Here is a 67,774-nt window from a genome sequence, read left to right as displayed (position 1 = left end):
GCTCGCTTTATAGGTGTTACAGTTGTTGTAAAGTCCTATAAATGATCCGATCCTGATCATTCATGTATTAGACATGCGAGCAGGGATTTCTATACAAAGTAGTTTGTATAAGACCAAATCATGAAATGTTTAGTCTCAGTATATAACACCGTTCATAATAGAGACTTACATTTCACCAGGATGACCATAGTAACATGACCTCAATCCTAAGTGAGTTGTGAACTCCTGCCTATGAGGGTGGTCCTTTGATTTGTATGAGTGAGAGTGGTCAGATCGCCGACTCAACAAGCCTATCATTTTAGGGATTTGTCTGATTGGGGACTTGAGAACACAGTCACACAAGATGAAATTCACTCCTTCCCCGATGTAGGGGTAAGTGATAAATTACTCCCTTAAGGGCTGATTTCGGGTCTTGAACAATGTGGCGTCACAGCCTCTCCTGGCCCGAGAGGGGTTTAGTCATAGTAGAACTATGATCTATTGTTCATTAGAGGAATCAGTGGTACTTAAGAAGTTAAATGTAACTACAGGGAAAAAATGATAATTTGGCCCAGCTGTACTTACGAGCAATTTGTGAAAGGTCGCATACTGTTAATTAGTTATATCCAATGGACACAGAAATCTATATGTAGTGCAAAAAGTGTAGTTTTTGGTCTTTAGTGGAGTACTAGGAGTTAACAGATAATGAATAATGTAATTAAAGAGTTTAATTAATCATTCATGTACAGTTAGAGCTTCAAACTACAGGTCCATAAGGTCCCCTCATTAGCTTAAAAGGATTTAGTTGAGAATTATTTTTTGAGTTAATTTGAATTGTTCAAATTAATAAGAGTGATTTAATTATATATGATATAATTAAATTGTTTCAATTATATATGATATAATTGTTATAATGTATTTGATACATTATAGTTTAATGGGAGGAAATGAATATTTGAATGAGATTCAAATATATTATCTATGAATATGATTCATAGTTGTTAAATATGATTTATATTAAATGCCATAAAACAGAGAAAAGAAACTATACTTTATATTGTATATGATACAATATTAAAACTATAGGTTATATGTTATATTTGATATAACATATAGTTTAATATAAATATAATATGATAAGTTAGTTATCATACTTATTTATATTATTTTATTATTTTGAAAATAACTTCCCTTTTTTTTTCCTCTCCAACCACCTTAATGGGTGGTTATTGTTTTTGTGGCAATAGGAATAAAAGAAAATTAGTTTTCTCTTCTTCCTCTATGGCTTGAACATTGTAATTGCTGAACAATTGAGAATTGCATAAAAGTTATTTGTGTTCTCTCAATCTTCTTCCTCCACATCCAAACTATCCCTCCTAACCAAAATAGTCAGAGCCCACCCCTCCTAGATTCTCACCCCGAGAATACCAAAGGCTAATTGTGGTAGTGTCCTCCTTGTTTGGTATGAGAAAATCTTGAAGAAGGTCTTTAAGAGGTTGTTGTGTTCGTGACTGTTCGAGGGAGTTACACGAAGAAAAGTTCTTCAAGGGTAATGTACCTTGAACCTTTATTTCTTGTAAAAGCATGTTGTAGTTTAACTTTAAATGCATATCTACTGTAAGTTTACTGTAAATTATTTTTTTCATAATTAATGGAATTTGGACGATCCGCTTCCACTCAAGGATCTCTTCAATACAAGTTCCTTCATTGGTATCAGAGCGAGGTGCTCTTCTACATAAATTATTTTTAAATATTATTAATATTTTGAAAATCTTAATTGCTAGAGTTATAGCAACTTTAAATGGTGATTCTATTGATAAACCCCCATACTTTGATGGAAATAGAAATTATGATGTATGGAAAAATAAATTGAACACATTTATGCTTGCTATGAACTTTAACATTTTGTATGTTTGTGAGTATATTTTGGCTACATTGGAATTGAATAATGAGTTGCTTACTTTTAATGCCAAAGCTATAAATATCATATATTGTGTATTAGATAGAAAAATATGTGATACAATTTTACATTTGATGCATGTGACATTTGGAATTTTCTTGATAACATGTATAGTATAGAAAAAAACTCCTTGTACTACTAATGATTTATTTGATATGAAGGAGAATTATAATTCTCAAAATCAAGGAAAAATCCATAAAGTAGAGAACGAAAAATGTAGTAAGTCTTCTTTGTACTTGATGGCCCATTCGAAAAACAACTTTGGTGATGAGACCGGTGAACATGAGGACAGTCACAAATCTCTATCTTATGATGAGCTATATGATGCATTTGAAAGTATGTAACATGATTTAGAAAAGGTTAGCTTTAAATATCTAAAACTATTAAAGAAATTTAAGGCATTATCTAATGAAAATAAATCTTTGATAGATGAAAATAATTATTTGAACAAGAGAGCTACTAATGATGTTTTGCATGTTGGTAAATTTTGTGATGATGAGAAATGTGCTTTGAATGAAAGAATTACATTTCTTGAAAAAGAGAATGGTGAACTCAAATATTTATCTTGTGAAGGAAAAATTGAATTGAATGATTTGAAAGATAAAAATGAGAAAATTGAATCTCTCTCTTTGAAATTGCAAGGTGAAATTGCTAGTTTGAAAGATAAAATTGTTGATTTGGAAACTAGCAATATAGCATTAGAAAAAGAGAAATTTTATTTTATGGAAAAAATTAAACTTCTTAAATGTGATGTTGGTGAGAAAAATAATCTTTTGCAAGTGCTTAAAGAGAAATAATTGCTTGTGTCACACCCCCTCCTTAGGTTACCTTACTCCCTCAAAAGGAGGCGCGAAGACAGCAAACACCACCCTTTTGTAATGCTAGCTATCTCATACCCTAATTTTACAAACCACATTCTAAACAATCGTAAGGATTTTAAACAAAAATTTATTCAACACAAGACATTAAAGTTTATACAAGTTCTCGACTTCAGACCATACACTATCCTCCAAATTCCTAACATGATTTATAAGACGAAATGATTTCCGCAATCATTCGACTGACCGACTCTAGTACCATTTCACAACATCCTCTTTCTGCTACCTAGGGGAAAAGATAAAACATTGGAAAACATGAGTTGGAAAGCTCAATGAGGCATATTTTATTTTATATATATATATATATATATATATATAGCTTTTTATTGTTTGAAAATCATTTTTGGGAAGACAATTTCATAGATAATCAAACACAGTATGCATGACCTCAGTCGGGTAGCTAAGATGATATTGGCATGAAAATATGTTCCTTCAGAAATGCAATAATTCAACCAAATACAGTTCCAAGGAAACCATTCTAGTGCCCAATACAACCTGTCGAATATACACATGTCGACAATATCTCATTAGACATATTTGGGTATGCTGACAAACCCAGCCAGTTTACTAACAATCTCAGCCAGATGTTCACAGAAAATACTAACAATATCCTGGGTACAATTCTAGTTTCCAACTCAATTCACAATAAACATGTATCCACATAATTTCAGAAAAATAGTCAAAACAACATGAAATCAATGAAGACAACATACTTTCTGATCATACCACAGATTTCAAAACCATACATACATACATACATACATACATACATACATATATATATATATATATATGACTATAGTCATATAAGCATTTCACAAAGACAGAGAAAGGAAAACCACTCACTATTCACCCGTAAAAGGGTTTCCATGCCTTTTGTAATTCCTATTTTACTTGAATCCCAAACCTATATCAATCTAGGAATTAACTTAGAATCCCGTGTTTAGTATTAAAATATTGTTAAAAAATTTCCTTAACCCTAACCTTAACTTACCAACTCTATAAGGTTCAAACTACACCTTAATTTGGAGGAAACAATTGTTAGATGCAAGTTTGCTTTTCACTATCAAATTGGACGCCTAGACGCCCTCTCCCAATGCCTGTTTCAACTTGTTCAACGCCTAACAGTCAAGCTTAGACACCTGGTATAACACTCCAACACATGGTCTTCCCTCTGAACCCTAATTTTCTCCAAACACTCCCTTTTTAAGTCTTTTTGCAAGATCAGAGAGTTGTGTGATGAGAGGTGACTCTTTGAAGGTATTTATAGGCAACCTCAGGTCATCCTTGTCATCCCTTCAAGCTTCTAATACCAACTACCTCTTCCTTGAAGAAAAATTTGAGTGTCTTCTTCCCATTGAGCCACCACCTTCTTCATTGTCACCACCTACTTGCATGTAGGTAAGTTGTGTTTTCCACTAAGCATGTCCAACGCATGCTTCCTTTTGAGTTGGGCACTATCCTATATTCAATCTTGCATCTCCGCCCTCCACCTACTATTTCGATTTGCCACGATTTCATCTGGAGAAGCCATAGTCCTCCCCTTATGCATCAAACCATCCTTTTAAGGTTTATATCTCACTAAGTAACTTCTCAAACAAACAAACAAAATATACCAACCTTAGAAATAAATAGATTTAGGATCAACTACAACTTCAATCCTCTCAAACACCCAAAACCTTGGCTCATGTGTCCAAGCATGTTGTCCTCTCAAGGTATGCGTTTACCTTATGTCTCCTAAGGTTTTCCAATGTAAATTCTTCCTACATGGTTATCTCAAGCTCTATTCTTGTGCTTCATATGCTTTAAATGATATTCACATAGACTATGTGTCCATTACACTTCCTAGGCATCCAACTCTTCAAACTTTAGGGTTCCACCTACTTACTGTGTCATGTGTTGTCTAACACTTAGCTAAATTTCCTACCTGGACCTCTTATGCGTTCATTATCTCCTTGAGTAGTACATAGTTCAACACATGGTTGTCCAACACTTAGATTATTTCTTCCCCCATGCGTTCACTTAGCCCTAGACATTCAAAAATGATTCTTCTTGCCCTAGCATGCATGCAGGTGAGCCTCCAATTCTAGTTATGCTTTCAACCCTAGGGTGACTCATTCCCCCACTTAGTACTTAGTCCAAATTCCTTCTTCTTCCTTGGACTAGACGTTCACCTTGTCTCCCAATCCTTTTCTTTTCACTACTTGACCAAATTTTCTTCTCCTCTTCTTTTCTAGACCAACACATACTCCACTCCTAAGTCAATACTTAGAAGTTTCCTAAGTACTAATGCTTTCTCTAAAGTATAGTTCAAACATTTAACTAAAATTTTACTTTCCAAATTTTCAGCATGTGTTCCCATTAAGTATTTTTAACTCCAATGATTCTTTGGTGATCTTTTAAACTTTGTGGAGGAAAAAGAAGTCAAGGACTTACACTTGCTCTAAAGAGCTTGAAATTGCAAAAGAGTCTATTAAAAAGTTGACTATTGACGCACCAAAATTGGATAAAATTATTGATATAAGTAAACCTTTGAATGACAAAAAGGGATTAGGCTATGTGAATGAAAATTGTCCATCTACTTCTAAGAGTACTGGTTTTGTTAAAGCCGCCTTTTGTATACAAAGCATCTAATTTTGTTAAAGTTAAATTTATGCCAAAGCATGAAAAAGTTAGGCATACCCATGGAAATTCGAAATTTGTGTATAGGCAATTTCATGGTAGACAAAATGTGTTCATAATTTAAAATTTGTGAATAAATATGAAAATATTGGAGATTTACAAAAAAATCAAAATTTATGCATAAACATGTTCATTAAAAATCAAAATGTATTCATAATACTAAACGTGTTCATAATCATAGTAATCCTGGAGAAATGCATATGAAATCAAAATTTGTGCCGACATGTCATTTTGTAGAATTAAAGGTCATATTAGACCAAATTATTTTAAATTGAACGAGAATTATTTGAATAGAAATATTGTGAAAAAACAACTAGCTAAAAGTAAATTCTTACATAATGTTACTTGTTATTCATGTGGCAAAATGAAAGGATACACTAGCATGCAACGGAAACAAACAGAATCAATAAGCACTCTAATTACATTTAATTTGAGTTCTAAAAGCATGCTCTTGCAGAAAAATGAAGAGGGTTTCAATTTCAACATACCTTTGATGAATTCTTCTAAATCCAAGTTGCTCTTCACGTTAATTCAACTCCAAATCGTCAGTGAACCACTAAGATCTTCTCTACTATTCTCAGTCTTGAATTTGAGTGGTGGAACTCGAATTTAAGTGAATTTGTGAAGTAAAAAATATGGGTTTTGTGTGGAAGAAGAAAAAGATGCAGAAAACAATTTTCCAACTTATTCAACCCATTTTTTCTTTCAATTTTTGAGGTTTTATTATTTTTCAACATGCAGGCACTCCAATCACATTCAAGGCCAGTGGTTGTTTAAAAAATTTAATGGAATTTGTGTGTAATTAGAAGAGTAACACCTCATGCTTGGTGAAAGTGGGAAAACCCCACTAAAAGCTCTATTTTTCAAAATTTCCAACTTTTTCAATTATTTCATAATTAATCAAATCCAATTTGATTTAATTTCATAATTAATCAAATTAAATATTCAATTTCTCAAATTGAATTTAAAATTGGAATTTAATTTGATTTTTAATTAATTAAATAATTTAATATCAAATATCAAATTGATCACACACTAAATTTAAAACATGAATCTTATTCATGTAATTGATATTTAAATAAATCTTTAAATATTACAAACTCTCCAATTTCATTTAGTTTCAACAAATTAAACGTTAATTATATCGAATATAATTATACAAATCCTAATTTGATTTTGAACTTATTCAAATCCAAACCCTAATTTCAATTTGAACATTTTCAAATTGAAATTCAATTTGAACAATTCAAATTGATATCAATCCAAATTCACTCAATTTAATATTCAAGGTGTTCATGTTTTAAAGAACTTTATGGACCTACAGATCATGAGCTTCAACGATTTAAGATTAATTGGCTAAAACTCTTTAGACCAAATTAATCAGCATTCGTTAACTCTCAAGTCACTCCACTATAGCTCGATAGGTTCACTCTCCTCACTGTAGATATATTTGTGTCCATATGATTTAACCATAACTAGTAAGTCGACCATTCACAGGTTGCTCATAATAACGACTAGGTCAATATGCTGTTTTACCCCCGATATTATGTCTTGCTCCTTAAGTTCCTACTGATCCTCTAATGAACAATTGGTTTATGATTCAATCACTAAATCGGATCTCTCTTGGGCCAAAGAGAGGGTAGAGCTCGTTGTTCAAGACCTGGATTCAATACTTAAGAGAACAACCTTTCTCCTATCCTTAAATCGGGTAGGCGTGAATTTCGTCTTGCACTGTATGTCCCCAGCTATCTACCCGATCTTACCCCTGAAATGGGAGGGTGTTGAGTCAACCCTCACCTATACAAATCTAAGGATAATCCCGAATAAACATGAGTTCATAGTTAGCTCAGGATTAAGATCGAGTTACTTAGGTCATCTAAGGGAAATAGTCAGTCTTAAACAGTAAACATCGTTATAAAGTAAAAGTGACTTTTTCTTGGTCCGTTCTTATGCAAACTCATCGTCCTCACTCCTCATGTCAATACATGAACGAATCAGAATCACTTCGTTTGTAGTATCTTTACATCAACTTGTAACAACTACAAAGTAGGTCGCATCTAATAGTGTTACCAAAATAAAACACTCAACCTTAATCATATACTATAGACCGTTTTGACTATTTACTCGAACTTGATCCATTTTTATGTCTCTACATAAAGTTCAAATATTCATGTAATAGTCATGGATCTTAGTTTATTGGATTTAGACTTTACGAATGCAATTTAAAGATTCAATAACAACTTTATTAAAGAAATATTGAATAACATCTTTATTGATAATAGAATATGTTTAACTTTACAAACTGCGAGTTTTAGGACCAAGAGTCAATACTAGTAATGTTGGAATTAATTTAAAATGAGTCCCAAAATCTTTGCTCATTAACAATGAAGGACCCAAGAAATGGGTACCAAAATCTTTTGGTTGAGCTTTCTTTGTAGGTATGATTCAAGAAACAATTGTTGCTTGAACTTCAAATGAGGATTTAATTCAAATTAGAGCAACTAGATATGGCTTGCTTGAATCCAAGAAAGGAAATGACTTATTTTGGTAACTCTTAATTTTTGAATTATTGAGATAATTATTCTTTCGGTATCTAAATGGAAATTATATCTCTTGAATGGTTTTGAAAGATTAGAATTTGACATCTTATGAATTAATATTTGGCATTTATCTATCTATTGACATTTATTTATTTGCTAATGTGACTTTGCTATTATTTGGTATCATTGTTTGTTTTTAAACCATTGATGCTTATTTTCTAATAATTGACATTTTGGTATCCCAATTGCTTGAATTTTACTTAAATGATTTTATCTCCTTGGTTCTTATTGATTTATTATTAAATGGAGAATCCTTGATTTTAGAGGAGTTATACACATTTATATCTTTTTATATATGAATTTCATGTATGAATGAAATTGATTCTCATATTAATTTATTGTTGTGTGACTCTCTTATTCTTATTGTTTATCCGTTTAGGGAGAGTTATTGATATTTCTACCCTCAAATTGAATTATGTGCTAATGTATTTTTATCCCTTATTAAGAAGGAGTGTTCTATTGATTTCAAAATAGGGAGAAATTTGTGAAATTAGTCTTAAATAGAATTAGCCTAAAGTTGGTTGATTCTTTATGATGCCTCTAAAATTTACAATGTTGTTGCTTGTTATATTTCTTTTAGAAGGCATGTAAGCAGGAGAAGAAATGCAAATTATGTGTTCATGTTTTACAGAGAACTTTTATGTCATTATTTATTTTTCTTAATTATCCTTTTTTGATTGATTCCAAAAAAGGGAGAGGTAATAAGAAAAATGAAAGCATGTTGTTATTGAATATATCTCTTGGTTCAAATGAATTGAAATCGTATGTGTGTTAATTATGCATCACGAACATATGTAGTCATATGTGTGTTGATTATGCATCACAAACATATTTCATATCAGACTTTACTTTGGATTTCATTTTTCTTAAGTTGTTTGTCATCATAAAAAATGGGAGATTGTTGGTTTTTTTGTCCTTAATCCTTAATTAATTAAGTAATTAATTAATTAATATTTTGATGATAACAAACCTGATTTTTTTTATTAATAATTTAAGTATTTTGAAGTATTCATTACGTAGAGCTCGGAACAATCATTTCAACGCAATTTGAATCACCTAAATCGGATCTCAAACAAAGAAGATATGGTCGAAACAAGCTTATATTATTTTTTGTTTGTGTCTAACGGCTAGTTGAGTTTAAATCTCTATCATTCGCTCAAATTAAATGTGATTTTTACCAACTTGTCTCTTTATTTAAACACATTTTCTTCTCCAAATTACCATAACTATTACACATTTATACAATCCTCAAAGCCATCATTGTTATTCTCTCTAAGCTTCACTTTGCTTCTTTTCATCTAATTCTTAAGTGATATATCTTATATATTATGAGGATTAATTTATTGTGAGCTAAAATTTGTGAATCCACACTTGTAGAGAGTTTGTCAAGTTTGCTCTTTATTTTTACAAACATTTTATAAGGATTGCTCTTGATATTAGAAAAAGAGTCGTTGTAACGGTTTGATCCCCAACTGTGAAAATTATCGAGTTTGTTTTTGTGTCCGAAAAATAACGTTATAGCGATTTGACTCTAAACCGTGGAAAGAGTCAAAAGACTTCTAGTAAAGTATCCAAGACGAGCTTGGGAAGTGGACGTAAGCCGGTTGTGCCGAATAACTATAAATCTTCGATGTTAACTTCTCTATCTCTCTCCTAATTTAATTTTGTAATTAATTTGTTGTTATATTTCATTGCATGAAATTAATTGCAATATTTGTTCCTTAAATTAATTAGGTTGGTTGAATGGATCTTTACATATCTCATACCAATCTTTTTATTAAAATCAAATTAGGTGCTTAAAGGTTAATGTTTTAATTATTTGGCTATTTTAGGTTGCATGAATTTGATGAATTTGATGTTTATGGGTCCCCTGGAATAACGGGGTTTGTAAAGCATGCTGATGATCGTAATCAGTTTAATGTTTTGTGTGATAAGGGGGGAGACTCGTTGGCTTTGGCACTAGTGTAGGCAGATCCTAATCCGTTGTTTGTTATGGATGGGATGTGCGGGAGTTTGGGCAAAGGCCTAGTGAGAAATTGTAGGTGTGCTCTATTGCAAGATTCATGATTTGGTGTTCCTGGAATGTTAGGGGGTTGAATGACCCTATCAAGTGTATAGTGGTGGCAGACTTTCTAGCTTCCTCATCTGTTACTTTCTGTTGTTTACTTGAGGCGAGGGTTCGTCGTGAGAATTTTGGTATGGTGATGGGTAGGTTTGGTGATGCTTGAAGTTGTGTGTGTAGCTATAGTGCGCAGGGAGTTGGGAGGATCTGGATGATGTAGCGGAAGAGTGTCTATGATTTTTCTATTGATGTCAGTGGGGATTAATTCATTTATGAAACCTTAGTGGATATTGTATCTAGTGCTAGGGTACATATTGGTGTTGTATATGCATCTAATCACGTGAGTGAGAGGAGGAACTTGTGGTCTTAGTTGATTGATGTGTGTGCCTCATGGCAGCTTTCTGGAGTTGTTTTGGGGGATTTTAATGCTATTCGTAGTAGCTCGGAGGATTTTGGTGGTTGCCCTAGCTTGAGGGAGATGGAGGAGTTTGATGGGGTGTTATTGGAGGTGGATCTGGTTGAGTTAGGTGTGACAGGTAACTGGTTTACCTGGACTAGTAAACTTCAGGGGAATGGTATTTTGCACCGTTTGGATCGATGCTTGTCCAATGAGGCGTGGAAGGTAGCTTTTCTGTATTCGGAGGTTAGAGTTGGTCAGTGGGGGATTTCTGATCATAGCCCTTTTCTGGTTTCTACAGGGGAGACGAGGAGTAGGCCGCCCCCTAGTTTCGTTATTTTTCTCATTGGGCGAAGGCAAAGGGTTTTCTTGATACTATCAGGTCCGTGTGGAGAAGGTCTGAGGAAGTGTCTCCTATGGTTAGTTTTGTGCGTAATTTGAAGGCAGTGAAGCGGGTTTTTCGTGCTTTGTTTGGTAGGCGGATCTCTGTGTTAACTGATGAGGTACGGGCGGCTAGGTAGGTTATGGAGACTGCTCAGGCTGCGGTAGAAAGGAATCCTGATTCAGAGTCGATGTGTGCGGAGGCGGCTCGGGCCACTGAGGTGTTCTGGTCAGTGGCGAGATTGGAGGAGGCGTCGCTCCGGCAGAAGGCTAGAGTCAGGTGGCTGGAGTTAGGTGATATGAACACAGCTTTTTTCCATCGCTGTGTCCATTCTCGTCGCAGCTGTAGTGGCTTGTTTACAGTCGTGGATGTTGGGGGGACTCGCTAGACGGTGCATGACAGGGTGGCAAGGATGGCAATAGATTTCTTTCGGGGTTGCTTAGGGGCTCAGCATATGGGGTATAGGGATCTTACTGCCCGAATTGGGGATATTGTGTAGTTTAGCTGGCCCAAGGAGGGGGTGGAGGACCTTAGTCAGCCAGTGAGTCGGGATGAAATTCAGAAGGCTTTGTTCTCGATGAAGTCTAGGAAGGCTCCTGGGCCTGATGGGTTTTCGGTGGATTTTTATAGAGCTACTTGGAGTGTGGTTGAAGATGATTTTTGTGGCGTTGTGCTGAATTTTTTTTAGACATGTTACTTGCCTGGTGAAGTTAATTCTACTGCTATTACTCTCATCCCTAAGAGGCGGGGAGCTGAACGTATGGAGGAGTTCCATCCTATTTCATGTTGCAATGTTATGTATAAGTGTATCTCGAGGATCTTAGTTGAGAGATTGCGGTTGTGGTTGCCTGATTTCATTAATGGTAATCAGTCTACGTTTGTTCCGGGTAGGTCAATTTTCGATAACATTTTATTGTGTCAGGAGCTCGTGGGGAACTACAAGAAGGGCAGAGGAAAGCCGCGTTGTGTGCTAAAGGTAGACTTTCAGAAGGCTTATGATTCGGTGAATTGAGATTTTCTGTTTGGTGTGTTGTTGGCTATAGGTACACCCCTTCAGTTTGTAAGTTCTGTGAGGGCTTGTGTTACTTCACCTAAGTTCTCTATGATGATTAATGGTTCCCTTGAAGGATTTTTTCCTGGTAGGAAGGGGTTGAGCAGGAGGACCCACTGTCTCCTTTTTTGTTTGTGATGGTGATAGAGGTCTTGTCTAGGTTGTTGAATAAACCTCCTGTGTGGTTTAGGTTCCATGATCGGTGTGAGTGTTTGGGCCTAACTCATTTGGCTTTTGCAGACGATTTGATGATTTTCTGTGCAGCTGAGAGAGATTCTTTGAAGTTTGTGAGGAAGGTATTGACAGAGTTTGCAGAGCTGTCTAGGTTAGTTGCAAATGTTGGGAAGAGTTCCATGTTTGTTGCGAGTGTGGAGTCGGGGGAGGCGGAGGAACTAGCTGCATATATGGGTGTCTCTCTTGGTTCATTGCCTGTTAGGTATCTGGGTTTACCTTTATTGGCGGGTCGGTTGAGGGCTGTGGATTGTGCGCCTTTGATACAGATGATTACAGCTCGTATTAGAAGCTGGGCAGCGAGGTCCCTCTGCTTTGCTAAGAGGTTGCAGCTTGTTAGGTCTATTTTACAGTCCTTTCAGGTTTTTTGGTGTAGCATCTTCGTGTTTCCTGCGTGTGTAACTCATGAGGTGGATCGTCTGTTATGTAGTTATTTATGAAAGGGTAGTGTAGTGAGTCTGGGTGGTGCACGGGTGGCGTGGGATGAGGTTTGCTTGCCGTTGGGAGAGGGGGGGTTGGGTGTGAAGCATGTGGCCTCTTGGAACTAGGCTGCTATTATGAAGCTGCTTTGGCTTATCTTAATTAAGTCGGGGTCACTTTGGGTGGGGTGAGTGGAGGCGTATGTTTTGCGTAGGCAGTCGTTGTGGACTGTTCGGATTGAGGTTGGGAGGTCTTGGTGCTTGAGGGCTATCTTGCGAAGTAGAGATAGATTCAAATATCTGATTCGCTTGATGATTGGCGATGGACGGTCTTGTTTTGTTTGGTGGGATCCTTGACTGCCGAGGGGTGCAATTTTGGAATCATATGGGTCTACGGTGGTTTATGATGCAAGAAGTAGTTTGGAAGCGCAGTTGTCAGAGTTCATGGATGGTGAGGGAGGTTGGAGGTGGCCTACGGAACTGCTTGAGATCTGGGATGTTATCCAGGCAGTGGGGCCAAGGGTGAGGGGAGAGGATTATTGGGTTTGGGTGTCGGATGCTAGTGGTTGGTTTTCTATCACTAGTGCTTGGGAGAGTATACGTCCTCGTCGCCCTAGGGTGTCGTGGGCTGGTATTTTGTAGGCGGGGGATGGTATTCCGTGTCACTCCTTTTGTGCATGGTTAGTAGTGAGGGACAGGTTAGGTACGCGGATTGGTTGAGGAGTTGGGTGTGTTGTCAGAGGGGGGGTGTCTTCTGTGTGGGGGAGGTGTGGAGTCGCGGGATCATTTATTTTTTGAGTGTGGATGTGGGAGAGAGGTGTGGTCTAGTGTGTTGCGTCAGTTGGGTTCGACGCATCGGGTGGCTGGTTAGGATGTAGAGTTGAGTTGGTTGTGCAGAGTGGGGTCGGGTAAGGGGGTGCGTAGTAAGTTGTTCCGTGTTTTCTGGTGTGCTTCCATATACTACATCTGGTAGGAGCTTAATCGGCAGCTGCATGGAGGTTGACCAAGGTGGGTGTCTACTCTGGTTCACCTTATGGTCTCTACGGTTCGTGCCCGTGCTACTTCCTGGCAGATTGACCTTCTTAGTCTTATCTAGTGTGTGTACGGATTTTTTTTCTTTTTGAACTTCACGTTATTCTTTGTTTTCCTGATTAATGTCTTTAGCGATAAATAGATTTATATATATAAAAGTGCTTATAATTGATAGGGGTGTTGTAGCCCCTAGTTTGTGGGGTTTTGGGTTCTTTTCTCTGTCTTTCACCTTGGGTTCTTATCCTGTTGGCTTTGTTTTGGTTTTATTGCCCTGTTTTTGCTTGTGCTTTGTTGCTTTGATGCCTTGATCCCGAGCTGTGGGATCCCCTTTGTAGTTGTATAATAATATCACCTATTTTTTAAAAAAAAAAATTATATGAATTTATTATTTAAATTATTTATCTAGTAGTAGAAAGTTTTAAATTAGTTTGATTAAATCTTATTCACCGGTTACCATTCCTACCATTTTGATTTGTTTTGTCTTATTGTTCTCTTGTCTTCTTTCGTGTACTCAAAGAAATAAAATAAAATAAAATGGTGTATAATATGCATTAAAATAGATGACTAATCGATAGTGGAGAATCCTGTGTGGCATATGACTAGTTGAAGAATCAGCTGCCGAGATCGGTGGAGGAGGACGGAAAACACGATGACGAGTACTGGTGGACGGCAAACAAGCAGTCGATGACAGCAAGTTAGCAATAACACCACTCTAATGCTTCAACCTCTTTTCGTACAACAAAGGGAGGCTAGGCCACATGAAGCGGTATATTTTAAAGCTTTTAAATTTTTTAAATAACTTTTCTTTATTTGTTAAGTTAAATTTTAATATATTTTCCAACTAATCCAATAATTTACACATCATCAAACACAACTAACGTCTACATAACACATAATGATTTAGTAAACATTCCGTTAACTTAAAGCCAAGTTAAGGACCATTTAGAAGTATTTAGCAAATGTTGGAACTAAAAATGTTTGTTTTAAAATTTTATGGACCAAATAAACATAAACTTCAAATCTCAAGGACCAAAAATATATTTTAACCATATAAGTAATACTCTAGCACATTTAAGTAATTTTATGATAATTGAATTAAATTGTCTTAGCCAAAGCAAGTATGGTTAAAATAGAGAGAAAATTTTATAATGAGGAAAGAAATTTTATTATTATTATTTCATTTGACCCCTCGACCTTTTTTTGTAACAATTATTTTTTCAATTCAAAAGGCATATATGTTTTTAGCTAACATAAGAGAGTTTAGTGACCTCTCAAGCTTTTTTTTTTTTTAATTCAAAAGCATATATTTTTTTTCCGTAATAATAATAATAATAATAATAATAATTTTTATTATTATTATTATTATTATTGCTGCTCAAAGACAAATGCTCGAAATAATTAATAGAGTGAATTGAAAAATATAATGTTCAAAATACAAGAGGAAGAAAATTTTATTTAATAAAAAGCATGAATGGACATCTAAGGCCCCTTTGTGCCATAAAATATTTCACTCGAATATCAAATGTCCTGGAAGACCTAAACAAACAAGACTTTCTTTTATACTCATTCCCAGCTCAAAGGATCAAAATCTTGAGCATTGATATATTCACACAAGTACAGACCTATTCCCGAAGCAAATAGAACTTTTCTTCTAATTTCCTAATTTTTTGTATTATTAGGTAAAAGAATATTGGATTACATATTGGCATCACAACAAAGAATGGAATCGAATAACACAATCAATCACAAAACCCATTTTTTGCTTTTTTCTTTTCCTCTTGGCAGTAAGGGCAACATCTAAGCATCAAACAGCTGAAAGACTTGCCCATTTCCCAAGTTCATATGGGTCTGCATAGTAATATAGCTTAATTCTATTGGACAATGACAACCCTGCTGCAAAAGTCCTCAATCCAGAATCATCTTGTTCCGCTGGGTCATCGGAAAACGCTGCAACGTCTCCAAGAAGTTTGAATATAATCCTCCTTGTTTGTACGAGTCTAGGAAGATCGAAGTAAAATCCTGTTCCAACCTTTGCTTCTGGTAGTCGGTACTCTGCAACAGTTACTACACTATTGGGCTCCTGTAAAAGTCATGCCAACCATTTTCAATGAAATGAAACCTCCATGATTGCAATCATACTGAAATGACTGCCTTCTTTTTTAGTACAACTAACTGCATGGTAGAGGATTCAATCTCCAACCTCTAAGGATGGAGCATATGTCAATATCGTTGAGCCAAGCTCACTTTGACATATACTAAAATGACTGCTAAATCACCATGATTGGAGTACTAAGTAACTTCATAGGAAAAAATATATATATGTAATGCCCTTGAGCAAAGATGCTCATCATCAGATGAGAATCTCTCAAATGAGAAAATTTTATCAAGTTTCTGTTTCTTATTTGAGAGATTTTAGAAAACCTAAATAAACTCAACAACAGAACAAAAAATTTGTTCATGACGAGATGGGAAGCACAAACCATGCTTGGAAATGAGAAAATAAGATCCTTCTAAGCAATATTGTTGTCCATGAAAAACAGTTAATCGATTGTATTCTAACTACAGATGTTTCTATGTTAAAGCTGTATACCAAAAAAAGACTATTAATTACCTGGACAACGGAAACTTGAAGATACAATACAGCAGGATAGATGTGTCTATCTTCTAAAAATGTAACTGATGCATCCCAGATTTGTGCATTTGAAGAAGGTGAATGGGTAACTCGAGGTTTTATTGCGCTAAAAGCCTCCAGACGGAACCCAGCAATCAATGGGGAAGCTGGAGATAGATACTGTTCCAAGACAAGATCATTGTCCATAACCCTTTCAGCTTCAATTGGAACCTCAAGAAAACAAAAGGACAGTTACCAGAATATTAGTATTAAAGGAATTTTGAAAGATGCCATAAAGATTAAGACATTATAGATTTATAGGCCATACAGGATTTCTACCTTGAATCTCCTTACTTGAGGGGCTCTCTCCAACCAGGTTCGGTTAGTCATTTGATCAGAGCCTGAAGATGATTCGAGGCCCGTCTCTTTTCTCACAGGGATTCCAACTACAATAATTCTTTTAGCATGAAGACAAGGAATGGCATCACTTGATCCTCCAAATGAGGCACGTCGATTAATCTGTGGATTAACTGGTGCAAAAGGATTTTCATCAAGAGACAAGAGGTTAAAATCTCTGTCATAGTTAACAGAACTGGAGCCAGGGCGTTGAAGGCGTAGTGTCATCCAAATCATTCGGCATCTAACAGGATTTTTAAAGGTAAATCGGACATGCCTAGGTGCTGTATCGTCGCTGTATTCTTTTTCTGGCCCAGAAAAATCAAATGAAGATGGAATCAAGGATTGGACATCCCACTTCCCAACATACGACCTTTCTTCCTTGTGAATAAAATTACTCACCCAGATTTGTACCTGCAATGAGAGAAGAGTGCAAGTCTCAATCTGACAAGAATTCAATCCCCACCAAGATTCCAAAGCACGGTAATAATATATTCTAAATTCATGATTTAAATTTTACACCCATAAAAACGTGTCATCTCATTTTTTTAAAAATCAACAAAACATGTAATTTTGTAGAAGCAAAACAAATTACTTGGTACTTTGGATTTTGCATTTCTTTCACTTTATAAAATGTTGACGATATACTGCCCATGGTGGTAACAGAAAATCGATATATACAATCACATTTTGGGGCCATCAGTTGCATGGTACGTATAACAAGTGATACATGCACACTTTCATAATAAAGCATCCCGGTTCTATAAAGTTGTAACAGAAACATGATATCAAACGCAAAATTACGTAAAAGCAGAGGCTGATTCTCGTAAAACAAATAGATACATCAAAAACAATATAGCTTACACATTGCAAATGTTACATATGTCATGGCATACTACTGTCAGTTAAAATGATTCGTTGTCCTTGAGCACCATCCAAAGTGATCCCGCAGTGACACAATTACTAGATCCTTGCAAGATACACTTCTGGAATACCTAAACTCTCATGTAAATGGCCAAATAGTTTCTAAAAATAAAACCATTGACCACTAGCACACTAACAAAGAAGCATATTAAGCACACAAATATCAGTACTTACGATTGGAGTGTCTCCCGCAGAGTACCCACAGGGGCTCACAATCAAGATGACCCCACTAACATCAGAAATGGAACCAAGAACAATAACAAATTCAGCTGAGGTAGCAGTTGGAGGAGCTTTCCAATATGAACATAATGAACCAGAATCTAAGGGAGCAAGCAATGACAAGACTGGTGCTGAATCCGCTGCTGTTTCAACCTACAATAACACAGAACCTTGCCACTTATTGTGAATTGCAAAGACAACAAAATGGAAGATTTTTGCAAGTTAGATGATCAGACAATTTTCAAGAGATCAAAACTGTGAGTTTCTTGAACTACCTTTTTCTAAAACAGAGTACTTTAAATTCAAACAAAAAAAAAAACAAAACAAAACCACATTCCATATCATGTCTTCCAGAATGTAAGGTGACAACGGAACCAATAACAATGCCAAATTCAGCAGGCAGTTTACTAACTTTGTTATGAACGCAAGGCTCTTATGTAATAATATCAATGCTAATGAATTCAGAAAATTGTGAGCAATTTCTGCTTCAAAGCTAATCTGTTCAATGGAAGTAACTTCTAAACTAACCACAAAGCTACAAAGTACAAATATTCCATATCTAGCAAAAGAAATCTTTGAGTGATTTGTCACCAACCAAGACATCTTCCAAAAATTTGGCTCCCTTTTCATTGCAAAGTTAAAGACAGAACTCATGTCCACCGAGCTTTTGTAAGAGGCCATCGCTTTGCAATGGCTTCTAGCATTATGAGACATGCCTTTCCAATGAAAGGTGTTGTCCATCAATAGAGCTATCCTATCCACAATGTGAACTTTTTGAAAAAGCAATGGTGACAACTAAATATTTCAACAATATATATTGGTAATTTTAAGTTGCCAAACGCCACTCAATCAAGCATTTCCCCACCCAAAATGCAGTTTTTATTCTTCTACTCCTAATTGTAAAGTCAGACTTTTTTCCAGAATAAATATCTCACTCACTATCGTGAATGTTATAGTTATAGTTACTTAAAAGATAATGTTTGAAAAGTAAAATATAAAATACAATCTCATAATTACATTTGTAGATTGAGAAAATCATATGCAACACAGGTCACAGGTAATAGGAAAAAACTTGTGTGGTGCGGTAAGATTAAAAATATTACCGAGTGCAGAATGCTGGCAAATGGAAATTCAGCTACAGATTCTTCTCCATTAAGCAATCTTCTTAGGACCTTATGCACTCTTTGGCCAGCATAGTGCAGATTCTTTCCAGAAAGCCAATCCCCTACTGATGATCCAATCACTTGGTTCAGAGCTCCATATGCAGCATCATCAGCACGGGTATTTCTTCGTTCACTAATCAATCCCCTTACATAGTCCAAGATTAATGCATCAAGCAGAACATTGGGACAGCATTTCTTACAGAGAATATTATCCAAACCATTTGAGACATCAATTCGGCTCCCATGACCTGATCCTCCCTGGCTTGAATAACCACTGTTTGGGACTTCCCTTGAGCTAGAGCTTGTCAGGAGTTGAGCCCCTCTCCCAGCACAGCATACTTTACAAACCTTTCTCCGGCATTGTGAGCACACCAAGACAGGTTGGGGAGCTGCCACTGAGGATGCTTTAGAAGGAAATTGAACTGGTGTTTTAATTTCAGCACACACCTCACAAGTTCCACCAAAACAGCTCTCCCCAATTTCTGTGATGTTCCAGAAATCCACGAGATCATCGACTTTATCAAGACCAATGGCAGCAGTAATTTTGTCTTCCAGATAAGTGTGCCCAAGTAATGCAAGATTATTTGCCAATCTGCATAACCTTCCAATATACATCTCATCAAGCAATAGATTTGGATTTATAGTAGCAGGATCAGTTCCAGTGGATAATAATGCTCTATCCCTCTCAGCAGCTGAAAGATTAAGCCGGAGGCGCTCAATTTCAAGCTTCATAGCTTCTTGGAAGCTGAGCTTCTTTTCCTACATTATTGCATAAATATTATCTGTCTAGATATATTACATTAGGATCAGAATAAAAAATACTCTTCATTCTTCTATTCGAAAAGATGTCTAAAATCCATCTTTTACACACATACCATTCAAATAATGGCAGGCCCAAGTATTCTACATCTGATGGATGGTGTTCATAAGAAAACCTTGAAACTAAGTGGAATCACAAAACTTATACTAGAAACTTCATACTTCAAAGCAAGCCACAGTCTCTTCGTAACTTAACAGATATTGCCACTACCTATCATAGCAACAATTTCCTAGTTCGTCCTGATTTCAAAAACCACCAACTCAATAATCAACATCCAGAAAGGTATTTAGTTCAACCTTTTGGAACATAAATTTTAAAATAAATTGTCAGATTGTCTGATAGAATCTGGAGCTAAAGGAATGTTATCATTACTGAAGTGCTGACTAGTCCTAATACAAGATGAATAAATGGCTTTCAAGAAAGCTCCCGCCTGCTGATTCCTTGCTGAAAACCTCGTTCAAAAATTTCCTTTCCCCTATCTGTTGCCTCTTGTAACCAACCAAAAATTCACTCCAAACAAATTGACTGTCTAAGCAAGCTCCCTTATATTTTCCTTTTCAGCCCTCACAGAACATAGCATTACAGGAGGCCATTATCCTTCTCTATATTTTTTTTCTTATTGTTATTTCTTTTCATTTTTGCTCAATTTGTTCAGATGAGCTAAGTATCTGATATGATCTAGCTATTTGATTCCTATCATCTACTTTTAGGTTAGCCGGTTTTGAAGTTACATTATTGTCACTTAGCTTGTAGGTTAGCCCATAATCTGTAAGTGAGACGAGGTTGTCAACTCTGAAGCAACTCCAAAATTGGAATCTAAATATTGCACCACTCTCATTTAAAATGATATCAGGATGACAAAACAAAACAAAAAAAATGAAACATACCATGCGAGGTCCTGCAAGGGATACAAGACAATTTATGTACACTTGGGAAGAACTATCAGTAACCTTTGGATCTTCTGCAGAAGAAACTTTGTGGTTGGTTTCAGCTACATGAAATCCAACATGCTGGTCCAGAAAACCAAGTAAGTCATCCTCCTGATGAACCACAGGCCCACTAACTGGTTGAGAAATTGTATCTGGAAATGTGACTTCTCCAGTCAAAAGGTCAACCAATGGGTCTGCAGAAGAACTTGTTTTAACTGGCTTGGAAATGTCTTCAGTTATTGAAGGGGCCAAAAATGGGTTGGTTCCTGAACCAGAAGAAAGATGGTTGATTTCCTTATAATTCTTTTTAGTGAGGTGCGCCAATCTTGCACCAGGTCCTTCGTCATAGAACACTCCCCTCCAAGGAAGAGAAACTCCAAGGATCTCTATCTACAATATATGTCAACAAAGTAAAATATATTACAAAGTATAAGTAAGAGCAAATCCTAACGTAATAGTAATACATAATAAAGAAATAACAAAACAAAAACAAAAACAAATTGATGTGAGAGAAAATTACTAAAGATGTAAATTACGAGCTACGGCAATTAAAATAATAATAATAAAGGTCAACTTCCTCAAAATATGTCAATGTAACATTAGGCCGGTGACAAACAAAATTTCTTTGATCCTAAACAGAAATATGATAGAGAAATGAGACAAGGAAAATATATGTACATATGTATGTATGTATGTATATATATGTCTATATGTATGTATATGTATATATGTATATATGTATGTATGTATGTATGTATATGTGTATATATATGTGTATGTATATATTATGTATATATGTATAAGCAGACCAAATGATTTTTCAGAAAAAGAAAAGAGAGAGAGAGAGGGAGAGAGAAACAGACCAAATGAAATGATGAATTAAAGTTTGATATATGCTTCTATCCATTGAGAGAGAGAGAGAGAGGAAAAAAAGGGGTTCTAAAATCCATTGCCATAATCAAGATAACAAGTTAACTATTACAGGTCCCTCATCAACATGGCCTCTAGAAAATGATTATGTAACTCAACCAATTATCACTTCTCACCTCACCAAGTGTCATTAAACTTTTCCCAGAATCAGCAGGATAAAATGTAACGGTGACAACACGAGTAAGGAAGTCCAGTTCACCCTCTGGTTCTTCAAAATCATATAATAATGGAAGTGTTGATGCGTCTTGGGAATGGAGGCGTGCACCAGCCCCTGTGATGGCCATATCCTCGGCACTAATTGGCCCTGGTAAGGTTATTAGAAGGTTTGTCCCATTTTCACACTGAGGAATGGAAGCACCCTGCCAGGAACCAACGAAGCTATTTATGAACAACAAAATCACACATTCATATTAACCATTTGCACACATACTAGCGGTCCAAGCATGCAGGAACACATGGATGGCACAATGTGCAGCTTCATGTATTTTTTCTTTTGTGTGAAATTCGGTAATTCTATTTCTGGACACAAGTACAGATGGGTGTAGATAACTTGTTATGAATTTAAATTAATTTATTACTAGAATATATAAATATATATATAAAAGCTAGAACTAGAAGCAATATGCAGAGGATATATCAGCCTACATCTCATGACATTGATCAAAAGAAGCCCTATGATCATAAAGCACAAAGGAAAAATTTTAGGAGAGAATACAGACCTCAAGTATTAGTTTAAGTCCGTCTAAATTACGGCCAGTTCTTACATCCACGGTTGCAGGATAAGTTGAATCATCTGCACCATGAGATACAGTAAGAAGAAGCTGACAAACATGGCAAGGCTCGGTTAGGTAAATGAACAGTTCAACAACATCTGCACCCTGCGGGAAAACCTGTAGGACAAAGTACACAATTATCTCATGAAAAGGCAGCAAGCAAGACCAACCAATCATCAAGATTCTCAAGCACCAAGGTTAATGGTAAATTTGACTATTTATCATGTTTCCATTATAACATATTATTCAGTTAAGAAAAGAATTTCCAATACCCAGATCTCGTCTTTCTTCTTAAAACTCAGAAGACCAGTTCCACCATTAGAACTTGGAAACATGTTGGTAACAGGTTTAAGTAAAAAACTGGATGCTCGCGAGAGTACCTACACCAATCCATAATGTCAATCAACACAAAGAAACAGAAAAGTGGAGCATAAGTAACACGTGATAACCATATGTGTAATACAAGGGCAATAACCAAAAAAAAAGGGTCACATTGTAGACTAGGAATAGCTATAACACAAACTCCTCTTTAAAGATATAGTTCCAAGGAGCTACACGGAAGCTTCCTGTGAAGCCTAAATAATGAACCTTCTTTTAAAAGCTAATAACTTTGGGATAAACATGAGGTGAAAAACATTTCTCAACAAGAGGGTTATAAATCATATTACGTCCATTGGCCTCAAATTTAGTGGCTTTCTAAGTTCATGAGATTCAAAACCAGTACCACCATTTGAGCCTACAAAAGCTGGGATCTAAGCATTTTATGATATTTAATCCATGATAGAGCTCTAACAACATCTTGAACTCATGTATCTCGGTTGAATCCAAAGGGCCAAGAAAATAGACTATATTGTCTTGTTATCAACTGCCTTAAAAATAACTATTCATCTATATTAAAATAACCATACAGGAAGAGTTTTGTTCAACTACACAGTTACACTAAAGATATCAAATTCTACTAAATATTGATTATTTCATTTCATTTTTCACAAAATACATGGAGTCGATCATAACCAACACCCAAGAAAATAAGATAATTATTTTATAAATAGGAAAAATATTAATGTATTAACTACTGCATTAAGATGAAAAGCACAATAAAATCGTACGACTTCCACACCCTACACCCCCTAAAGAAGAAAAATAGATAAATAATTAACAAATATGAGTCATAATTCTCCAATTACTGGATAGAAGACCAAATGGTCCAGAAAATTCTCAAAAACATACATGAAGAGGCTGAATAGGTATTGATGGAAGATGTTTGAAAAGCCTCATTCCAAGAAACATCTCCAGCTGCTTTTGTCGAGAGCTGTCAACAACTGCATTTTTATATCTTCTCTGCAAAGTAATTTTCATATTTTGTGCTGCCGAAAATTGTTTAAACTTTCCTGCTTCTTCATTGAATATGTTAAGGATTTGGCTATGCATAGCTTTGGAACCAGTATAAAGGGTGGCGTGAATATCCCCAGCAAGCAAAAACAAATCTGCTAACTGAGAAACTGGAAATAAAATTGTTGATCTCTTGAATTCTTCAAATGTCATATCAAATCTTTTCCAAGGTTTATCAGGACAAGGATGCGTCCATGTTGTGGTCCTAGTATTATGATCGATATAATATGTTTTCCCTGTCACGGCATCACTCCTTTTTTCCCAGCCTGGTGGCAGTGGAGCTGTATATCCACTGGGTGTATCCATCGAACGATAACCCATTACCCAGTCATTATCTAAAGATATCCCTAGCCGCCTGCATTGCTCCATGAAGACTTGGAGAGCACCAAAATAACTAGCGGCATTGGTTCGATCCAAAGAATCAGCACAGTTAAATCGTATGACTCCATTTTGATGTGACCTTATACAGAAATCACCTTCAAAGTCATCATTATGTATGATTTCACCTCTATAATCCTTAGTCTGTAAGCGGGAAGGTAAATAATCCCCTTCAGAAACACCTATTGATATAGTTGGTCCTTTTAGAAGCTTCCACAGCCCTTCAATTGTTTGCTGTTCGCCCTTTAACTTTGTGCTTGCATGCCAGTCATAATTTATCAAATGAATTCTAGTGCATGGAAGTTTACCCGATGATTTAACAAAATTCACAGATTCCTCAAAGTGCTGGACTAAAATAGATTCTGATTTTCCTTCTCCATACCTAAGCAAATTTATGCATACTATAGGAACCAGAGCTTTTTTGTTCTGATTTCCTCCACCAACAACATCGATATTCCTAGCATCATATCTCTTATTCAGCCTCTGATAGTACTGAGCGCTCCCTTTGTAAGGCTCACAATCAGAAACATATATTTCTGCTTCTGCAGCGGTGATCTTCAGCTCTGCACCCCACCAAATTGGAATGGTGCCCCTTCTCCAAATGTACGTGTTAAAAGGAGTGCACTGGCCAGGCTTTTTAGGTATCCATACCAATTGCTCACACTCAACCTCGTTTCCTGTCAGATTTAGAGTATTTGTAACTTGGCGCTTAAATATATTTCTTACCGAAAAGAGGGAACGAATCAACAAACAGTAGGAACAAACAGGAAGCAGAGAATTATGACAATGGGAAATTAATTCTTTTCTAGTAATGAACAAACGCCACAATACCTGTGCTGAAGCACGAATTCAATCCTCTGGCCAAATATCGAGTACCAGGATGCAGCCTGCTTCGACGAGCAATAAGTGCGACAATCCCTTCCATCTGACCAGAACTCCCAAAACTTCGACACTCTGCAAACCCCTACACAATATTACCCACTAAGACAACAGTACAAAAACTGCCTCAATTTACGACATACAAGAAACCTGTAAAAGATTATGGAGATGATGATGATGATGAATTAAGCGAGAAGCAAAACCTGGAGAAGCGTAACGCAATGATGTGGCAACCCAATGTTTTTGAAGGCCATCGAGAACCAACTGTTCCAAACGAACTCTTCGTCGGGCTTGTCCAGCGGCATCCGGCTAGGGAACGGCCTCGTGATGTCCCTCGATTCACAAAAGTAGTGTTTCCCATCAATATCAAGCTCAACCAATTCTTGCACGTTCTTGATCTCCCCCTTTCCCTGAACCTGCGGATTCTGCAGCGAGACCTTGATGCACTGACTCTCCAGCACCGTGAAAATGCATCCTCCACCGGGAAAATTCGGAACACTGGCGGAAAGCTTGGTGGCGACAAAGAGTAAACCAAAACCGCCCAAGGCAACGTATCCTAAAATGGCTCTGGCTTGGACGGATGACTTGCAAAGCCATCGCGATCCGTTGGTAATGAAATCAATGGCCTGGGACTCGGATTTGAAGAGGTCAAGGCCAGGCTTCCCATGGTAGCGAAGAGCGCCGGTGGTGGGATCGATGTAGATCAGCTGGGTGTCGTTCCTGGAAGACAAACTTGCAACAACATAGACTTCGCCGGATTCGAGTGTCAGAACGACTATGGATGTGTCTCTGGAACTCCGGCCACCGGCTGTGGGTGAAAAAGCCATCGGCGGCGATCAAGCTTGCCGGACCGATACGAAGAATTTTGATGAGATTCAATTGAATTGGCCGGATCGGGCACATATGAATGAATAAGAGACCAGTCAGAAAGAGAACTCAAGGAACATGAATTTTTCTCCCTTTTTTTTTTATTTCCTCCTTTTACAAACATTTTTTTCTTTTTTTCTTTTTTTTTTAAAGTGAAAATTGGAACAAATGATTTCAAACCAAATCGTAGTCCTTAGTACATACAGATATCAGTTAAGTTAAATTTGACAATTATGTCTAATTAAATTTTGATCGTGAAGTTTCAAGAATGTATAATGCCACGAAACTTATAATTTTATGTCTAATAAATATATAATTTTAATTTCGTATTTAATAAATTCAGAATAAAGAATTTAAAAAATTAATTGATATATTAGATATATATATATATATATGAATTTTATATATAATGGTAATCTAAGCTTTAAATTTTGTCTTAATAGATTCTTAAATTTTTAAAATATTCCAAAGTTCAAAGACTAAATTTATAATTTTGAAACTTAGATTTGTTTAATTTTATCCTACGTACTTTCAAATGTTGAATTTTAATTTGTAATTTTAATGGATCTTAAATTTTGGTCTTTCAAAGTTAATTTTCATCAAAATGGTTAAATAATAACTTTGATGCAAGAAAATACACTATCTAAATACCTTAGTAAAAATGTCGGTACAAAAACGACTAAAATGAGATTTTAAGCCCTTTTTATTATCATTTATTATTCTAAGGAGGAAAGTAGCTTGTAGAGTTTTTTTTTTTTTTTTTTTTTTTTTGTTCTATTTAAAATCGAAAATGTAAAGAGATAACAAAATTAAAGAAGTCGAAATTTCAAAACTTTAGCAATATTTGTTGTGGTGCTTAAAAACCAAACATGATGAGATAAATAAGATAGTAACTACCATCTATTTTGTTGTTAAACTCAAATATATTGATAGATACATATATAGTTCTAACGTGGGCGTCTCTCATCAACTCAATTTGGCATGAAGTTGCCTTCATAATCCATGAATCCCTCCTAATCTAAACCTTATTATCATTTCCAATCCTTCATCGCACACACCACCACTAAAAAGGTCCCTTCCTCACAATAAAATCCTCCAAATATAAGACGAGTTATGCCCCTCATCAATGCTGGTTAAAGATTCTAAAACCCATAAAACTCAAAGCCTCGGCCTCCTTACTAATGCAAAGCATTTACCAACTTCTCCAATCATTTTCTTCAAGCATATATCCATTCAAGAACAACTTATGGTGTTCGCACCTCTTTCCCGTTTGGAGAAGAACTTCTTCTTGACAACTCTTCAAACCTACTCTTTTACTTGTAGAGGAAATTTTTTGGTCAAACTTCTACAAATATTATATGCTCTTCGATTAATATTAATTTCTATTTGTTGGGTCTTTGACAAATTTACATGTCTACAAGTGAAGAAGAGGATTAAGATGTTTATATAATATTAATTTTATTTTCATCTATTACCAGGTGATTTAAACAAAGAAATTTTTATTTGATCATATCGATCATCTATAGATCATACATAAAACTATATACAATAAAATCAAAGTCAAATTTTACAATTTGTATTCTGACATGTCAAATATAATATAATATACCTATCTTATTTATATTTCCCAGGTCAAAGTCCATGTTTATCCAAGCCCTAAGCAGATTATAAATTTTAAATGTTTCACCTTATACGTTTTTTAAATTTTAAGTTTATATTTTAATTTTGTTCCATTAACTTTTAGTTGTATTTTAATTTGATTTTCAAACTTTGAAATTTACTATGTTAATTAATGAACTTCTGGGTTTTTTTTTTATTTTAGTCATTAATTTTTAAAATACTCATTTTATTTCTCGAAAAGTAGAAAAAAAATAACTACAATATATAGTTGTGTGCATAGATCAACTAACATAAATTTATATTATCAACTTTGAAGTCTAAAAAACTATTTTATTATTAACTATTTGAATTTTTTCAAAATAATGTTTCTTTAATATATATTAACAAAAATATGGTAGGATTGAAAGTATTGACGAAAATAGGTTTTTAAATCGTGTACCCAGTACACAATTAGCCCCAAATCGTGTACCCGGTACACGAGTGTCTGTTGATCTGGCACGCGTAGACTGCCAGTCATGCAGGGTTGACTGAGGTAATCGTGTACCCCAGTATACAATTACCTTAAGTCGTGTACCGGGTACACGACTTCCTTCTTCATTAAACCGTCGCGCGGCCCTTCTTCTTCCTCATCCTTCTGCCTTTTTCTCCGTCCATTCTTTGCTTCCGTCTTCTCCGTCCAAAATTGTCTGAAAACCTCCTCCGTTTGCTTCCGTCTTGTGCATCCAAACGTATCATTTTGCTTCCATTTCTTCGTTCGTCCAAAATTGTCCGAAAGCTTCTGCCTCTCCTTGGCTGTGGTAAAATTTTTTCCCTACATTGTTTTCTAATATATAATCTTCATATATATCATTTTGTTTGCATTTGGGCTTAACTTAATGTGTAGTTTATGGATCCATGATTTATTTGTTGGGTTGAATCTATAAATATATGTATATGTTTGTCTATTTGTTGGACTGATTTTGTCTAATGTAGTTTATGAACTTAGAAATTAGATTTTGTTGGGCTGATTTTATTGGACTTTTTTTTCTAGATGATTATGTTTGTGGCTATTTTTTTTTATGATTAATTTGTTGGATGATTATGTATTTGTTGGGTTGAATCTAGAAATATATGTATATGTTTATAAAAATGAAGATTGGTTCATATATATATTATTTTGTTTGCATTTGGGTTCATTTAAATATATGATTCATGGATATATTGTTTTGTTTTTATTTGGACTGATTTAAATGTATAGTTTATGAATCTTAGATTTGGGTTGATTTAAATATACAATATTTAGATTTTATATGTTGAACTTAGAAATTGGATTTTTGTCAACTATAACAGTTAAAAAAATCATAATAAATTGTACTTATATTTTTTATGTAATTGTTTCATTTTATGTAATTGTACTTTTTATGTAATGAATTTATTTTTCATGTAATTGTATCTTTTTATGTACTTTTTATATATCTTTTATGTGATGGATTGTATTATGTAATATAATTTAATCTTCTAATCCTATACAATTATATCAACAAAATATGCATCGTTCACCATCGGTATGGGATAGTTCTTCCACAGTAATTTTGAGTTGTCGGATAAGAGAGGCGTCTACACAACATACTATCCCATTTGATCACCGCATTATTCCCTACGTTGAGCAGGCAGGTTTTCTTGGAGTTGCACAAATCGGTTTTATCCAGCTTGATTGGCACCTTATTACTGCTCTAGTTGAGCGTTAGAGACCAGAAACCCACACATTTCACCTACCTTGTGGGGAATGTACGATCACGCTGCAAGATGTTGCCATACAGTTTGGGTTACGAGTGGACGGGCAACCATTAAGAGATTCATTACAATATGACTGGAAGAACGTTTGTGAAGAGCTCTTATGCATTCTACCAGATGATCTGAAAGGATCAAGATTGAGTATCCTCTGATTGGCGTCCTAGTTTCCAGAATTACCTCCCGATGCCGACGACATCAACGTACGTAGGTATGAACGAGCATACATCATGCAGCTTATTGGAGGATTTTTGTTCACTGACAAGTCAAATACTCTAGTACATCTCATATTCCTCCCGCTACTGTCTGATTTCGAGCACGCTGGTACGTACTCATGGGGTGGTGTATGTCTTGCATGGTTGTATAGAGAACTTTATCGGGCTACCAATGCACAAGCGTTGGAAATAGCGGGGCCACTAATACTACTATAGGTGTGGGCTTATGATAGATTTCCAATTATAGCACTACAAGTCCAGTTACAGGCCCTAGATCATTTGGTATTATTTCATTTTTAGATTTATTTTGTTATCACTTTATGTAAGAATATAAATTAATTGTATTTTTTATAATTTTAGATGGAGTGGTATATTAGCTGCCTCTAAACAGTCAACAAATATGTTGCTCGTGTACCGAAAAATATTTGACAGACTGATGCATAATCAGGTAACAAATGTATATATAAATGAATATTTAAAAAAATTTGGATGTATACTTGTTTTTTTTTTTTTTTTTGGTTAGATTATTTGGACGCCATACACACAACAGATTTATCATCCCTATCTGATTACTGTCGTGATGGTGAAGACATCTGGTTCACCGTTAGCCTTCTTATATGGCATCATCAAGATCGTGTGTTGAGACAATTCGCCTTCGTTGTCCTATACACTCCCAACACTACACCAGATTGATTTGAGAGGTAAGCATGACCAAGACTGGTGTCGAATCCATTCGAAATATATATCCTCCTGGCATGGATGACATGATCATTGTGCACAGGGAGAATTAACAAATGGGTCAGCAGTATCAGATGACTACTTTTCCTGGTACAATTCAATCACGAGGCGATTTATCACACCTGATGGCGCTTACTATTACTGGATGGTAAGAGATTTAAAACCAGACATTTTCTATATATATGATATGAATATTGTTTAATATTTATTTTTTTCATTGTACAAAATAATTTTATCGGAGATGTACAACAATATTCAGTGCAACACAACTTACCAGACTTGGGTTTAATGTGTCAGCAAACATTAGTCAACATAAAAGGTATTATTCAACAAACAAGACGACTCAATGTTGCTGACACCGATCGAAGACGTATTCGTCGTAGACGATAATGACAGCAGGGTGAACCTAATTTAGAGGGACACGAAAACAACCCCATGAGGGGTAAGGACCAAGGGGTCGTTTTTAAATTTCATATAAACTTTCATTTTCAAATTGTAAATCTTCTTTAATATCATGACATTTTTTTAATATGAGTGCAAAATAATTATGTTTTCATTGTAGATTAAATATATAATTAAGTTTAATAATAAAGAAATTTGTAGACCCGTTCCTAAAGTCTTCATATTGTTGTACATCTCCAATTAAAAAAATAATTAGTCAATCTATTTTAAAAAAAAAAGAAAAAAAAAGAAACACTAATTGTGGACCGGGTCCACAATTATGGAAATCGTGGACACGGTCATAATCGTGGACCCGGTCCACGAATTTTCATGCGACCGGTCAACCAGTTAATCGACATAGTACTGACTGGATTAAACGGTAATCATATACCCTGTACTCGATTTTGCCACATGGCAATCGTGTACCCCGTACATGATTTCACTACCCCACTTTTATCAATAGTTTCAATATCCACCTATTTTTAAAAATACTTTCTCATATACCCTATTTTTGTCAATAGTTTGAAAAAATACTATATATATTTTTTAACAAAATCTTAACTATTTATCAAACAAAAGAAATGTGACTTTTTGTATGTATACTAATCAAAGCAATATAAGTTTTTCTTTTTTAATAAGACTCAAACAATCTTTTAGCCAATGATATAACTGGTAAAATAATAAAACAACAAAAAAAAATTGTTTTTTCCAACCATTTGGTTATAAAACAATTATTTAAAGAATTATATATATATTTTTAAGTACAAGTTGTTGAATGAGAAATTTTGGACCAATCACAAGTTGCCACATCATTTACTAAATTAATGATGAAATTTCAAATCATGACAAATTTCGATTTCAAATTTCAAATCATGACACATGTCCCGAATTGAAGTTGAAGACAAATTTCGATGACATCAAGTGCTGTGATCATGACCGTTGAATTGGGTAAGATTAATTTAGCCCAATCTGATATAATTATTTGGGTTAAAGTCTAGTTGAGCACAAAATTGGGCTTAATGAGGCCTAAATACCAAAGTAAGCCCAGATCCTTGTAATTGTGCCCAAGGGCTAGGCCCAAATCCATGGGCCCACTAAACCCATAGGTCAACCAGGCCCAAACCCATGGCCAGCCAGCCTAAAGCTATGAAGCCCATCAAAGAGTCCTATAAATAGAGGAACTCTTCTCATTTCAAGGATCAGCAATTCTACATTCAAAGAGTTCAGAGAGAATTCATCAACAAGTAGAAGACTCTCAAGACTCCTGAAGCTACATTCTTAGAAGACAGAAGACCCTTGAAGACACAAAGACTCTTCCAAGACTTCTACTTCAAGAACGTTCGATGCTTTTCTTCTTCAAGTCAAGCATATCCACTAAACCGAGAGAGAATCAGAGAATCAAGTACTAGAGATTGAACCACATCACATCAAATCAACATCAACTCAAGTTCAACTCCACGAAATACGTTTCTCCGGAAACCTCGTGTGAACAAATTGGCACGTCCAGTGGGACATCTCTACCTCTCATCTCTCTCCTAGTATCCAAACAAGAAAAATGACACCAAAGAAGATGGCATCCAGAGCTTCCTCCATAAACAACTCTTACACAGGACTTGTCACCCACAGTCGCTCAAAGGAAGTTACGCAGGAGCAAGAGCAAAGCTCCTTCATCGCGTACAACATCTTGAGGCAAATGAAGGAGTCCCCACAAGGTGGAGTTATCATCAAGGAGAACCCCATGTTTGACAACTCTTCTTCCACCTCCAGCAAGCCGAAAAGGGGTTCGCAGCCAGAGGTGATGTTTGTCATGATGGCAGATGTAACGGCTAAAGCAGCCATGGAAAAAATAGAAAGGAAGATCAACTTTCTAATGAAAGTCGTTGAGGAGTGAGACCATGAGATCATTGCCCTGAGAGAACAGAAGCAGTCTCGAGAGGTTGTTGAATCAAGCCAAGCACCTAAGGGGAAGACCGTGCTACAAGCAAACTAGCTACAACAGTCAGCTTCGTTGGCCTCTCTGTCGGTTCAACAACTGCAAGACGTGATCATGACCTCCATAAGGGCTCAGTATGGAGGCTCGGCTCAGACTCCCTTCATGTATTCCAAGCCATACACCCAGAGGATTGACAACTTGAGAATGTCTACAGGGTATCAACCCATAAAGTTCCAACAATTCAGCAGAAAGAACAATCCAAAGCAACACATCACCCACTTCGTAGAAACATGCAAGAATGCAGGAATAAGGGGAGATCTACTAGTCAAGCAGTTCATCAGAACCCTCAAAGGAAACACTTTTGACTGGTACACAAACTTAGAACCTGAGGTAATTGACAGCTGGGAGCAACTTGAAAAAGAATTCTTGAATCGCTTCTACAGCACTAAATGCACTGTCAACATGATGGAGCTGACAAACGTCAAGTAATGGAAAGAGGAGTCGATCATCGACTACATTAACCGATGGAGGGCTCTGAGTCTGGACTGCAAAGACCGACTCACCGAATTATATCCGACTCGCACCCACGACATGAAGCTAAGTATTGCTAACAGGAGAACGAAGGATTTCCTGATGCATGAATCAAAGAAAGACAAGAAGGAAGTGAAGGGCACCAAGAAGATTGTGAAAGGCGCCAAGAAGGAATCAATAGTCGTTAATACGACCCCATTGAAGTTTTCCTCAAAAGGAAAAGAGAAGAAGATGGAAAAGAAAGACAATGAGGCAAAAGACGTCGTCTAACTCTAAAGAAGCAGTAGGAAAAAGTCTACCCATTCCCTGACTCCAACATTGCGGATATGCTTGAGCAACTGCTAGAGAACCACCTTATCCAGCTATTGGAATGTAAACGACTGAAACAAGCTGGCAAAGTGGACGATCCCAATTATTGTAAGTATTACAGGGTCGTTAGCCACCCAGTTGAAAAAATGTTTTGTATTAAAAGAGTTGATCCTCAAGTTGGCCCGTGAGAGAAAAATAGAGTTGGATCTAGACGAGGTGATCTAAACAAATCATGACACAATGACGGTAACTTCAAGCGTGTTGGCATCAATCATATGTTATGAAGAAAGTATGAGTTTGGTCCAATTTTAGACTTTTGAACCTGTGGTTGTGCGGTTTCAGCGGGAGATCCAAGCCACAAATCCTCAAAAGAGAGGAAAACACGTTAATAATGGCGATAATGAAGGTTGAATCCTTGTGACACGCGGTATGAAGAAAGGATCGAACTTTACCTAAAAAGAGTCACGCTCTTATCGAAGTTACAAGAGAGGAAGCAAGACATAAAAAAAAGGAGGGTAGAAAGAAGGCCTGAAGGCCCAAGGCTGTTGATGAGGGAGACGAGGACGTTCCTTGTCCTAGGTGACAGGTGACGTTGGCAGATTTCCTCCTGAAGAACTTCTGCGATTGGGGTTCAACGTCAAAGGCTGCTACATGTCATACTGTCAGTACCGTAGAAGAAGAAGATACCCTCCTAAGCCCATTAAAATCGATAGAATAGCCGAAAGACTTATCATCACTCAGCATAGACGACCTGCTCTCACTCCTGCAAGAAGCCAAGACGACCCTCATTGAGGCATTGTTGGAATCCAACGCATCTGGTGTACCGACCTTCAAATCACGTGTGTATGCCTCGTGTTGTACATCCATAGGCTTCTCAGATGAAGATCTACTGCTGGGATTTAAATTGCATAATAGGCCTTTGTACGTCTCTGGATACATTCGAGAATAGAGAATGGGTCGAATCCTCATTGGCAATGGATCTGTCGTCAATATAATACCTAAGACGACTATGAATCAGTTGGGCATACTCATGGAAGAGCTATCAAACGGAAAATTAGTGATTCAAGGTTTCAATCAAGGCAGCTAAGGGGCGATAGGCACGAAACGCTTAGAGCTCCTCATTGGCGATTTGAAGGCTGATACACTGTTTCATGTGATAGACTCAAAGACCACCTACATGCTGCTATTGGGGCTCCCTTGGATTCACGAGAATGGTGTGATTACATCAACATTGCATCAGTGTTTCAAGTTCTACCAGGATGGGATTAAGAAAGTTGAAGCAGACTCTAATCTTTTTTCTGAGGCTGAATCTCAGTTTGAAGATGCGAAGTTTTACTGAAAGAACGAGAATTTCGGTGAAAAAATGCCCGTAGAGACCTCACTGATAAAGAAAACAGGTGGATCCCGATCAAGGCCGCCAATAGACACAGAGAAAGAGATGGGTAGAAAGGTACAAGCCTCTAGCCCAAAAGAGAATGGGATATCCCCTAGTGTTGGTGAGACACCCGTGGTGAGGGACGAAAAAGCCTCAAAGCCTCAAAGCCTCTGATTCTCCGCTATGTCCCTTTGTCGAGATGGAAAAAGGGTGAGTCACCTTTTATGGAATGCTCAAAAGGTTTGGTTCGGCGACAAAGAAATTCTAAAAGAGAGTTTTATCACACCTCTCACGCCAATAACGAAGCAGGAAGTCCACAAGTCGGAGGTGGAAGTGATGGAGTTAAATCTGTTCGAGATGCAAACTAAAGATGGATTCAATCCCAAAGCTTACAAGCTGTTGGCGAAGGCGGGTTATGACTTCACAACTCACACTGAGTTCAAAATCTTGAAGATTTAGGAGCAAACCAGACTCTTGTCGACCCAATAGAAGCTTTTGCAAGAGGGACACGCATTGAGGGTGAGACTTGGATATGAATCGTCAGAACCAGTCCACATAATCAGAAAGGCAAAGGGGAAAGTGGCCAACAACAATCATATCACTGCAGAAGTTGATGATACAAAGGAAAATGAGGGCAACGATAAAAGAGCCTCAGACTGACCGTATTAGGCCGTTTGCCGCACACGCCTTGGTCTTCGAGAGATTGAGCATTATAGAAGCAGAAAGGGGAAGGCCACATACGATTCCAAGAGCTACTCGATGCTCAGTCTTTCGAAGGTTGACTCTACCGAATGAAGGAAAGGAAGAAATCATTTGTCAGCCGCTGTTGGTGGCGCAACCTTCAGCCTTCGAGAGACTAGGTGCAGCTCTAAAGGAAATCGAAGGAAAACCCTACACTCTCATTTTTTATCACCTAAAGCACGAGATGGTTGAAGATTCCCTCGATGAATATGTCTCTAGTGAGACAAAGAGGAAGGAAAAAGCCTATAGTGACGCCCCCAAAACAACCCTAAGAATTAGGGGGCCAATACCCCGAGTTTCAATTTGGCAACACCTCGACCTTAAAGACGCTGAAAGGCCATCGATCAAAAAGTCATCAGGGGAGGTAAGAAGTGATGGAGAAATCTGTAGTACCATCCCCTCACGCATGAAAAGAAAGACCTTCGTTACTTTAAACACAAGTCAGGGCTCGCTCAAAGTAAAGAGGCGCGACGTTGTCTTCACCAATCCTCATAATGAAAATTTAGAGCAGGAGGAAGGTGAAACTTCGTGCCACCACATCACCATCACCGAATAATTTGAAGAAGGTATAACCGAGGAGAAAGGGGAGGACACTCCACAAGGTCTAGGGGACAGTGGTCAATCCACGGTGGATGAGGTAAAAGAGGTGAATCTGGGCACAACAAATGAGTTGCGTCTAACTTTCATCAATGTGTCCCTCTCGGAAGAGGAAAAGGCGAATACATGAGTTTGCTCACCGAATATAGGTATATTTTTTCTTCGTCATACAAAGCGAAGCCGGGACTAGATCCCAAGTAACAGACCATTTTGCGATCAAACTGGGGTGTTGACTCGTTAAGCAAGCTTAGCAACACTTTCGGCCGGAACTTATCCCCCAAATTGAGTTGAAGTATATAAGCTAATTGAAATCGGGTTCATCCGAAAAGTCAAATACCCATCGTGGATAGCCAACATTGTCCCAGTTAGAAAAAATAATGGATAGCTTAGTGTCTGCATGGACTTTCATGACCTAAACAGCGCATGCTCGAAAGACGATTTTCCCTTCTCCATTACAGAGATCATAGTCGATGCGACGATGAGACATAAGGCCTTATCCTTCATGGACGGATCATCTGGGTATAACCAAATAAGAATGGCCCTTGCGGACGAGGAAATACGACATTTCAAATCCCAAAAGGGATATATTGCTACAAGGTGATGCCTTTTGGGTTGAAGAACGCTGGCGCTACTTATCAATGTGTCATGCAGAAGGTGGTTGACGATATGTTACACAAACACGTGGAATGGTATATGGATAATTTTGTGGTCAAGACCAAGTGACGACAGGACCACTTGAAAGATCTATGAACCGCGTTCGATCGCCTGCGAAAGTACCAATTAAAGATGAACCCCCTTAAATGTGCGTTTGACGTAACTTTAGGAAAGTTTTTGGGCTTCGTTGTGAGACATCGAGGGATAGAGATAGATCGATCCAAAATCGATGCCATCCAGAAAATGCCAAGGCCAAGGAATCTACATGAATTGAGAAGTTTGCAAGGATGTTAGGGTTGATACCCTAAAGTCTCGTGTTCTGTAGTTTGTAAACAGTTTGTATGAACGCTTTTGATGTATAATATATGATATTTTATTCACTTCTTGATTTTGCTCAGTTGAATATTTTATTTTCTTTACCCCAAACCAATAAATCTAAAATTCCTGGTTATCTTTATGTAACTTAAGCATGTATGTGGTGACATACAGGTGGATCATGTCTTAAGTGATAACCAAAATGGTCTGTAGTATATGGATATAAGAGGGAAACCTTATCCTGGTAACGTTGTGGATGCGGCTCGCTTTGTTGAATAGTTACAAGTATTATAACTTGTCACAGATGGTCTGATCCTGATCATTTGTGTAGGGGACATGCGAGCGGGGGTGTCCTATACAAAAAGTTTGTATAAGACCTGACCACAAAGTGTTAATGTCTCGTTATATAACACCATTCATGACAGAGACTTTACTTCACTAGGATGACCATAGGTAACATGACCTCAATCCTGAGTGAGTTGGGAACTCCTACCATTGAGGGCAGTCCTTTGATTTGCATGGGTGTGAGTGGTTAGGCCGTCGACTCAAACCTACCACTTTAGGGATTCGTCTGATTTGGGAGATGGGAACTCAGTTACACAAGATGGAATTCACTCATTCCTCGAAGCAGGGGTAAGTAGATAGATAGCTCCCTTAAGGGCTGATTCCAAGGCTTGAACGATGTGGCACCACACACTTTCTCCTAGCCTGAGAGGTGTTCACACATAGTTGGACTATGTTGTATTGTTCATTAGAGGGATCAGTGGTACTTAAAGAGTGAGATTTAACTACATGGGTAAAACGGTAAATTGGCCAAGCTTTACTTACGAGCATCTGTAAAGGGTTATCATACTCATGATTGGTTATATCCGATGGATATAGAAATATATATGTGATAAGAAGAGTTCAACTGTTGGTCTTTAGTGGAATGCTTGGTAGCTAATGGATGGTGGATCTCGTGGCTAAAGAGTTTAGTCAGCTATTCACGTACTGTTGGAGTTTCGAGCCAGAGGTCCATAAGATCCCCTTGGTAGCTTGGATAAAATTTGAGAATCTGTTTTTGGGTCAGTTTGAAATGTTTAAATTGACAAGAGGGAGTTCGATTATATAGGATATAATTGAACTGGTTAATTATATATGATATAATTGAATAAATGTGTGAGATACATTATTTTGGAAGAAATTGGATATAAATATGATTTATATCAAGTAGAGGAGAAAACACTATAGTAGATATATGATATCAAACTATAGGTTAACAATATAATATGATTATATTCATTATTAATTAATTAGGCAGTTAAATTGGCCGAGTTTTTCTCCGGGTTCGTGCGAAAGTGGGAAGTTTGATTCAGTTCTTGTAACTGAAGAATAAAAATGGAAATAGTTTTCATTTTGAAGGATATCTGAAAAATAGCTTACGGTGGGAAAGCACACGATTGCTTAGCATTGAGAGCCTATACGATAGTGCCCGTCTTCCTAAACGATCACACATCAGCGTACTAAACGATCGCCCGTGATTTCTAAACGATTGTTTACATTTACTATACGATCGCTTAGCGCGCCGAGCGGAACTAAACGATCGCTTACCATTTGATAGACGATTGCTTAGCTAAACTTACACGATCGTGTACCCCAATCTAAACGATCAAGCATACCGACTATACGATAGTCTTCTACTATCTCCCACTTGCTTGTTCGTACTATACGATCGCTTTTCCTCCTTCCATCTACCAATTCCATCCACCCTTTAGATTCTCACTCCAAGAATACCGAGGGCTTCAAGTGGTGGTGTCGTCCCCGGCTGTTGTTTGTTCGTGCGCTGCTGATCGTGTAGACGACCGTGGTACTGCTAGGCGACTGATTACTGGACGATAAGGAGCGTGAAGAGTTTGCTTACGGTGGACCGAGTTCGATTGAAGAAAATCTTCAATTGGTAAGTCTCTCGGTCTTTTGTATTTTATTTGTTAAAGCATGCCAGTAATTAGTCTTACAATGCATATCCGTATGGTAGAATGTATGTGTGGTAATTCTGTCACAATGAAATCAGAAAGATCCGCTTCCGCTCATGGGTACTCTTATTTAAGAGTTCCTTCAATTGGTATCAGAGTCAGGTTTCTGATATCCCAATTTCATTGATGCAAAGAATTTCATATACATTCTCGGCCACATCTAGTAACTTCAAGCTAAGATAATGAATTCTTTGTTTAACTCATCAAAATGTAGAAGATAAATCTATTAAATAAAGATTTGAAGATTTATTGGCCTTTTAAATTAATTGTTTAAAAAGTTCACTTTCTATTTTTTATTTTATATTATAAACTTTCAATATAATCTAATTAGGCTCTACATAAGTATTGCAATTTTTTTTTTATTTATTATTCAATTTTTGCAAAGTAATCAACAAATGTTGACAAATAACAATGCAAAAATATCCAAATACTCGCTGATTTCAAAATTATGAAGTCTTGCAAAGAGTTTGACTTAATTGATTTACAAATTAACCCTTAAATAACTACATCAAAACCAAACAACGTTAGCAAAATTCTAGCTCTAATGTTGTTTTTTCTTTAAAATTCGATCAATTTTGCACAATACATATTTTATAATTCATTAAACACGTATGAAAATACTTATTTAGCAATGTTGCAAATAAAAACTCACCATACTGAAAATAATTGCAACACTTGAGATCGTTTGATAACCATTTTGTTTTTTGTTTTTCTTTTTGAAAATTAAGCTTATGGACACTACTCCTACCTCCTAATTTCTTCCTTTGTTATCTATATTTTACCAAAAAAAAAAAAAATCAAGCAAAATTTTGAGAACTAAAAAAAGTAGCTCTCAAGAAGTTGTTTTTATTTTTGGAATTTGGCTAAGATTTCAACCATTGTACTTAAGAAATATGCAAATCATTGTAAGAAACGTGGATAAAATAATTTTCAAAAACAAAAACAAAAAGTTAAATGGTTACTAAATGGGGCCTAAGTTATTAAAATAATAAACATTATTAAATTTAAAGGATACAATTTAACAAGATTTTAGGAATGAAAATTTGATGATTGTTTGTTTTGTTTTTGTGATTGGTCGCTAACACATATTGTATCTCGGTTGAGCTATACTAGCTTTGGCATACTTATTTTTATTTCATTTTGATTTACGTGGTTTCAAATGTTAGTTCGCTGTTAATTTTTTTTTTTTTTAAATAATTGGTATCTATTAGTATTCCCTTATAAAATGTTAAAATATATTCGACATAAATTTGTTTCAATTAAATTTCTAATTTGTTGTAAGTGGATCAATTTAAACTCTTTATTTTTTTTAATACACTTGGAGCTAAGGGGATTCAAACTATAGATCTCATGGTTATTGTTAGGCTGGTATGACAATCCTAGAGTGAGGTGAATAGGGTTTAGCTTTTTATTAAAGTATACTCAATTAGATCTAATTAGATATTTTAAAATTAAATTAATAAAAACTCTAATTTATGCTAAATAACAAGATTGATAAAAATTATATAACAATATATTCAATCAATCTCAACCAACAAAATCATGCAATTAAAATTAAATGCAAAATAATTAGTAAAGAGTTAAAGAAGAAGACACCGTAACTTTTATAGTGGTTTGATCAAACTTGACCTATATCCATTTTCTCAAGCGTCTCTTGGGATTTTGATTAAAAAAATCTCCTTTGACTCTTTACAGGGATGATAGTCAAACTGCTACCTTGTTTCTTTTACGGGTAGTCAAACTGCTTCCTTGTTTCTTTTACGGATTCAAGAGCAAACTCGATCCTTTCCATGAGTTAGGATCTAAGAAATTAGCAAGTCCCACTAGTACTCTTACGGTCAAGTAAACTACTGCCAAAATTTGCTTCGGAATATCCTATCAAATTAAATTCAACTTTTCTAGGATACCACAAACCTACATCAATAATTTCAAGCAAATATCTAAATATTCTTTTAACAACATGCAAATGTGATTTTTTAGGACAAGATTGAAATCTAGCACAAAGATATATATTAAACATAATATCGGGTCTACTAACGGTCAAATAAAGTAAAGATCTGATTTACTAACGGTCAAATAAAGTAAAGATCCGATCCACTAACGGTCAAATAAAATAAAGATCCGATCATACCTCGATAAGTCTTTATGTCCACATATTTACCTTTTTCATCTTTGTCAAGCTTAGTGGTAGTGCTCATAGGAGCTTTTGCAATTTTACCTTAATTGAATTTGAACCTCCTGAGCAAATTCCTTGTGTATTTTTTTTTTTTTTTTTTTACTTATGAAGATACCATCCTTCAGTTGTTTGGTTTGGAGTCCAAGGAAAAAACTAAGTTCTCCCATCATACTCATCTCAAACTCACTATGCATACACTGAATTCTTCACAAAAAGATGGATTAGTAGAACCAAATATAATATCATCCACATATATTTGCACTATAAGCATATCATTATCCTTAACTTTAATAATGAGAGTAGTATCAATTTTTTCCATTTTAAAACAATTCTCAAGTAAAAAGTTTCTAAACCTATCATACCAGCTCTTGAAGCTTGTTTTAATCCATAAAGAGTCTCTTTCAACTTTTAAACATGATTAGGCAAATCAAAACTTTCAAAACCTAGAGGTTGTTTTACATAAACTTCCTCCACAATATAACTATTTTAAAAAACACTTTTTACATCCATTTGATACAAAATAAAATTCTTATAAGAGGCAAAAGCAAGCAACATTCTAATAGGTTCTAATCTAGCAATCAGTGCAAAAGTTTCTTCATAATATATATCTTATTCTTGACAATAATCTTGAGCTACAAGTCTAGCTTTATTTCTAATAATATTTCCATTTTCATCCATCTTATTTCTAAAGAATTGTTTAGTTCCAATTATAGATGCATTAGAAGGCCTACAGATTAATTCCCAAACTTTATTCCTTTCAAATTGATTTAATTCTTCTTGCATAGCTAAGATCCAAAACTCATCACATTCAACATCTTTAAAACTTTTATATTCAACTTGAGAAACAAAAGCAATATTACTAAATAAATTAAGAAAAGAATGAGTTTTCATACCTTGTTCACAATCACCAAGAATCAAATCTTTGGGATGAGATGGAGCATATCTCCACTCTTTAGGCATGGACGAAGAATCATCTTTATTCTTTTCATTGATGCTTACTTCTTGCATACTTGAAACAATTTCATACCTTTGTCACTGACACTTAAATCCCAAAAATCTTTTTCTAAATCATCACTAGAAATAGACTCATTTGAAATATTATTACAAGATTCATCAAATACAACATGCATAGATTCCTCAATGACTAATGTTCTCTTATTGAAAACTCTATAAACTTTACTAATAGAGGAATATCCTAGGAAAATACCAACATTCATCTTAGAATCAAAATTTACTATCAAAATTTACAAGTTTTTCTTTGTTATTCAAAATAAAACATTTGCAACAAAAAACTTTGAAATACCCAATATCTGGAATTTTTCCATGCCAAAGTTCAAAAGAAGTTTTATCCAAAGATGATCTAATTAAAATTCTATCTAAAATATAGCAAGTGGTATTAACTACTTTTGCCCAAAAATATTTAAGTAAATCATACTCATTCAACATTGGCCTAGCAAATTCTTGCAAAGTACGATTTTTCCTTTCAATGATACCATTTTGTTGAGGAGTCTTTGGAAAGGAAAAATAATGAGGAAAACTATTTTCTTCACAAAAAAAACTTTAAAAACATTATTATCATATTCTCCTCCATGATAACTCATAATTTTATAAACAAAAACCTTTTTTTTCTCCTCAGCGTTCCGCCTTGGTTCAAAGAAGCAAGCGCTAATAGGAAGGCGCACATGAAGCTCATGCTTTTCCTAAAACTCTCATATGCAAGTAGCATACCTCTTTTAGCTTCTTAAACAAAATCATCCTAAATACAAAGACTTTTGGGTCTAGGTTAATATTTTTTCGATCCCCATTTGTTGATGCAGGTTTCCAAAAGGTCGAGTTTGAAAATCTTGTTGGAGAAGTAGTTGCTATCCATTCAGGCTTGAAAGTTTAGAACTTAGCTAGTTTTTGCTTCCACTTATCACTTCATAGCCTACAGGTTGCTTCACTTGTGCATAGTCTTTTCATCTAATAAAATGCTTAATAGATGCTAAACATGAGTGCCCAACTATTTCTGTTGGGTTGCTATCAATTGGACACTACTTGCTATAAATGCATATGATGATACTATGTACTACCTAGACTCAATGAGGACAACATCACGGGTAGAAATAAGATACATAATTGACACATAAGTTAGATGAGGTGCGGGTTAAGTTGGCTGAATTTTTGGGTTACTTCATGTGATCATAGGTGCTCGTACAATTTGGTCATTTTGAATGTGTTTGTTTCGGCTGATTAATTTCTGGATTTACTTCATATTCATATAGGTGTAATATTTTTTTTTTGAAATTGTTCATATATGTGCATGGGGGAGGGGGTAATTATAGTTTTGGAATGGTGTTTAATTGTTCCATGTGTTCATATGGAGATAGTGATTACAAATGTGGTTTTGATAGTTGTTATGGCTAGAATGATATAATTTTGTTAATATGGGGTAGATGGATAGTTTTGATAGAAATTTTAGAAATGTAATTTTTAAAACTGTTCATATTGGGTTGACTGTTAGAATTATATCTTTTATATTCTTTTGGAAGTGTCCATATGGATTTGTCCATATTCTTCTAGTTAACTTAGAAAATTCTTTATGGAATTGTAGAGTTTTATAATGATAATTTTCAAGAATGTTATCTTTTATCATGTTGGATAGGGTTGGCAAAAACAACAGGGCGGGGATTCCCCGGTTTGACCGGAGATGGGGTCAAACTAGGGAATTTATTCGAAGCCCCTTCCGAGGACGGGGCGGGGATGGGGACAGTATCCCTGCCCCAACCCCGACCCCGATTAATCCCCGACCCTGAATTTATATATATATTTTTATCCCCTCCCCAATCCCCTCTCGCTCTCTGCAATCTGCAACAAAATATCCCTCTCCTTTTGCTCTCTGCATCGCTCTCGCTCTCGCTCTCGCTCGCACTCCCTCGCACTCTCGCTCATCCCTCCCCTCTCGCTCTCGCTCATCCCTCGCTCCCACTCTCGCTCTCGCTCATCCCTCGCTCTTAAAATTTTAGTCCATAATATTGAAAATGTGTTTGGTTGTTTATTTATTTTGATGGGTATTTGTCATAATATATCATATGTGATTGTTGGATTAAAATACATGAACAATTTAGAGATAAACATCCATATTAATCTTTTTTTAAAAAAAATCACAAACATACTTGACGAGTTAAATGTGTCAAGATATGAATATATTTGACAAGTGAAAATTGTCAAGAAGTCTTCCACTTGACATTTTATTCTTGTCAAGAACACCTATATTCTTGACTTTTTTTTAATATCAAGTAAAGTATATTTTGACATTTTTCACATATCAAGTGAAAATGTTCTTGACGTTTTTTATTTGTCAAGAACGTCAATATTCTTGACATTTCAAAAATTTCAAGTGTCGCTGTTCTTGACATTTTTCCTAGTCAAGAACATTGATATTCTTGAGACTAGATTCCAAAACGTCAAGAAAAGTGACACTTGACATTTAAAAAATGTCAACAAATATAATAGAAATTCTTTGACAAATATAGCCTTAGAATTTGAAGGAGTAGAACATTCATCAATATAGCCTAAACCTCTCTTATCACCAAAAAGCTTGCCTACTTTAATGATTTTGTCCAATCTTTAAGCACATATTGTCAACTTTTTAATAGACTCTTTAGCTTTATCAAGTTCTTGCAGAACATTTAATTCTTTTTCTTTAAGTGATTTAATCAAATTATTCTTTTCACAACCATCATGCTCACAAAATCTAACTTTATCAAGCAATGCATTTTTTTTTATCACAATCACAAACATGCTTATCACAAGAGACATTTATTCTATCAATTTACACAACATGATCATTCTCTTTAAAGCAAGCAATTTCATCAAGTAAAAACTTGTTTTCACTAGTCAATGTATTGTATTTCTTCTTAAGCACAACATATTTTGAACTAAGTTTTTCTAAGTCATTTTGCATACTTTTAAAAGCTTCAAACAATTCATCATAAGAAGGGGGTTCTAGAGTTACCTCATCATCAAGTTCATCATTTTTGTCCCTATGAGCCATGAGACCAAGGTGTGCTACTTCTTCACCATCACTTCTGAAGGAACTCTAACTGAAGAGAACCGTAAGTGGAAGCAAGATCAACCCAATTTTCATTTTTATTGAATTTAAGTTTACAGTAAAATAAGAACAAGATATGCATTTACATAAATTATAGCATGCTTTAAATAAAGGAAAACTTAGGGTTTCAGAAACCTTTACCTTTGAAAAACACTTTCTTCAAAAATCCCTCGAATAAAACACGAACGGATCTCCTTCTCTACGCGGATCTCCTTCAAAAGGGACACCACCAGTTGAGAACTCTCTGTATTCTCTTAGGACAAAGGATTCAAGCAAGAGTTGTGGGTTTTGCTTGAATCCTTGGAAGAGGGAAGGAGATGAAGAGGAGGAGTGGAAGGAGAAGAACTTTTCTTCTCTTTTTTCAGTTTTTTTTAATGAGAACTCTTCTCAGAGATAATTGAGGAAGAAGATGAATCTTCTACCACATCAATCTTTCACAACCCACGTAAATTAACTGAGATAATAGGGGGAGGGAGTTGTAACTCCTTCCCTTTAATTGATTTTAATTAAATTAGTAAATATATATATATATATATATATATATATATATATATATATATATATATATATAATAACTATTTTATTATGTATACACTATATGTTATATCAAATATAACATATAACCTATAGTTTTATATTGCATCAAGTAAAACATAACCTATAGATTTTATTTTCTTTCAACAATACTGGCATTTAATATAAATCACATTTATATTAAATTCACTTATATGAATCTCATCCATATAATTGATATTTGGATCATATCCAAATATTTAATTTCTCTCAATATAAATCATATTTATATTAAGTTTAATTACATGAATCTCATTCATGTAATTAGTATTTGAATCATATTCAAATTCCTCCTTCATATTACTTTGAATTATAATGTATCAAATACATTATACTAATTATATCACATATGTAATAAATTTAATTAATTATATAATATATAATTAATTTCTTAAATTAATTTGAACACTTCAAATTAATCCAAAATTAATTCTCAAGTAAATCTCTATTGAGCTACAAAAGGAGCCTTATAGACTTGTAGATTGAAGCTCTAACGGTACTCAGATAATTAATTAAACTCTTTAATTAAATTGCCCAACATCCGTTAACTGTCGGTCACTCCACTAAAGATCGACAGCTACACTCTTCATACTACATATAAATTTCTATGTCCATTGGATATAACCAATCAACAATGCAATGACCCTTCACAAATTGCTCATAAGTACAGTTGGGTCGAAAATACCGTTTTGCTTCTGTAGTTACATCTAACTCCTTAAATACCACTGATTTCTCTAATGAACAATAAGTCATAGTTCGACTATGACTAAGTTCTTCTCGGGCCAGGAGAGAGTGTGACCACTATGTTCAAGACCCAGAATCAGCCTATAAGGCAACAATTTATTTACTTGCCCCTACATTGGAGAAGGAGTGAATTCCGTCTTGTGTAGCTGTGTTCCCAGCTCCCCAATCAGATGAATCCCTAAAATGGTAGGCTTGTTGAGTTGGAAATCTGGCCACTCTCACCCATACAAATCAAAGGACTACCTTCATGAATAGGAGTTCACAACTCACTTAGGATTCAGGTCATGTCACCTATGGTCATCCTAGTGAAATGTAAGTCTCTATTATTAACGATGTTATATAAAGAGACTAATAATTTTGTGGGCTGGTCTTATACAAACTCTTTGTATATGATACCCCCGCTCACATGTCTCCACATGAATGATCAGGATTAGATCATTTGTAGCACTTTACAACACTTGTAACGCCTAAAAAGCGGACCGTATGCGTAGTGTCATCAGGATAATGTACCCAGCCTTATCCATCTACTACATACCATTTAGGTTATTATTTAAACAAGATCTACTTTTATGTTTCTACATACTTGTTTAAATTACATGAAATAACCTCAGATCTTAGTTTATTGGATTGAGTATATGCTTATAAAATAACACTTATTTTATTAACAACAATATGTTTATACAAAGTTTACAAACTATGAGATTACAAAAAGATTTAGGACACCAATCCCAACAACTTCCACTTTCACTACTATCATCCTAAGTAGCCTTCATTGTCTTCTTCTTAGATTTCTTAGATGATTTGAGGAGTGGACAATCCGTTCTTATATGACCCGACTTTTTGCATTCATAACAAATTACCTTATCCTTTTTGCTCTTCTCACTTTTTGACTCTCTTTAGGTTGATAGGTGTTTCTTGAATTGATTCTTCTTCTTGATGAAAGTTTTGTACTTACGTGAGAGATAAGCAACATTATCTTCATCAAAGATATCCTCATCTTCTAGTCAAATTCTAAGAAAATGGTCTTTCAATGTTCTTTTTCTTCTTGGATACTCATCCTCCAAGTGCTCCTTCCAAGTGATCTCATGGGTCACGAGTGAACCAATGAATTCCTCCAATGGAAGTTTAGTGAGATCATTTGCTTCTTGGATTGTCATCACTTTTGCTTCACAAGTCTTAGGTAGAGACCTAAGAATTTTCCTAACATTTTCGGATGTTGTTTAGACTTTATCAAGTCCCTTCAAAGCATTGACAATGTTAGTAAATCTAGTAAACATATTGGTTCTAGACTCATTAGCAATTATCTTAAGTAACTCATAATTGTGAACAAGCATGCTAATTATGGACTCTTTAACTTGATTTGTTCCTTCATGAGTAATTTCAAGAGTATTCCAAATTTCTTGAGCGGAAGAATATATAGATATTCTATTAAATTCATCTTTGCTCAAAGCACAATACAAACAATTAATAGCCTTGGCATTAAAAGAACAATTTTTCATTTCTTTTGCATCATACTCTTCTTCTAATTTAGGCTTATCAATATTATCAATATTTTTCATGGGAACATATGGATCTTTAGCAACAATTAACCACAAATTATAGTCAATGGATTGCAAATAAATTTTCATTCTAGCTTCCCAATATGCATAATTTGAACCATCAAAGTAACAAGACCTAGAGGTAGATTGACCTTCTACAATTTCATTTGCAACTGGGTTTGCCATAATGCTCTAATAATAAAGTTTATCAAGAAAATAACCTCGTTCTGTTATCAATTGTTGGACCGGTATAACAACCCTAGAGAGGGATGAATTAGGGTTTAGTTAAATTTTTTCTTAAAGTATACTCAATTTGATCTAATTAGATATTTTTAAATTAAATTAATAAAAAATCTAATTTATGGTAAATAACAAGATTGATAAAAATTATGTAACAATATATTCAATCAATCTTAACCAACAAAATCAGGCAATTAAAATTAAATGCAAAATAATTAGTAAAGAGTTAGAGAAGAAGACACACTAATTTTTATAGTGGTTCAGTCAAACCTGACCTACATCCACTTTCTCAAGCAACTCTTGAAATTTTGATTAAAAAATCTCATTTGACTCTTTCCACGAATGATAGTCGAACTACTATTGTCACATCCTTCCCCAGATTATCCTTTTAATCATAGAAGAGATGTGAAGACAATAGTTACCAATCCTCTTATGACAGCTACTGCTCAACATACTTCTGTAAACTTGTATCCTTAACACTTGATAAATAGTTTATATCTCATCACATATCAACACCCTATTCTAGCAACAACTTAACACATATAAATTCTATATCACATAGCATTCACTCCATTTGTATATATCGGTTCCAAAAATACAAGTGTTCATATTTACAAAAGTTTGACTCGAAGTTCCACTCTGAACCCCCTAATATATACAGACAAAACTAAGGTTTAAGCAGAACATAGTGGACCACTTAAACTTCAAATTCTTGGAAAATCCTGAGTAGTGATTGATTGGCAGACTTGCTAAGCCTCGGGGCGTCGACCACTATCTGAGAAGAGAAAACATTTGAAAGAATGAGCTTCAAACCGCTCAGTGAGTGACCTCTTTAAAAGAAACATACTTTCATACATACCTAACATAAACATGATCATAAAACGCTTACATTCTCATTTTCAAGGTTTGAAATAAAAACTGAAAACATGAAATCATAGCATATAAAAACTCTGAATTAAAATTCATCATTATTTCCTGTAAAACACCTCTATTCCTGTATTTGAACATGAGGGAGAGCCCTTTTGCTCAATCCCTAATAGCTTTAGTTGAGAGAAAGCTCTTTTGCTTGATTTCATCAACGTCAATAACATAAATCATATGTGCACATAGAACTGAATAGGATCCTGACTACTTTACCATACCTTCGGTATCAGGGATCCCTAACATAACTGAAAATCTGAGTACCTTACCATACCTTCGGTACCAAATATTCGGAGTAGGATTTTTGTACAAGGCACAAAACATTTTAAACATTCAATAAACATGAACAACATATACAAAACATTTTAAAAACTCCATAAACATAAAATAGCATACACATGGTAAAATGATTACACTTTAAAATTTTCATGTCATCGCATAGTGCCTTGTAAACACAAACATGCTTATAAATTCATTGTAGAAACTCATCATATTTTATAACATGGACATAAACTTACTGAAAATGCATGCCAAATTCACATATAAAATTTCAGTCTTTGAAATTATGAATCATGCGATCAACATATAGACAGCATGTTAAACTGAGTATACGCTGAAAATCATTTGTAAAACAACTCATTAGAAATCATTGTGAAAACTTATCACTCACTGTCAAAGGCGATAACTGTTTGGATTATAGGCTTTCCCAACCTCCGTTTGCCCTGGAATAAATTTAACCCAAGATATCAACACAATTTTTCCTTCCAAATCACCTAGCTCATTCTAAACTTTTTAATTCTTCCCATCCCATATTTCCGTAAATGCAAAGCCCAATTCAAGCTATAGGAATCCTAAGAAGTTGAATATGATTAAATGCAGGCATTTCAAGCCAAAAGTGGGGCTAATCAAGTTAAAAACTTAAAAAAAAAACCGCAACTATATATATATAATATAAAACAACAGTAAAATTACAGCAGTGCAGTTTTTTTACAGTAATCCTTCTATGTGCTGCTTGTTTCACATTTTAAGCTATTGTTTTGAGTTATTTTCTTGCCAAACAGTGCCTATTTGTTTAGATAACAGTTACTCTCAAAGAAATGATAAACAGTAGCTATAAGCTCCATTGACAGTGCATGACAGCAGCTATTTCTTCATCGTTTCTCATTCTTTGCTGCTAAAATGTCTTACTATCAACTTAATTATACCGTAATCTTCAATTCTAAGATGAATATTATAGAGTGGACTCTCCAAAGATTGGTTTTATGGCCCATTCTTCCTCCAAATCATCAAGAACTCTACCAAATGTCCAAACCTTCAGCACAATTTCAGTTCCAATTTCAACCAAATTCAACCCAAAATATTTCTCCTACTTCACTAATTTTTCCTTGTTGTTTACCATAATTCATTTTCATTTCCATGTCAGTTTCAACATCCAACCTTCCATCTAAAATGAAGATCAAATGAAGACTTAACAAAAATTAGGTCCATCGTTTATTCCTCATCAACACATAAAAAATTTTCCTTAAAATACAAAAATCTGCCACCTCCTCCTTAAGCTTTCAGCCCACTACTTGATGTTCATCCTCATCCTTAGCCTTATCTTTGGCATACAAATAAACGTAATTACTTATCCTTATCTAATTTTTACACCCATCTCCAACCCCTTTGACCAAATTCATTTCCCCTTGACCATTTGTTTTTAACACTTGGCATAAAGTAATTTATATTTTTTTTTCTCAACTTCTTGACTTATCTTCCCCTACGAGTTAACTATATTTAACTTAAACTTAAGGTAAATAAATCGGATCTAGGACTTACAGCTACCTTGCTCCTTTTACACATTTAAGAGCAAATTTAATCCTTTTCACGGATTAGGATCCAACCGTTATAATGCTTTTGAAGCTTTAAATCATACAATGAATTTTCTAAAAAAAAGTTGATATACAAATTTGAGCTCACACACTTTAATCCTCATAATACAATAGAAATTTCTCTCAATAATAAGATGAAAAGAAAGAAAATTGGAAACTTGTAGATAGAGTAACAATGGTATCTTTTTTGCCAATTTTGAGGATTGTAAAATGTAAAGGGTTGAAATAATTTTGGAGTAGATGAAGTATAAAAAGAGAGAGAAGTGGAGTAAAAAGTGGATTTTAATTTAGGTCATTGGATTGTTAAAAAAAGTTAAATTGAATGATAGAGATCTAAACTCAACTAGCCGTTAGACACAAACAAAATATAATATAATAATATATATATATTTTAAAATTATTTCTTTTAAAATCCAATAAAAAGCTAGAGCCCACAATTTGTCAAAAACTAGCCGTAGTCACAAATATAAAATAATATTAAATTTATTTTTTTAACTAATCCAAAAATTTTAAAAAAATCTACCATGTGTCACTCCTCCATTGCTCCAAATGGCTTTTTATAATTGGTCCAATTTGATGATTTGGCCGCCAAGTCACCATCTTGGATTTGTTTCCGTTACGCTTCTTTTTAGGCAACAGAATTGTTGTTCCGAGCTCTACGCTACACTATTCAAAATAATAAACATATAAGTAAACAAACTTAAGCTTATTATCATCAAATTATTAATTAATTAAAATTAATTAATTTGCGATTAAGGGTCAAAAAACAATTGTTATTAGCACATTCAAATGCCAGTTGAGCTACGTTTGATTTGGCAATTTAGACTCTTTATTCAGATTACATATGAAAATTGTATATATATTTAATTCTTACACGTGTGCAGACTTCTTCAAATGTAGGATTAATAAATGATGCACGGACACTTTCAAAGAAAACCTTAACTGAGAGCATAAATTGATTCGACTAAAGTTCGAGGGTTTAATTGATAAAATTAGAAGTTTTACACGATGTTTATCTTAACTAATAACTAATGTAAATAAATATACTTAGATTTTTTTAATTAATATAATTATTAGTTAAGAATTTAAATTGATACAACTCAAAATCCTCAAAGATGTGAATTAAATAATTTTCCTTTCTTCTTTTGTTTTTGTTTTTGTTTTTGTTTTTGTTTTTTTGTTTTTTTTTTATGAGAAAGACGAGATAGAAATTAAATATATTTGCCCTCATTGACAAGTCCAATGATTCACAGGTAAACCAATCAACCAATAACAATAGATCTCTTCAATCATTATTTTAATGTGATGATCTCATATAATTGATGCACTCAAAAAGAATTTTTTTTAAAAAAAATGAATAAAATTATTATTAAGTAAATGTTTAAATTTTTTTAATTATACAATTATTATTAAGTAAAGGTTTAAATCGATAACTCCAATATCATAAGATAATGTCATCAAAAGAAGAAAAGAAGAACAAAACCAACTTTAACCTATTTACTATTAGTATTTAACCAATTTTGATTACCTAAATTGAAGATTGATGAAAAATACATTAAAGTTCAACTATTGAGAATATAGAGATTGAAATGAAATAGTATTTGGTAGTGTAGTTGAACGAAAATGAGATTTTAACAAATAATGATTCCTATATCCCTTTCGGTAACTATTTGACATTTCAAAATTAAGTTTATTTTTTCTTAATTTCTTACTATAGTTTGCATTTTTTTTTAAAATAAAAGTCGAATTTTTAACCAAATTCAAAAATATAAAAACAAGTTTTTGAAATCATTATTTTTTAAAAATATTGATAAAAAATAGATAGTAAATAAAAAAAAAATTAGAGGTTGAATAGAAATTTATAATGCTTAATTTTCAAAAAAACTAAAAGCCCCTCGGGCCAGAAGGAATTGGTTGGATGGAAATGATTATTAAGCTGAGAGTGATGATGCTACGAAACGTATAACTTAACGGAAACTTATTTAAATCCAAAAACTACCGATGAAATGAAACTTTTACGGAAAAAACAAGTTCGATTGAGAAGAGGAAGAAATACCAGAGATTCACTCCTCCAAAAATGGCGACGGCGGAGCTGGTTTTCATCCCCACTTCCGGAGTGGGTCATCTCGTCTCTACCATCAAATTCGTCACTCAGTTCCTCAATCGTGACCATCGATTCTCCGCCACCATTCTCGTCTTGAAATACCCATCATTTACCCCCACACCCACTGACGGAACCTCCAATCCCCCGCCGCCTACCTCCGTCGTCACCCCCGCCACGCCGCGTATTCGGATCATCCATCTCCCCGTTCCCCCCAACCCCCCTTCTCCCCAAATCTTATCCAAATCCTTCGAACATTACTGCTCTCTCTATATCGCGAGCTACAAAACCCTAGTCAAAAACGCCATTATTGACCTTGCCGTTCCGGTTGTTGGGTTGATTATTGATCTATTCTGCACTTCCATGATCGATGTGGGCAATGAACTCGGCATCAATTCGTACATCTTCTTCACTTCCTGCGGTGGATTTCTCGGGTCGATGTTACAACTTGAAACCCGCGATCGATGTGTCGGTGTCGAGTTCGACAGATCGGAAGCTGATGTCATCATTTCAAGTTTCGCTCACCCAGTTCCGATGAGGGTTTTGCCTCATTATTCGTTTAACGGCGACGGATTCAGGTCCATGGCGATACACGCTCGGAAGTTCAAGGAATCGAAAGGAATCATCATCAATACCTTTGCCGATCTCGAACCTTATGCTTTGAGTTCATTCTCTGAAGACGGAGGAATACCTCCAATTTACACGGTGGGGCCGGTGCTGGACCTGGAAAGCGAAACTCGGCCAATACCACAGGAAAATCAGAGCAGGGAAATTAGGGTTTGGCTCGACAATCAGCCGCCGTTGTCGGTGGTGTTTTTGTGCTTTGGTAGTCGGGGATGTTTCAGCCAAACCCAAGTGGTTGAAATAGCAAATGGTCTCGAAAGAAGCGGAGTGAGGTTTCTCTGGTCCCTGCGCCGGCCACCGCCGCCGCACAAGAGGTTTGAAGCACCAACCGATTACGCCGATCCCGACGATGTCTTGCCGGAGGGTTTCCAGGAGAGGGTTAAAGGAAAAGGAAGAGTATGTGGGTGGGTCCGGCAAGTGGATGTTTTAGCCCACAAAGCCATTGGAGGCTTCGTTTCGCACTGCGGATGGAACTCTGTTTTGGAAAGCATTTGGCATGCGGTGCCGCTCGCGGCTTGGCCGCAATACGCTGAGCAACAGTTAAACGCCTTCAAGCTGGTTAGAGAATTAGGATTAGCGGTGGAGATGAAGATGGATTACCATAGGGTCGGTGGATCTCTGGTGACTGCAGATCAGATTGAGAGAGTCATTCGATGTTTGATGAACGGCAACGATGCAGGGGAGATGAGGAAGAGAATGAAAGAAATTAGTAAGAAAAGTAGAGAAGCTCTCATTCCTGGTGGTTCCTCTAACATTTCATTTGGGAATTTGATTGATGACATGTTGGCTAGTTCCTTTTAGTATCTTATATCTTATCTGATCTGATCAGATATCTGTGTTTTGAGTCTGCTTTTTCTTGAGAATCTATCAATCTGTGGAACCAATCATGGAAAATAGGAATGGGAATTGATTCACAGAGAATAAAGTTAATTACATATATTCTGTTCTTGAATAACAGTTGAAATGAAATAAATGAAAAAAAAAAAAAAGACACTGTAGATTATATGATTCTATGAATCAGTGTTTTAGAAATAGAGTTTCATTTGAGAAGTGGGATCCTTCTTCTTCTTCTTCTTCTTGAAATGCTTGGTGGCTGCTCTCAGTAACTTGCTCCATCCCTAAACATTCATGGAGTATTAGTTAAGCAGTGAAGAACAGGAAGAACAACATTACACAGATCTTGCAGCTTTCAAAAGCTAAAAAAGTGGAATCAATCAAGATTTCAAAACTGACCTTTTTGTTATTTGGATAGCAAGCACCACCTTGTAGAGGGGTGGGGGAGAAATCAGACGCCAATTTCTTGTTCTTCATCCTGTTCATCTTCCTGTTGCTTTTCGAAATGCCGAAACTGATGCTGAAGCCATTGAAGAGAAGCTTCTTCTTGAGGTTGGAGGTGGCTTTTCTCAGGCTGTTCTTCTCAGCCGTTGTCTCCGTCGCCATTTCGAAATCAGAAGGAAGCTTGATGGGGGTAATTACATCCAAATCCATAGAATGGTAAGGCCGAGGGACTAAAGGAGACCAGATGGTGCTCTGAGAGTAATTGAAATCGAAGGCGGAGTTGTCTGGGAATTTGCAGAGAAGCTGTTTGGACATGAATGGCTCCAAATACTCCACCACTTTGATCAGTCTCTCCCTCTCTTCATCATCTTCCCGAGACTGCAAATTCATTTGGGATCTTCTTCTTCTTCTTCTTCTTCTTCTTCTTCTTCGTTCTGTTTCAGGTGAAAAGCTTGAATCTTTCTTTGTTTTCCTTCTTTCTCTTCTGAATTGCGGATGGGATTTCTTCTTTAATGGTGGAAGAGAAGGAAGTAAGACTGTGAAAAGTTACCGTTGGAATAGGAGAGTGGTTGTGGGCTTGTGGGTTATACTGAACTGGTTTGGTATTGGACCCAAATGTGATGTGTATTACCAAATTTACCCCTACCATCCCATTTTATTTTAATCATTAAAAACAATTTTCCTACCTAAAAACAAGTTACCTCCGTTTGATTGAATGCACTAGATTCCCATTGTCGGATTTAAAGCAATAATGAATATGATATAATATATTATACTTTTTTCCTTTCCTTTTTTTTTTTTTAAGATTAATTTTTCAATTTCTCTGTTCCGTTGATTTTTTAGTTTGGTTTTGAAAAATAAGCTTTATATTTCCGTGAATTCGAGTGAATTAATATTTCTATTATATATTAAAAAAATTCACGAAACATTATAATTAAGCAACAAAATATCATCAATGTTAACTAGTTTAATAATCATAAAATGTTTATTTACTGAGTTAATTTTTTTTTAATTTTTCATTATTATATATCTTTAGAAATATTCATCGAAGTCAACATTTTATTAATATTTTCATCAAAATTTTCATAAAATTAAGATTTCGATATTTTCGTCAGCATCGATATTTTAAATATTGTTTTCATATTTTTTTTATTCATTTTCTACTAATGTTTTTAAAAATTAAGTCAAGTTTTGAAAACTAAAAAAGGTTAGTTCATTCAATAATTATTTGATCTTTTTTTAATTTTCAAATATGTTAAGGGAAAATATAGAAATTATCTATCAAATAAACATGTGAATAATGCATATTTTACTGGGGTCGTTTTAAATATAAGCAATTTTGAAACTTTTTGGTATAAACTATAAATATTTTTTTTAGATTCTTTTATTTATAAGAATTTTCCTACTTTTTACTAAAAGGTCACAGGTGAACTAAAAGGTAAAATAAAATTTTAAAATAGTAAAAACTAAATCAGAATTAAATCAAATCGAAATTACCAACCAACATCCATTTATTTATTAGAATATATTTCTGCTTTGAAATTTAAAAAAGAACACAAACATCACACATGGAATGTTTCATCGAGAATCTTGATCAATAAATAAAGATAACGTGTTTGTTAATGATTTTATTTTTATAATTAAAAAAAATTTAAAAATTATTTTTTTTTAATTTTCAAAATGGTTATTGATAAAAAAAATAGAAGAAACTATTGTTTATATGGTTAATTTTAAAAAATAAAATGGTTATGAAATGAAACCTAAATTTTTAATTAAATTCTAAAAATTATTATTATTATTTTTAATTCTCAAGACTTAACTCGATTTTTGAAAATATAAATAGAAATATAACAAAATATGAAAGAAAAAATCGGGCAGAGAATTTATTTCAAGATCCCTGCAAGAACATCTTCAAAGTAAGGGTTTTTCAGGGCAATTTAGAGTTGTCCCTATGTTTCTGATTTCATTTAGGATTAGTTTCTTGTGATGGATTCAGAAGCCCTAATAGATGACTCGAAGAAATTACGTTTGACGGATGAAGAAATTCCACAAAAAGTGAACAAGAAATTGGATTTTTGCCTAATAGGAAAGATTCTGTCTGAAAGGATGATCACTGCAAACATGATCACCAAGGCATGGATAATGGAATCAGATTTCTCAGTAGAAATGTTGGGTAAAAATCATTTCCTTTTCAAATTTTATTCAATCAGAGATAGGGATTGAGTATTAAACTCTAGACCCTGGATGTTGGACAAACACCTTCTGATATTGTAGTTTTCAAGAGTCGATTTCAGTATTTCAGACTATGAATTTCGTATGGTAGCCTTTTGGGTGAGATTCCTCGAACTTCCTTTAGCCTTTTGGGCATACAATTGAAAAATGTCAAATGAAAATAGGAGCCCTGATCCAGGACATGGAGTCTTCCCCTCAATATGGTCATTGGATGGGATTTCAAAATAAAAATTTCCCTCGTCATCTCAACCTTATATTAAAAAGGATTCCACCCGTAAATGGGAGATCTTTAAATCTCATCTAGAAGATATGTTACATAAGGATCCCAATTCGACATCTGAGAAGAGATCCAGGTTTTTCTTTGACTAACACTGATGATTATTCTGAGGAAACTTTCGGGAAAACCAGTTGAATTTTGGATTCAACTTTAGACCTGAATATATCTTCTCCCTTGTCAATGGAAAATATCTCATAGGAGCCAATTCTGATCAAAAGTGTCATTAAATACTCTCCTGTAGAGAGATGAAAGAACTGGAAAAGAAAGTTGAGTTTAGATTCTTCTACTCATCAATCTGAACTTATTGGGGATACTTCGAAAGGAAAAGTGATACCAAAAAAGAATTGTGGAGAAGGTAAGAAACTGAAGTTCACCGAAGAGAAGAGAAGGTTTTGGACTGGCAAAGGCTGTTACACTGAATTATGAAAATACTATGTTGGAATATTCAAGGGCTTGGCAACCCAAGAGCACTCAGAAGAGCTAGAGAGCTTGCTCGCTCTTAAAAGCCCCATTTGTTGTTCTTATCCAAAACTAAAGGAAGAAAAGATGTTAGAAATCAAATTAAAGTGGCAAATGGATTTGATGGTTGTTTGACAGTAGATAGCAATAGTACTAAAGGTGGTGTCTGCTTGTTGTGGAATAATGAAAATTTCAGTTACTACTTGGTCGTATTCTGCAAAACATATTGATGGAATAGAAGACCTTGGAGATTTACTGGTTTATATGGTTTCTCCAAGTGTAATAAAAAGAATTCTTAGTTGGGATCTTCTCAGAAGAATCTACAATTCGGTTAATTGGGGGAGATATTAATAAGATCCTGTGGGATTTAGAAAAGTTGGGTGGTCCAACCAGATCTTATTCTTTAATGGAAACATTCGGAGATGCCTTAGATGATTGTAAGCGGAAAGATACATATTTTCAAGTCGATAGATTTACAATGAAGCCTTTGGTGATTTGTTTCCAAATTTTAAACTTAATCATCTAGATTGGTGAAGGTCTGATCATAGACTTATCCTATATTTGTTAGCTACAAGAAATTTCAGATTTGACAAGTATTGGACCTTACATGACACGTATCAGAAGTTTATATGTTTCCACCATAGACATCTAGAGGACATAGATGCCTAGCCTGACCCCATACCCAGTAGTGGAGTTACTTACATCCTTGCACCGGTGATTGACAAGCGCTCATGATATTTAGATTTATTTTCATGTTTTTCAACTTTCAGTTTTGATGTTTGAAACTTACTATTAAGATTTGTTTTCAGACCTATTTATTATCATTTATGATTTATGGGTACTCTATAGTCTGTTTTTAATATTTGAATTTAATGAATGTCTTTTAAATTTACCTTATATATTTAGCATTTAATTCACTATAAAATGTGTCGTTTTAAGTTCATGCATGCATGTATTTAGTAACGGCCTAACTTCAATCCTAAGAGTCCTAAGGGGTCGGGTCGTTACATGTTATATCAAATATAACACATAACCTGTAATTTTTATATTGTATCAAATACAATATAATCTATCATTTTTATTTCTCTCAATAATGTATAACATTTAATATAAATTACATTTATACTAAATTTAATTATATGAATCTCATCCATATAATTAGTATTTGAATCATATTCAAATATTAATTCCTCTCAAAATAAAATTTATATTATAATGTATTAAATACATTATATTAATTATATCACATATAATTACTTTCCTCAATTAATTTGAACAATTCAAATTAATCTAAAATTAATTCTCAATAATTCCAGTTGAGCTACAGAATGGACCTTATGGACCTGTAGATTGAAGCTCTAAACTTCTTTAATTAAATTATCCAACATCCATTGATTGTCGGTCACTCCACTAAAGACCGACAGCTACACTCTTCGCACTACAAATATATTCTTATATCCATTGGATATAACCAGTCAACAGTGCGATGATCCTTCACAAATTGCTTGTAAGTATAGTTGGACCAAAATTATCGGCTTGCCCCTATAGTTACATTTAACTCCTTAAGTACCATGGATCCCTCTAATGAACAATAAGTCATAGTTCAACTATGACCAAACCTCTATCGGGCCAAGAGAGGATGTGGCGCCACATTGTTCAAGTCTCGAATAGGTCCTTAAAGGAATAATTTATCACTTACCCTAACATTAGGGAAGAAGTAAATTGCATTTTGTGTAGCTGTGTTCCTAGCTCCTCAATCAGATGAATTCTCAAAATGGTAGACTTATTGAGTTAGCGATCTGACCACTCTCAACCATACAAACCAAAGGACTACCTTCATAGGCAGGAGTTCACAACTCACTCAGAATTCAGGTCATGTCACTTATGGTCATCTTGATGAAATGTAAGTCTCTACTATTAACGGCGTTATATAAAGAGACTATTCATTTTGTGGTCCAGTCTTATACAAACCCTTTTGTATAGAATACCCCAACTCACATGTCTCCACATGATTGATTAGGATCAGATCATTTGTAGCACTTTACAACAATTGTAACATCTACAGAGCAGACCGTATTCGTAGTACCACCAGAATAAGGTATTCAACCTTATCCATCTACTACAAACCATTTAGGTTATCACTTAAACACGATCCACTTATATGTCTCAACATACATGTTTAAGCTACGGAAGATAACTTTAGATGTTATTTTAATGATTTTGTGGGTTAATGTTACTAAATATCAAATAAAATATCTCATATTTTATTAAATAAATAAATAGTTTGTACATTACAATTACAAACTACAGAACCCACGAGATTTAGGGCATCAACCGCAAAAATACATCCTCTTGCAACGGGAATGTTCCCTCAAACTCCCACCACCTTTCTGAGACAAATCTCTCCATTTGTTCAAAATCTTTGTTTAAGTGGGGTAGGAATTTGTTACACCAAAGAAGGAATAGAATAAATATTTGTAAAAATGATTTAAAAGATGAATATGAGAAAGTTTTTTTTTAATTTTATTTTGATAAAATCCACATTTTGGAATTTGAACTTTATCGATTGCTAGAACAAAAGGAAATTTACTGAAATCAAAGATCTAGGGAAAACTGGCTTCGTTGGGGTGATAAGAATCCCAAATGGTTCCATAAATAAGCTTTCCTTAAGGAAAAGATAAAATGAAATTTGGGGTATCAATGACTATAATGATAACTGGAGTGAAGATATTAAAGTTATTGGGGTTGATGTCCTAAATCTAATATATCTCGTGGTTTGTAGTTTTGTTAACACAAATTATTTATCTAATAAAATTAGAGGTATTTTATTTGACATTTAGACAATATTAATTCAATCCAATAAATTAAGATCCAAGATTATATGATGTCACTTGAAAAGTATGTGGTTGACATACAAGTGGTTCATGTTCAAGTAATAACCTAAAAAGTCTTTAGTAAATGGATGAAAGTTTGGTGCCTTATCCTGGTAACACTGCGAATACTACTCACTTTGTAATTGTTACATGAGATGTAAGTATTACAAACAATATGAACCATATTACTCATGTAGAGACCATATGGGGGTATCCTGTATAAAGGAGTTTATACATAGACCGGACTATGAAATGATTAGTTTCTCTTTATAAGACCGTTACTTGAAGAAGCTAATATTTCACTAGGATGACCATAGGAGGCTTGACCTTAACCCTGAGTGAGTTGTGAACTCTTGTTTATGATGATAGTCTTTTGATTTGTATGGGTGAGAGTGGCCATGATAGCCGATTCAATAAGCTATCATTTTGGGGATTTGTCTGATTAGAGAGTTGGGAACTTAGCTACACAAGATGGAATCACTCCTCATTTCTTGAGAAAGTGGATAAAATGCTCTCTTAATAGCTGGTTTCGGATCTTAAACAATGAGACCTCAATCTCTCACTGGCCCGAGATGTGTTATTTTATATTTGGACTATAAACTGTTTGTTCATTAGAAGGAATTAGATGTAATTGTAGGGGTAAAACGATATTTTGACCAAACTGTAGTTATGAGCATTTGTGAAGGGTCATCAATCTGATTGGTTATATCCATGGACACAAATATATATATATCTATAGTGCAAAGAGTGCAACTATCGGTATTTAGTGGAGTGATAGGTAGTTAATGAATATTGATTAATTGGATTAAAGGAGTTTAATAAATTGATCTCATATCATTGAAGCTTCTAATCTATAGGACTCTAAGGCCTCCTTGGTAGCTCACAAAAGGATAGTAACGATGAATGATTTGAATTGTTCAAATCAAATGAGGGAATTTTATATTAATAGGATTAATATATAATGGTTAATTATAGATATGATCTATAATCTAAATTATGTCAGAGAGATATATTTGAATAAGATTCAAATATTAGATACATATGAATTTGATTCATAAAAGAGATGTATACATATAAATATATGATATTTATAAGTTGATTAATTCCATATTAAATATGATTTAATATAGTTAATTAATTAATTAATTAATGGTTAGTTAATAGATTAAGAAATAATGGAGATTGGAGGTGAACATAAATATATGATATTTAAGATGATTAATTAAATATATATTAAACAAGGCTTAATATATGATTATTTAATTAATATGCCAAATAATTAAATAAGGATTATTTAATTAATTAGCACAGGTTGGAGAAGAGGTTAACCCTTCTCCATATAAATACATCCCTATAGCCATTTTAAGTAAGGTTTTATTTTCTCACAAAAAACTTAGCCTCTTCCTTTTCTCTAGAATTCTCTATCTTTTTTCTCCTCACTTCCAAGTTCTTTGAATCCTAGAGAATAACAAGGTAATCTTGTTTGTGGTGTCCTTTTACATTAGAGAAGTTCAAGATCGTGGAAAACGGTGGAAGAAGAAAGCTAGAGGAATCATCAAAGGTAGGTTTGATTTCTTCTCTTTTTCCTCTTTACTAGCATGCTTATGTTCTCTTATTTAGAATTACATGTTTTATTTTACAGTTTTTGAGGTATTCACATGCTTCCGTGGAGATTCTCGATTCCTTTAAAAGCCATTGAAGAAACTTTTATTTCATATTTTAGTAATATGTTTACTTATACTAACCCATCTTAGGAAAATATTGAAGCAGTTTAAAATAATGTCTCTTCTAAAGTTTCAAAGAAGATGAATGATGCCCTTTTGGCTTCTTTCTCCATAGAAGAAGTTGAGGAGGCCTTAAATTAAATGTATCCAATCAAGGATCCTGGTTCAGCCATTTTTTTTTCCCAAAAATATTGGAATGTTTTGGGTAAGAGTAGTATTGAAAAGTGCTTGGATGTTTTAAATAAAAGAATTCATATTCATTCCATAAACTCTACTAATAATGTTCTTATTCCCAAAGTTTCTAACCCTTCTTATGTCAGTGATTTCAGGCTAATAAACCTCAGTAATGTAGACAAAATCATATCCAAAGTTACTGCTAATAGGCTAAATCCTTTTCTAAATGATTTGATTTCTTTTTCTCAGATAAGGTTTATTCCAAGGCGAGCAATTCATGATAATATAATTATTGGCTATGAATGTTTACACATCTTAAAGAGCTGGGAAAGAGGGAAGGATGGTGCAGCTGGAATGAAATTAGATATTAGTAAAGCATATGATTGAGTAGAATGGAATTTTCTTCAAAAGATCCTTCTTAAAATAGGATTTGATCAAGCTTGGGTATCCTTGGTCATTGAATGTATTTCTTCTACTAGATTTTCAATTCTTATTAATGGTGAAGGTAAGGGACAAATAATTCCTTCTAGGAGGCTTCAACTAAGAGACCCTCTCTCCTCTTACCTTTTTTCTTTTTATTATTGATGGTCTTTCTTCCTTGTTGCAGAATGCTATTAGTAATAAATCTTCTATTTCTCATTTTTTTATATATTGATGATAGTTTTATTTTTTGTAGAGCCTCAGAAGAATAAATGCTCCGTCTCAAAACCATCCTTCACATTTATGAGAAAAAAATATGGAAAAAGCATTAATTTTGACAAATCTTCCATGTTCTATGCTAATACGAACTAGGATCAAGCTTAATATTTTAGTAACATAGTTGGCATGAGAGTAGTAGAGAACTTAAATCATTACCTAGGACTCCTTTTTTTCATTATCAAGAAATAAATCTTTTGATTTCAGATGCATTCAAGGTCGAGTATGGAAAGCAGTACAAGGTTGGAAACGTTCCTACTTCTCTAAAGCTGGGAAAGAGATTATGATCAAGAGTGTTGGTCAGTCTCTTTCTACCTATGCTATGAGCCTTTTCAAGCTTCGTAAGATGTTTTGTGAAGAAATTACCAGAGTTTCTCAAGGTTTTTATGAGGATCTACAAAAAACAAGAAGAAAATTCTTTGGTTAAGTTGGAGGAAATTGTTTTATATTTTAAGGATAGTTCTATACTTACTGTTGAATGCAAACCAAAATCTTCATATCTATGGAAGAGTCTGATGTGAGGTAGGAGTTTATTACTTAAAAGGATTGAGATATAGAATTGGTAATGGACGATCTATTCACATGTTCACTGACCCTTGGTTGCCGAAACCTATTACTTTTAAACCTGTCTGTTTTAATCCTCTCTCTGTAGATCTAAAAGTAGCTAATTTTCTTTTACCATCCGATGACTAAAATTATGATCTTTTACAAGATATGTTGTTGAATGAAGATGTTGAGTGTATTTTTGCCATTCCAATTAACAGAAGAATTTATGAGTGCTCTAGTAACAAATCAGTCTGATGCTTGGAGGAAAATATGGAAACTGAAGCTTCCATCCAAAATTCAACATTTTCTTTAGAGGGCACTTCAAAACATTCTTCCCACTAAAACAAAATTGCAAATGAAGGGAAAATTGATATTAGTTAGTCCATATCACCCTTTTTTGCAATGATGATTTGGAGGTAATTAATAATGAAGCAGCTAAGAGGGTTAGATGTTATAAGATTTCAGGAATTTAGTCTACTAATTTTCCAAATTGGGTTATTTCTGATATATGCTCATCTAAATGTCCTTCAGGCTTAATAAAATTTGAGGTATTTAGAAAAAAAAAAAAAGAAGTTGAATTTTAAAATATTATTCAACGAATCTAATGTTTTTAGATTTCAAAGTTTGACTTATTTTTTAAAAGTTTCTGTTAGAAAGTAGGTAACAAAATGAAGAAATTGATAAACGAAAACAAGGTTAATTTTAAAAATCAAATGGTTACTTTACAAACCCACATCTTTCACCAAGAAATTTGGTTTTTCTTTTATCTTTTAAATTAAAATGCACTCAAGGTCCATTTCAATTAAAAGTTTCATGGAAATTACAAAAACTATTCATAAAGTACGATGATAGTTGCAATTATATCATTAAATTTTTAATGGAAAAAAATGAGCCCTCAAACTTATACCAACGTTAAAATTGAACCCTAAATGATAAAAATTAGACACTCAAATATTTCAATTATGTAAGTTTGAGGGTTCAATTTTAACGATTGTATAGATTTGACGGCTCAATTTCTACGATCATAAGTTTAAGGGTATAATTGTAATTATAACCATATTTATATTTAGGATGTGGTTTGTGTAAATTGCCGAAAGTTTCATTAAACTGAATTTTAAAATTTGAAGTATCAACCAACTAAATTCTCCTGGGGCGACTTTAAAGAGCAGCAATGGCAACATTGTAACATACTGAATGGAGAAAAGAAATTCCCAATAATTTGAACTTTGAAAAAGCTCAATCATAGATACAGATAGAGAGATTGAGACGGTAATCCCTCTTTGAGTAGAAAGCAAGCAACATTAAAAGTTCCCAAATCTTCCATTTCTTCATCTTCCTCCTCTGTCAAGCAAGAATCTATGCCCATTTTTTGTTGCAGACCACAATTCCATAACATTCACACTCACTCTCACTCTACTCTTCAATTTGATTCATCAACGAATCATCCTTTATTCTCTCATGACTACCTCTGCTTTCCTTCCAATTTTATTTGCTTTTCTCCCAGGTTTGCCGACCAAGTGCTTGTATAAATGCCCCTTAGAGCTGGAAACGTTTGGAGTGCTCATTGAGCGATGGAGAGATTGTGGGTTCTCATACTTTACTTCTCTATTGCATTTTCAGCCACTGTTCTGGCTATTCCTAGTGGTAATTGATTATGTTTTTGCATCTCCATGTTCTTTTCTTTCTCTGTTTTTTTTTTTTTTTTTTTTTTTTGTAGGTTTTTATGCGACTTCTCTTTTGCAGATGATGGTTTTTACTCTAGAAAGTTGAAATTTGAGATTCATGGACACAGACCTAGCAGAAGCTCAACTAGTGAGTCCTTGAAGAAGTTGAAACTACAATTTCAAAATGGGTTCATTTCAAGACCCCAACTGAAATTCTTGACTGTTGAACCAAGTGCTGTGACTGTTAACTCTCCATTTTCATTGCCTCCTTTTGATTCCCTTGCACCAACCCCATTGCCTGTAAACTCTCCTCCTAGTCCTTTCTGTGAAGACTCACCACCCCAAACTCCTCAATCGCCATTGTCATCATCGTCGTCACCGCCACCACCACCTTCGTCTGGGATGATCTATTCCCATGCGCCGCCATCACTGTCACCACCACCATCACCACCATCGCCACCATCACCACCAGGTTTTGGGCCTAGTGTCCCTACCAGAAGCCAAAGCCCTCCACCGAGCCCACCCAGCATCTTCCCCATAACCCCTATTGGCCCCTTAGCCCCATATCCTCCTGCTAACACATCCAGCCCCACCCCACCAAGTGGGCCTCCAAGCCCACCTCACCACTATGGGCCTACCCCACCTAAACATGCATCTGGGCCGCCCAGTCATGGGCCAAGCCCACCAGTGTTTCTGCCACCAATGGTGTTTCCTCCGCCCTCTGGTCCACCGCCGGCAGCACATGGGGGGAAACCAGGGTCATCTGGTCCAGCATGGTGTGTGGCTAAGCCAACTGTGCCTGATCCAATAATTCAACAAGCTATGGATTATGCTTGTGGGTCAGGAGCTGACTGCAAGTCCATTCAGCCTAATGAACATTGCTATGAACCTGATACTATTCTGGCACATGCTTCTTATGCTTTCAATAGCTACTGGCAGAACACCAAGGTGAGAGGTGGTACCTGTGATTTTGGAGGCACTGCCATGATTGTAACTGTGGATCCAAGTAAGTTCTCAACTTAATTACCCTCATGTTTTCTATCTTGCTCTTTTCAAATTGCACACAATCACTCCTTAAAAAAAAAGTTAAGCATCAGACCTAGTTTGATAATCATTTGATTCTTGAAAATTCGGGATATTTCTTCTCAATTTCTTATATGTAAGAGAGTTAAATTCTTAATCAAATTTCAAAAATAAAAACAAGCTTTTAAATTATTATTATTTTTTTTTTAGTTTTTGAAACTTGACTTTGATTTTTTAAAATGTTGGTAAAAAGTATAGAACAATACAAGAAATTTAGAGTTAAAATGAGTCGTTATAAACTTGACTTTCAAAATATAAAAACCAAAAACCAAATCATCATCCAATAGAGTCTAAGCATTAGAATAAGAATTTTTGTTTTTTGGTTTTTGGAAAAATTAAACTTAAAAACAGTGCTTCCACTTTTTTATTCCTTTGTCGTATTTTCAAAATTCATCCCAAAATCTTACTTTTGTTTTTAAAATTTGACTAAGATTTCAAATATTTATTTAGGAAAGATAAAAATCATGGTTAAGAAATTATGAGAAAACAACTACAATTTTTGAAAACCAAATGGTTATTAAGGACGTCTTCCACTTTTGAATTTATTTGTTTTTGCTATCCATTTCCTCTAAGTATTTAGAAATTTTGAAAAGTGAAAAAGATATATTTAAAAAATTAATTTTTGAAATTTGACTAAAAATTCAGGGAATGTTAAGTTGGTAATCTAAATTATGTTTTTTTT

General features: G+C 34.8%; 4 protein-coding genes, 1 long non-coding RNA gene and 1 pseudogene across 7 annotated transcripts in view; 4 read left to right on the top strand and 2 right to left on the bottom strand.

Annotated features, from left to right (window-relative positions):
* Nucleotides 1-11,082: 11,082 nt before the first annotated feature.
* Nucleotides 11,083-13,283, top strand: LOC150034242 (uncharacterized). The gene is made up of 6 exons (XM_090317277.1): nucleotides 11,083-11,310; nucleotides 11,440-11,586; nucleotides 11,629-11,827; nucleotides 11,984-12,079; nucleotides 12,232-12,584; nucleotides 13,074-13,283. Exons 1-6 carry the CDS (start codon nucleotides 11,083-11,085, stop codon nucleotides 13,281-13,283), a joined length of 1,233 nt encoding a protein of 410 aa, XP_090173403.1.
* A 1,816-nt stretch (nucleotides 13,284-15,099) lies between these two features.
* Nucleotides 15,100-26,076, bottom strand: LOC120084454 (putative phosphoinositide phosphatase SAC9). 2 transcript variants are annotated; one of them, XM_039040236.2, is made up of 12 exons: nucleotides 25,291-26,076; nucleotides 25,040-25,172; nucleotides 23,669-24,885; nucleotides 22,711-22,818; nucleotides 22,385-22,555; nucleotides 21,782-22,024; nucleotides 20,694-21,125; nucleotides 18,927-19,745; nucleotides 17,779-17,976; nucleotides 16,624-17,094; nucleotides 16,285-16,515; nucleotides 15,100-15,753 (listed from the first exon to the last, which is right to left on the bottom strand). In XM_039040236.2, the coding sequence occupies exons 1-12, from the start codon at nucleotides 25,912-25,914 to the stop codon at nucleotides 15,478-15,480; spliced, it is 4,923 nt and encodes a 1,640-aa protein (XP_038896164.1). In that variant the 5' UTR covers nucleotides 25,915-26,076; the 3' UTR covers nucleotides 15,100-15,477. The 2 variants fall into 2 exon arrangements, with proteins under 2 accessions (XP_038896164.1, XP_038896165.1); XM_039040237.2 differs by having other exon boundaries at nucleotides 25,040-25,162; nucleotides 25,291-26,072.
* Nucleotides 26,077-53,358: 27,282 nt separating this feature from the next.
* LOC120085999 (uncharacterized) lies at nucleotides 53,359-55,754 on the bottom strand. Its single transcript, XM_039042371.2, has 2 exons — nucleotides 55,320-55,754; nucleotides 53,359-55,204 (listed from the first exon to the last, which is right to left on the bottom strand). Exons 1-2 carry the CDS (start codon nucleotides 55,752-55,754, stop codon nucleotides 55,112-55,114), a joined length of 528 nt encoding a protein of 175 aa, XP_038898299.1. The 3' UTR covers nucleotides 53,359-55,111.
* On the top strand, nucleotides 53,439-56,153 carry LOC120085998 (anthocyanidin 3-O-glucosyltransferase 2 pseudogene; annotated as a pseudogene). Its single transcript, XR_016532501.1, has one exon. The product of XR_016532501.1 is annotated as an anthocyanidin 3-O-glucosyltransferase 2 pseudogene (transcript).
* A 6,423-nt stretch (nucleotides 56,154-62,576) lies between these two features.
* LOC150034241 (uncharacterized) lies at nucleotides 62,577-64,392 on the top strand. Its single transcript, XR_016532338.1, has 2 exons — nucleotides 62,577-62,766; nucleotides 64,007-64,392. It is a non-coding gene; the product is annotated as an uncharacterized LOC150034241 (long non-coding RNA).
* Nucleotides 64,393-65,437: 1,045 nt separating this feature from the next.
* Nucleotides 65,438-67,774, top strand: part of LOC120085408 (uncharacterized) — a 4,801-nt gene continuing 2,464 nt past the window's right edge. Inside the window, exons 1-3 of the mRNA XM_039041369.2 lie at nucleotides 65,438-65,614; nucleotides 65,850-65,989; nucleotides 66,089-67,015. Of these exons, the coding sequence (XP_038897297.1) occupies nucleotides 65,917-65,989; nucleotides 66,089-67,015 (1,000 nt within the window). The 5' untranslated portion in view covers nucleotides 65,438-65,614; nucleotides 65,850-65,916. The remainder of the gene's footprint in view (nucleotides 65,615-65,849; nucleotides 65,990-66,088; nucleotides 67,016-67,774) is intronic.

This window comes from Benincasa hispida, chromosome 9, assembly GCF_027475165.1.
Source record: "Benincasa hispida cultivar pf3 chromosome 9, pf3_genome.v1.1, whole genome shotgun sequence".
In the NCBI taxonomy this organism is placed as follows: domain Eukaryota; kingdom Viridiplantae; phylum Streptophyta; class Magnoliopsida; order Cucurbitales; family Cucurbitaceae; genus Benincasa; species Benincasa hispida.
Note: the sequence above shows the minus strand (reverse complement) of the source record. Positions and strands in the feature narration are given on the sequence as shown.

Coding starts and splice junctions, on each gene's coding strand:
- LOC150034242 (XM_090317277.1), top strand. CDS start 11,083: ATGGAGACTGCTCAGGCTGCGGTAGAAAGGAATCCTGATTCAGAGTCG. Junction 11,311..11,439: donor GCTTGTTTACAGTCGTGGAT/GTTGGGGGGACT, acceptor GATATTGTGTAG/TTTAGCTGGCCCAAGGAGGG. Junction 11,587..11,628: donor ATAGAGCTACTTGGAGTGTG/GTTGAAGATGAT, acceptor AATTTTTTTTAG/ACATGTTACTTGCCTGGTGA.
- LOC120084454 (XM_039040236.2), bottom strand. CDS start 25,914: ATGGCTTTTTCACCCACAGCCGGTGGCCGGAGTTCCAGAGACACATCC. Junction 17,095..17,778: donor CTGCGGGAGACACTCCAATC/GTAAGTACTGAT, acceptor CTCTCATTGCAG/GTACAAATCTGGGTGAGTAA. Junction 16,516..16,623: donor CTCAAGTAAGGAGATTCAAG/GTAGAAATCCTG, acceptor TGTTTTCTTGAG/GTTCCAATTGAAGCTGAAAG.
- LOC120085999 (XM_039042371.2), bottom strand. CDS start 55,754: ATGAATTTGCAGTCTCGGGAAGATGATGAAGAGAGGGAGAGACTGATC. Junction 55,205..55,319: donor GCTATCCAAATAACAAAAAG/GTCAGTTTTGAA, acceptor ATGAATGTTTAG/GGATGGAGCAAGTTACTGAG.